General features: G+C 35.3%; 6 protein-coding genes across 27 annotated transcripts; all 6 read right to left on the reverse strand.

Moving 5' to 3' along the window:
- Window positions 1-10,416: 10,416 nt before the first annotated feature.
- LOC112728221 (uncharacterized) lies at window positions 10,417-16,956 on the reverse strand. 20 transcript variants are annotated; one of them, XM_072209715.1, is made up of 13 exons: window positions 16,787-16,956; window positions 16,606-16,637; window positions 15,885-15,958; window positions 14,781-14,948; window positions 14,649-14,703; window positions 14,432-14,560; window positions 12,250-12,899; window positions 11,958-12,052; window positions 11,801-11,863; window positions 11,619-11,708; window positions 11,450-11,512; window positions 11,283-11,345; window positions 10,417-11,018 (listed from the first exon to the last, which is right to left on the reverse strand). In XM_072209715.1, the coding sequence occupies exons 8-13, from the start codon at window positions 11,961-11,963 to the stop codon at window positions 10,752-10,754; spliced, it is 552 nt and encodes a 183-aa protein (XP_072065816.1). In that variant the 5' UTR covers window positions 11,964-12,052; window positions 12,250-12,899; window positions 14,432-14,560; window positions 14,649-14,703; window positions 14,781-14,948; window positions 15,885-15,958; window positions 16,606-16,637; window positions 16,787-16,956; the 3' UTR covers window positions 10,417-10,751. The 20 variants fall into 20 exon arrangements, with proteins under 20 accessions (XP_072065816.1, XP_072065814.1, XP_072065809.1 ...); XM_072209713.1 differs by having other exon boundaries at window positions 14,781-14,951; XM_072209708.1 differs by adding an exon at window positions 16,456-16,479 and having other exon boundaries at window positions 14,781-15,958.
- A 2,831-nt stretch (window positions 16,957-19,787) lies between these two features.
- On the reverse strand, window positions 19,788-22,914 carry LOC140176863 (uncharacterized). The gene is made up of 2 exons (XM_072208419.1): window positions 21,274-22,914; window positions 19,788-20,489 (listed from the first exon to the last, which is right to left on the reverse strand). The coding sequence occupies exons 1-2, from the start codon at window positions 22,912-22,914 to the stop codon at window positions 19,788-19,790; spliced, it is 2,343 nt and encodes a 780-aa protein (XP_072064520.1).
- Window positions 22,915-29,574: 6,660 nt separating this feature from the next.
- LOC112730531 (DNA replication ATP-dependent helicase/nuclease JHS1-like) lies at window positions 29,575-34,213 on the reverse strand. 3 transcript variants are annotated; one of them, XM_072209723.1, is made up of 14 exons: window positions 33,912-34,213; window positions 33,690-33,805; window positions 33,401-33,587; window positions 32,904-33,091; window positions 32,392-32,441; window positions 32,144-32,237; window positions 31,973-32,019; window positions 31,661-31,772; window positions 31,262-31,372; window positions 31,031-31,127; window positions 30,786-30,868; window positions 30,219-30,321; window positions 30,067-30,134; window positions 29,575-29,847 (listed from the first exon to the last, which is right to left on the reverse strand). In XM_072209723.1, exons 8-14 carry the CDS (start codon window positions 31,697-31,699, stop codon window positions 29,836-29,838), a joined length of 513 nt encoding a protein of 170 aa, XP_072065824.1. In that variant the 5' UTR covers window positions 31,700-31,772; window positions 31,973-32,019; window positions 32,144-32,237; window positions 32,392-32,441; window positions 32,904-33,091; window positions 33,401-33,587; window positions 33,690-33,805; window positions 33,912-34,213; the 3' UTR covers window positions 29,575-29,835. The 3 variants fall into 3 exon arrangements, with proteins under 3 accessions (XP_072065824.1, XP_072065826.1, XP_072065825.1); XM_072209725.1 differs by lacking the exon at window positions 30,067-30,134 and having other exon boundaries at window positions 32,144-33,091; XM_072209724.1 differs by lacking the exon at window positions 30,067-30,134 and having other exon boundaries at window positions 32,155-33,091; window positions 33,690-33,792; window positions 33,912-34,210.
- An 11,581-nt stretch (window positions 34,214-45,794) lies between these two features.
- LOC112729417 (pectinesterase 2-like) lies at window positions 45,795-47,801 on the reverse strand. Its single transcript, XM_025779629.3, has 2 exons — window positions 46,922-47,801; window positions 45,795-46,752 (listed from the first exon to the last, which is right to left on the reverse strand). The coding sequence occupies exons 1-2, from the start codon at window positions 47,799-47,801 to the stop codon at window positions 46,064-46,066; spliced, it is 1,569 nt and encodes a 522-aa protein (XP_025635414.2). The 3' UTR covers window positions 45,795-46,063.
- A 1,143-nt stretch (window positions 47,802-48,944) lies between these two features.
- Window positions 48,945-51,010, reverse strand: LOC112728223 (pectinesterase 2). Its single transcript, XM_025778271.2, has 2 exons — window positions 50,032-51,010; window positions 48,945-49,885 (listed from the first exon to the last, which is right to left on the reverse strand). The coding sequence occupies exons 1-2, from the start codon at window positions 50,900-50,902 to the stop codon at window positions 49,197-49,199; spliced, it is 1,560 nt and encodes a 519-aa protein (XP_025634056.1). The 5' UTR covers window positions 50,903-51,010; the 3' UTR covers window positions 48,945-49,196.
- An 18,292-nt stretch (window positions 51,011-69,302) lies between these two features.
- LOC112728224 (pectinesterase 2) lies at window positions 69,303-71,330 on the reverse strand. Its single transcript, XM_025778272.3, has 2 exons — window positions 70,344-71,330; window positions 69,303-70,245 (listed from the first exon to the last, which is right to left on the reverse strand). The coding sequence occupies exons 1-2, from the start codon at window positions 71,209-71,211 to the stop codon at window positions 69,557-69,559; spliced, it is 1,557 nt and encodes a 518-aa protein (XP_025634057.1). The 5' UTR covers window positions 71,212-71,330; the 3' UTR covers window positions 69,303-69,556.
- Window positions 71,331-71,674: the final 344 nt, after the last annotated feature.

The following is a 71,674-nucleotide window of genomic DNA, read 5'->3' on the forward strand; positions in this document are numbered from 1 at the left end:
CAGGTTTCTTTCTCAATTGGTTCTGAGTCAATACCATTTTTAATGAAAAAGTTACATTACCTGGAAGTTAAGTAAAAATGAGACAAAATCTGTTTTAAAAACCAACAAGCTTAGTACCTTTCAATTGGAATAACTTTTATTACAAAACTCCAATTAAGCTAAATTTTGATTTGAGAACCCCTAGCTCATCTAAAAACAAGTGTGTCTTGGTTGCAACCCAATTTCTATTTAATTCTAAGAGTTACAAGCATTGGAAGTTGATGCATAGCTTGCTGAAATCTGTTTCTTTTTAGTTTTGACCACCAATATTCAAAAATTCACAGCTCCCAATCCTCAACTCTTAAAATTCTGAAATTTTAGAGAACTAAAGAAAGTTAATCAAATTTTATAACAAAATTGGTTTCGCTCCAAGACTCAACTCGTAAAAGTCGCAGCAAGACAAACAAGTTGCTGCCTGTTTGATCTTTTCTGCTGCTGGACAGATTTAACAACCTAACTTTAAAAATTTGCCATAAATTGTATATTTAACAAAAAAGTCCCAAAATTTCCAGTTTAGTTCCTTATATTCCCAAGTTTAGCCCAAACTTGGTCTCATGCAATTCCGATCATTACATAATTAGTTACAGCATATACAATACCACCACAACACAACTCTACATCCTTATTAACAAACACCAATTCTAATCCATCATAAATAAATATAAGAGCACACTATTAATAGCTTTCACACCTCATAATTCTAATATATAAATTCACTAACAAATCTATTCTAACAACATTACAAGGCTAATCATTAAATACAACAAACAATCCAACTTATTCTATGGTTCCTCTAACCTGAGTTTTCACAACACCGTAAATATTAAACGTGCGAAACTTAAACCATACCTTGGCCGATCACTTAATTCACCCAAGGCAGCTTCTCAACATAAAATCACAGCCCCTCCAAGCTCAATCAAACAGCCCCAAAGCAAGCCTTGTCACCAACAAAGCTCCAAGTAATCCAAATTCAAGTTCAATGCATAAACACCCTCTTAAACTACACCTAATACACATATATATGTTCCAATTCAGTTCTCTATTACCAAAAACAAGATTGAGCTAGGGTTAGGGTGTTCTTACCATACCCATATGCTCAATAGCTTGAGCCCACAAGTTCCGGAATCTAACTTGAACCTAGAACACAAAAATTAGACAAGATTCACTATAGGTTTTCAAGTTTACCAAAGAAAGAGGGATAGAGATTCTGAACTCAATAGAAGGCTTACCAGAGAAATTGTTTGGATAGAAAGGTAGAGCTCGACGCGCTGAGCGCGTGGCCGCGAACGGTGCGGCAATCGGAGCCCGGATGAGGAAGTTATGGTAGTTGGAAGGAATGGTGAGGGTTAGGTTTCTTCTCTTCTCCCCCTTGCTGTGTTTTTCGTTGCTGTGGTGAAATGGAGAAGATGAAGCTGCTGCTTCATTTATGTTAGGGGCCCGGTTGAACCCATGGGTCCGGTTTGGGCCCCGGTTCAACCGGTTCGGCCCTTCCGGTCCGATTTTGGGCCAAATTATCGAAATTGGTATCAAAATTTTCGTTTCGACGAGCTCTATCCTATTTCAATATTAGTTTTGTATTTTTAACTTTCCTAATTAAAATTCAATATATTAACTAATAATTTACCGATTTTAGCGGGGTTTACATAGCACGCCAGGACAAACACAGGCAAGACAGACAAGGAAAGCACAAGTAGGTAGCAGTTACAGCAAATAGTTCAAGTAGCAGTTAAGAACAGTTTAGCAATTAGGCAAACCAAAACAAGTTCAAACCCAAGCAAAGCATACAAATGCATGTGATGCATGCCTGTCCTATGGCTGATGAGACTCATCTGTCGGTTATCCAGCCAACCCGACAAGTCTGAATTGTCCTTAGACTGTCTCCCGACGTGCATCCCCAAGAGTCTATGCATAGATTTTTCTCAAATAATCAATATTTCTCAATGGGGGTAACATTCCCGGGAATTTATATAGTGCCCTGTCACACTTACGTCGTAGGGTCAATAGAGTATCGAGTTTTCAACCTGGTACACGTGGTGGCAAGCCACGACACTTAATCCAGAAAACCTCGTATCTCAGATCATTAAGCCCAATTTCATACATAATCATTCATCAATATCTAAGCCATTCTCAATATCATTATCATTCGTCAATCCATATCTCATTTCCAAATTCATTCAGAAATCATATTTCAAAGTCAATTCTTATCATCCTTCTTTCCGTTCCATTAATCAACGAATCTCAGTCCAAAACATAATTCTTTCTTTTCTAAATAAATCAATCTTAAAACATATAACGTTCAAAAACTAAATCTTTTTAAATAATTACTTCAGGCAAAACTTTCAATTTTATAAAATTTCGGCAGCATCTCCTCTAAAACTCGGACACTGCCACCCTTTTCGGGTCCCACCCAAACATTTCTCAAACATTTTCTCAACCATTTCTAAATTCCAAACATTTTCCAGAGTTGAACCAGTTCCAATATCAAATTATTCTCAAATCAGACAAATTCCAAAATAAATCTCTTTTTAAAATCAAACCAGCTCAAGTATTAAATCATTTATAAAATCAGACCGACTCAAAATCAAACCGCTTTAACTCCAAACCAAGAAAAATTACTTTTCATAATAATTAAGTAAATAACTTTTCAAATCCATTTCTTATCAACAACCTATCAACAACCGTACTTCACTCAAGCAATCAAGCAACCAATAATTCAATCTAACAAACCATCACATTCACAAGACAAATATAATCACAAAAGTATATCTTTCTACGTCAATATCTATTTATAACAACTTTGTAATATAAAATAGATTTTAAGAAAAACCTCTACCTCAAAGAATCAAACCCGCAGCGATTTTAACGCGACAAACCCTCTTTTCACCTTATTCTGCAGCAGCTACGTTATGATTCGTATTCCAAGCTCTACTAGTGAAGAAGAACGGCAAGCAAAAGTAATAACCGCAAACACAGCAGCTTTAGCTAACCGCCAGAATAAATGCAACCAAACAAGGCAAAGAGGAACATTACGCACTAATAAAATAGAATCGAAATGGAGCATTATGGCAAGATAAAGTACAATAGAATTTGTCTTACCAGAAAAGAAACAAGAGAATGGGGAACGGAGAAACTATAGCTTCGACAACATTTTCTTTCAACAATTAGAACGCCGAACAAGGGCACAGCCGAGCAAAAATGACAAGCCAGTGGCGGCGGAAGCATTAATTTGAATGATTAAGGCAGCAGAGACACCAACAATAATCAAAATAGTGAAACAGAATAGAAGTGGAATAGGGTTCAAGAAAGCAGAATCAGGGTTACCGGTGAATCTGGTCTGGTTCGGCAACAGCGTAGGCAAGGCTTCTCTTTAGTGGTGAGACGCGGCGGAGGCAACCCTGGCGATAGCCAGGCATGGCGGTGGCTGAAGCTTCATCGACGGTGACTTGGCAGTGGCCTGAACGGCGACGGCAAGGGGTGAATGGTGGCGATTGGGCGACACTGGCTCCAACGACGCGCAGGTCTCCTTCCTCCTCCTCTCTTTAATCACGTCACTCCCTCTCTTCGTGGCGGTGTCACAGCAGCAGTGATGGGCTTCAGCAGCAGCGAATCGCTGGCGACGGAGGTCCAGCAGTGGCGAACGGCTTCTGCTTGACGGCGGATCTGAAGATGATAGTACGCGGTGGTTGCAGCGGCGTTCAAGCTTCAGCGACGGCAACGAGGATGCACGGCAGTGGCTTCTCCCTCCCAGTTCTGACTCGCGCTCGTCTCTCTCTCATGGCTCCCTCCGCAAACGCCCCCTCTCCACGGTCCGACAACAACGCGACGGCAGCGGTGAGGCCCAACGCGCCGGCGTGGTCGTCTTCTCTGCCCTCCTCTGCTCTCCCCGTTTCCCTTCTCCCTTTCTTTCTTTCTTCTTTTTCCTGATTTTCTGAAGCTGAAGAAAGGGTATGGCGGTGCTGAGATAAGGAGGAAGGGGAAAATGTAATAAAATTAGGGTTAAGAGAGTGAGTTTGGGAATTTTAGCTAATTTAGGATTTTGGTAAAAATTAGGTATAGGGATAGTTTGGTAATTTTAATAAAATTGGAGCATAAAGTATTAGTATTTGAAAAACTTATTTAATCTCTAAAATTACCTTAAAATATTATTTGTGGTATAAAAGTACTAATTGATTCTCAATAAATTACTCTAATTGAAAATCCATGGTAATATAATTAATTTCTCTTTATCTTTAACTTAAAGTATTAAATGATATAAATTAAATTATCTAAAATCAAATCATATAAAATTCTTATTATTTCATAACTACCAACTTTATAATTTAAATATGGAAAATAATTCAATAATTATGAAATTAGGTAAAATTCTATTTAATTATCAAAACCTGATTTAATTTTTTATTTAATTAACTTTAATAAAATAATTTCTGAGAATAAAATTTCTAATGAATAAATGAATTGAAATTAATTCATAACAAGATTTATTTGAAAATTCTGGGTCTTACATTATCAATATACAAAAAATATATTGTCTTATTCCTAATAAATTTTTAAAAAATACTATAAAATATAACAATTAAATATTACACCAAAATTTAATCAATATCTTAAAAAATATATGGGTTAGTTACCATCATCTTTCCATTAGGTTTCGCTTGGTTGGTGTTCTTTGAACACAAAGACATAAATATAAATACACAAATAGACATAGACACAAATATACACAAAATTGTATAACATGTTTAGTGGTGATATATAAGACATAGTCATCTCATTTAAATGTCTATTTTACTCTAAATATAACCATCACCACCACCGTCATTATCACTGACTTCTTTAACCACAACTAACTTTTCAACCTTTAATCCAAATGAATATCACCAATAAAATTTAATCATCAGTTTAACAATTATTTTTTAATAACAAAAACTGATACAAAAAAAAAAAACAGATCTGAAAAATAGTAAAAACAAAGAAGAATGTGAGACTTGAGAGGGATGTGAAAAAGGCCAGGTTAAAAAAACAGCAGAAGCAAAAAAGAAGGTGATAGGGAAGGAAAAAAAAAGTTGGCCTAGCTAGATCTGGAAAAAAAATGTCTGAAAGAGGAGAGGGACGAGAAAGAAGAAGAGCAGAGGCAACATCGCATCGGTGGCACCGGCAGCAGTGGCTCAGAGAGAAAAATCGCAGAAGTAAGGGTAGAACAATCAACCGAGAAGGGGAAGATGAAGAGACAAGGGCGTAGTGATGACAAAGGCAGTGGCGATGGCGGTGACGGTCGCAAATGAAGCAGTGACGGAGAGAGGCAGTGTTAGAAGAAGATGGATGAAGGAGGATGGAAGATGGAGAAGGGAGATCTGGGAAGAGGAAGAGGGCAAAAATGTAAACAAAAATCTATGTCTATATATAAGATTAGTGTCTTAGCTGAGAAGAGGGACACCAAATACATGTATTTCATGTATGCTTGTGTACCACCGTGCTATTAAAATTTGTATCTCATCAAACAAACAGTGAACGTATGTCACCGTGTCCATGTTTCTAATAGACATGGACACTAAACAAACGCTGCCTTAGATATCAATTTCCAAATGATACATGGTTTTACCCATAAAAGTGCAATAAAATTATCAGCTCCGTTAGGTAGACAACAAAAAATTTAAATAACGTGAATAATGGGTTGATTTCTTGGCCCTACTGAAAAAGAAAAAATTATTTCAATTAGGTAACAAAAAATCCTTTTACTTTACCTTTTTAAATTTTTAATCATTCGTCACTGCTGCCTCTCCTAAAAACCTTATCATCGTCATTGTTGCCCAATCAGTCCCCCACTGGATTTGCAATAAGAACAACTATCCTTTTTGTATGTAAAATGAACATCCATTTCTTTTGTATATAAAATAAAATATAATAATAAATTTACAACTGTTAGAATATATTAGGATCAATTAGCATTCATTATAATTATTTAGCATATCTGAATATTTATTATAGGATATTATATCTTTATTATTTCAATTCTCTTAGCATCTATAAATACTTTTCTATATTTATCATTCCATACAGCTTGAATACACACAAATTCTTTCTCTATTGCTCTCTCTCTCTCTTACCTTTCTAACATGGTATCAAAACCATGGTATCCTCATTGAAGAGCATAGATTAATTTTCTTCTGGTGAAATCACCGTATTTTTTCACACTTTTTCTTTATGCCATTTTTTTTATCTTCTGTTACTTCTTTGATGTTTTTTCACCTTACCGATTAGCCTATCCTCTTTGTCTTGTGTGTCTTTTCGAGTCTAATTATCAAACACCACTGTCATCCGCTGCTTACCTATTCCCATGGAGATATTATATATTTTTTTGTCACCTTATGGCAGTTCGTTATCCTCTGACATTTTACCATCTCTTCGTAGTTTACCTTCCGGCAGTTTGCTATCCTTTCAGCAGTTTCTTCTGTGTTTCCTTGCGACAGTTTCGCCTGCGCTTCCTTGTGGCAGTTTTGTCTGTGCTTCCTTTGGCAATTTTGTTTGCGTTTTCTTGTGGTAGTTCTGTCTACATTTCCTTGTGGTAGTTCCTTGTGGCAGTTCTGTCTGCGCTTACTTGTGGCAGTTCTGTTTACGCTTTCTTTCGACAGTTCCGTCTGTGCTTTCTTCTGTCAATTTCGTCTACATCTGTTCTATCAGTTTATGCATTTTTTTCTTGTTTCATTGTTTTAGATAAGTTTCAAACTCAAGTTGTTACTTGAGTTTGAGGGGGGGGGGATGTTAGAATATATTAGGATCAATTAGCATTCGTTAGAATTATTTAGCATATCTGAATAAATACCCTTTTATATTGTATTATTTCACAACCTGAATAGAAACAAATCCTTTTTATATTGCTTTCTCTTACCCTTTCTAACAGTAACAAGAACAATCATTCCTTTTGTATGTAAAATAAAATATAATAATAAATTTATAACAAGAACAACCATCCATTTTGTATGTAAAATGAACATCCATCCCTTTTATATGAAAAATAAAATATAACGATGGATTTGCAACAAGAACAACCATTGCTTTTGTATGTAAAATGAACATCCGCATGCAAATAAAACCTCCAATAAATATCTTGTTGGAAATTTGCACCTCCACAATATTGCCATCTGAGTGAGTATAATGATCATTGATGTAAGAAGATGGGGCTGTAGAACCTTCTTTACCGATTGAGGAATCCATTAATGGAACAAAAATAAACATATACAAATCCAAACACGTTAATAAGGGTGTCTGGTGAAACAATGATGGCGATGGGCGGGGTTGCACTTCACAGTTGCGTCTGCACGAGCTGTGGAGGGACAACGGTGCACGGTCATGCTGTGGCGATATCGGCGTGGGAGTGCGGTGGCAACGACATGGGCTACGGGGGGATAGCGGTGCAGAGTGAGGCTGCGGTTATAGAGTTCCCCGACGGTTCCAAGACTTTTGAATTGGTTGCGAAGTTCAGTTGCTACGGTGTCAAAATTGACTTGTCCCTTTCCAACGTAGCTTCTCTTCGCTGCGCCAGAGAGTTTCTAGAGATGACGGAGGAGTACTCCGAAGACAACCTCATCTCCAAGATAAAAAGGTTCCTCTCTAGTTCTGTTCTCAACAGCATCAAGGACTCCATTACAACATTAAAATCTTGCAAGCGTTTAATGTCTATGGCAGAAGAATTAGACATCGCGAGCAGGTGTATTGATTAAGAATGTGTTTAATTGTTAATATTAATTTTTTAAATTTTAAAATTTAAAATTAAATAATTAATTAAGAGTCTGATTTTTATTTTTTAATATATATATATATATATATATTTTAAATTTATTGTTTACAATTATCATTATTTTTCTATGCTTTCTCTAAAATTATTGATAAAAAATCTTATTATGTAGGAATATCTCGTCTAATATATATAATGGAGAAATAGGAGAAATAAATTATTTTACAAAAAATCTTTTATCATATCAAATTTATAAAAAAATATTTTATTAATTTGAAAAATTAAATTTATTATCTTTTTATTTTAGTGTAATATATTTATTATTTTGTTTAATATTTAATTTATATTAATAAACAAGTTAATACTTATTAAGATTAATACACTAATGTGTATATATAAAAAGGTTAATATCACACTAATGTGCGCCATCGCAGTTGCATCCAAACTCATGGGCGTTTGTTAGGGCTTTTCAAATTCTGATTGGGTTTTTAGATGTTGAGCCTTCATTGGAAGTTTTCTTTGCACTATTTCAGTATAAGGGGGTTAGGCGGGGTTGTCGGTTGAATCTTGCGAATGTTCCAGGTTGTGCTATTTTTAGTTTATATAGGTCCTCCTATAAGGGGTTTAAGTCCATGTTTTTGAAGATAGGTGTTGCCGAGGGTGAATATCCTTGGTTTGTTGATGAATGTTTGTTGGAAAGGTTCCCTTTGTATTGGGTTTCGAGGTCTAGGCAGATACTTGGGATGGATGGGATGGAGTATAGGAATGAAATGATCGTGGAGTTTTTAGTTAATCATATTTCATCGTCGGGTTTGCTGTCTGTTGTTGAGCTCCTTGAGTTGGAAGTTGATAGGGATGCCCTTGATGGATATATAGGTAACTGCTTTGTTTGGTTATTTTGTATGTTGTTGTTTGTAGGTATTTATTTCTATGTGTGTATTTGTAGTTGAGAAGGCTCCTAAGGTGACCTCATCCAACTTACGGGCTTTTTTCCGAACCAAGAACGTAGAGAAGCAGGGTTCGACTAGTCAGGTTATGGTGGAGAAAGGTGCTGAGGTTAATCAGCCATCTCTGAAGAAGGTTAATTTTAAGAGAAAAAGAGGTGAGGTGAAGAAAAATAAGAACATGGTTGAGGAGGAAACAGGAGGAGAGGTTAACCTGGATCAGGTTAAAAAGTTTATTGAGAACCAGAAAGTATTGCATAGTTATAGAGGGGATGATGATTTGACGTCTTTGTGGAGCGAGCATTTCCCTTTTACTATGATGGCTGATGAGCATATTCAGAGCCCTTCTGATGTTAAGCTCATTCATGAAGTGGGCGACGTTGGGGGTGGCCCAGTATTTGCAGGTATGTTATGTAGTGATTCGTTTGATTTGTTTGTGTGTCGTTTTTGACGTGTTTTCTGTGTTTAGGTTATTGGTGCCCGCTTGATGTGTGTTGGTCGGACTGAGGAGTTGAAACGTTCTAGGGTTGTTTTTGACAAAGCTGCAATGGACCAGCTTATTCGGGAGAATGTGGAAAAAAGTGGTAAGCTTCGTGATGCTTTGGATTTGGTGAATCAGTTAGGGGAGAAGCTCAGTGCTGCTGAGACGTCCTTGAAGAAGTCCCTTGAGGAGAAAGCTTCTCTTGAAGCTAGGTTAATTGTGCTTGGAGTTGAAAAGAAACAGGCTGAGGACGATAAGGAAAATCATGGTTTGGAAATGTTTGTGGCCGGGTTTGAAAGAGCTGTTGAGCAGGCGAAGTTTCTGGTGCCTGATGCTGATTTGTCGAGGATGGATCCTTGTAAGGTTATTGTCGGAGGCGAGCTGGTTGAAGATGATGATGATGCTAAGGGTGAGGGCGAGAATCCTGGTGCTTAGCTTTGTAATATACTAGTATTTTGTTTGTTGGTGTTTTCTGGATGATTTGTGTTTTATTGTGCTTATGCAGTGCATATGTGGCTACTTTTGAACAATTAATTATAGTGTTTCCTCGTGCTAGGATTTGTCCCACTACAAAAAATCTGGTTAAAACAGCGGTTTTTTTGGGTATTGATGGCGGTTTGAACCGCCATTATTACCAGAAACGACGATTTTAGAAAGCGACGTAATTCTGGGTGCCATTCTGGTTATTACGGCGGTTTTCAGAAAACCGCCACAATTTTCTGGGTTAAAACAGTGGTTTTTGGATAGGTTAAAATGGCGGTTTAAACTGCCATTATTTCCAAATAAAACAGCGGTTTTTTGGATAGGTTAAAATGGCGGTTTTCCAGGGTAAAATGGCACTTTTGGTTGGTTAAAACGGCGTTTATGAACTGCCATTTTTACCCTAGCAGAGTGGCATTTTTGGTTGGTTAAAATGGCATTTAAAACCGTCATTTTTACCTGGTTAAAACGGCATTTTTGGTTGGTTATAATGACATTTTAAACCGCCGTTTTTACCGTTTTAAAATGACGTTTTATGTTATTTAAAATGGCAGCTACAAACCGCCATTTTTACCAGATAAAAGTGACATTTTTTATTATTTAAAAAGGTAGTTTTAACCGTCATTTTTACCGTGTTAAACAAATAATTTTTTGTTTAAAATTTCACAATAACAAGAAATCATAACCTATAAATAAAATATTACATAATTTATAAATAAAGTATTAAACAGATTAATAAGTTTAACAAGAAATCATAACCCATAAGATTGAATGTCTCAGTCATTACAAGAAATCATAAATGCATTGACTACTGCAGAACATAAAACTAAACTTTGGAATGTTGCATTAAAAAACCGGAAGAATAATGAAATAACTGAGCTTCCAAAATAGGGGACTTTCTATAAGGGCCAGTTATGTCCTCCACCTCTGGTCAAAGATAATGCACAGGCTAGAAATGATGCATTCTACTCAACAAAATAATTACAAAGAACAAAGCATATTATGATCGCCTTATAAGAACCTATCGTCTAAAAGAATGAGAGGAATAGAGTGCAATTGACTCAGCTTCCTCTTTCTAGCTTCTTTCTCCAAATGGGTACTCTAAAATGAATTTTATATTTGATTTCTTCTTTTTCTCTTTGTTTTTTTTTTCATTTTCCTGTTGGATGGTTGTTAGCTGCGTGCGTCCAATATGAGATAACCTTGACGATGATGTAATTAGTGGTGCTTCTTCATCGATGTCCCTTTCAGATGTTGGAACATTGCCTCCACTGCTTCCCGCATTGTCACTAATATTGTCTGGTGTATAAATATCAGATGATTTTTTCTCAAATTTCCAATCCTGTACGACATAAATGGCCAATGCACCTCTTAATGAGATCTGACGAAACTATACAAGGATATAACATAACCCTATACATTTAACATGATAAAGTGCCTTAACAGTAACTAATTTTATTGCCCGACACAGAATTAATGCTAATAGATGTCATTCATTAGCATATAAAGATCAGCAACCTACTGATGATGCTAAGATAATTTAAAAACTAATTTAACATAAGAAAGCTCAAGTCATTAGCAATGTTAATTTCAATGCAATTTGTACCACTTTAAGGCTCAAAATTTCTTTTTCACTCAGCAACCACTTGGTTTCTTCCACCAATCCAACCTGAAAAGTGAAAACAATATAGGAAATGAATTATTTTAACAACTAGTTCTTAAAACTCGATGCTCCCAAGTGTTAGAATGAAAAATAATTTTCAAGCCATTCACCTCTTTTTGAAGCAAGGAACTCTTCTCACTCTCTAACTGTGCAATTCTCATTTCTAAACCAACCTGCAGGTGATCCAGTTAGGCATGCCAGGCCAGCAATCAGCAGCCCAACACATATAAGAACAATATTCCAAATATTAGTCAAAATTGTTCACTCAAATTGATTCACCTGTTTTCGTGTGTGCAATTCATTGTCACATTTTAATTTATTGATAGTCTCTTCCAAGGCTACCTGAGTGGCCTTTTCCACCAATTCAGCCTGGATGTGATACAAAATTAAATATGAAAAATTTTATCTTTACAGACTCAACGCTCCAAACTCTTAAAAGAACACAATACTAAGTCTTTCACCTCTTTTTCAAGTAAGGAACTATTCTCACTCTGTAATTGTGAAATTCTCATTTCCAAACTAGCCTGCAGGGGATCAGGTTAATCATGCCAGTCAATAGCCAAACACATATATAAGAATAATAATAATATTCAAATAAGAGAAGAGAGCTATCCATACAGTCATTAAACCGTAAATTCAAATTCAATGATCTGGTTTTGCTTCTCCCATTCATTTTCACTTTGTAATTTATTGATGGTCTCTTCCAAGGTAACCTGTGCAGAAAGGGAAGCAAATAAATGATATAAAACAAGCAATTTATTTACATAAGTGATAAATGAAAGTTAAAATACACAATAACAAAAAAAAAAGAACCAGCATTCTTTGCTTCTTCCTACTAGCTAGGGCATGAACTATATCTAAAAGTACGAAGAGGAAGGAAAAAATCAAAGAAGAAGATTAAGTAGATTACCTATTAGAAGTGACAGAGATGGCGAAACCAAATTGTAGAAGCTTGCTGAAGGGAGCAACAACGGCATTGCTTGCCGAGGCGAGGAGATGAGCCAGATTGAAAATCAAATCATAGAACACAAATAAGTTAGCGCTGTAACACCCTACCACACAAAGCTTTACGCTTAAGTCGTAAAACAGAGGTGATGTGGTATTACGACCTCTAAAATAAAATGTATATATATAATAGCAGAAGAATTATAATATGCTAGGAGCCTTGAAGAATAGAGGAAATAGAAATCGTGAAATAAAAGCGCAACGCTCGAAAAACGAGTTAACTTGCATGCTAAGAAAGCTACCGCTGTCAAGTGTAAAGTAACCCAAAACAGGAACAGAGAGTCAAAGATACAATAACGAGCTCCTGACTCAGCCTGCGAAGTCAAGACTGGTCGGAGAATATACACACATATATACATATATATACATATCCAAAACCTAAATGTACATAAAATAAATCCTACCTCTCCATACACCTCTAGGAGGATCAAAAAGAATAAGTTATGTGGAGAGAAAGCTAAGTACATATATATACATCATAGCATAACAAAATAACCCAGTAACCACTCCGCTTCAAGAGTCCAGACGCCTAACGAGATGCCTCTCAACCTGCATCTGAAAAACAACGACATAGTATGGAATGAGAACCGGAGGTTCTCAGTATGGTAAAGGTGCCACACACATAATATATAAGGTCCTGGGAATGCCAGAGGCAATCCTAGAACGCCGACACTCAGATTATAGAGTTTAAAGTATTAAACAGAAGCCATAAAAGGTGGTTTCTAAGAATATTTAAACCTAACTTAACTTAATCTTAAATCTAGGTCCCATACTGCCATTCCTCCATATCTCCAACTCCATCATGCATTTTCACAGACAAATAGACAGATAAAGGCAAGCACAAGAAGGTTACAAATACTGCAGGTAACAAATACATATTTAACATAGCAAGTACATATAGGCACACCCAATTAAAGCACAAGCAAGTAATTCAAGTAATATGTAGATGATGCATGCCTGTCCTATGGCTGATGAAGCTCATCTGTCGATTATCCAGCCAACCCGACAAGTCTGAATTGTCCTTAGACTGTCCCCCGACGTGCATCCCCAAGAGTCTATGCATAGCTTTATCTCAAATAATCAATATTACTCAATGGGGGTAACATTCCCGGGAATTTATATAGTGCCCGGTCACACTTACGTCGTAGGGTCAACAGAGTATCGAGTTTTCAACCTGGTACACGTGGTGGCAAGCCACGGCACTTAATCCAGGGAACCTCGTATCTCAGATCATTAAATTATTCAAGCCATATAAATAATTCGATTATAATTCATCAACATCCACATCATTCTCAATCGCATCTCATTCATCATCATACATCAATCATATTCAATCCTTATCTTTCATTATCACACCTCCCATTCCGTCCATCAATAGTTTCAATTCAAAACATAATTCATTCTTTTCTAAATGAATCAAACTTAAAACATGCTCATTTTCTTAATAACTCAAAATCAAACCATATAACCTTTGAATCTAAATCTTTTTAAATAATCATCTAAACAAAATCTCTAATTTTTATAAAATTTTGGCAGCATCTCTTCTAAAACTCGGACTTTGCCACCCTTTTCGGTCCAAACCTATATTCTTTTCAATTCAACATACCCTTCCTCATCATCATAACAATCACCACAATAAATCTACCTCAGATCAATAATTATACTCATACAATATTCAAACCCAACAACCAAAATTCAACTAAAAATCATAGTTCACAAATCCTAGGATTTTAACACAAAATACCTCATTTTTCATTCAAAATTTCCATTCCAATTATTTTCAAACCTATTACCACCAATCCAAATTGCTAACAATAATCCTCAACAAGCTCCATATCTTTTCATCAATCATCATTCAACCAAACTAAAATATAGCCATTTAATTAACAATTCAATCACATATCCTTTCAAAGATCCAACTAGCAACCAATATCATCTTACAAACAAATCACCAAACCAAACCAAGCATATTCATCAACCCATTACTAAACATTAAATATACACCTGCATTCTAACTTATCCTATGGTCATCTAGCCTAAGTTTTCACAGAACATTATATATTAAATGCAAGAAACCTAAACCATACCTTAGCCGATTCCCAAGAATTATTCCAAGACAATTTTCCTAAAAGAACACAGCCCTCAAAACCTCAACTAATCCGCTTCCTCCAAGCTCCAGTATTCACAATTTCAAGCTCCAATTATTTATTTACAACCTAATACACATTTATAACACATATATACCCAATTTAATACTCAAAGCTCAAATTAAATGAAATTAAAATGGAATTATGATTTTCTCACCTTACCCAAGCTTCACATAAGCAAGAGTGAACGTTTTCCTCAAGCTAATTGGATCCTAAAACATCAAAGAGTAAAGAAATTTAATACCTCCACTTAATTTCCCAAAAATTGGAGAATAAAATAATGATTTACCTATGAAATTGTTCCGGTAGAAATGTAGAGCTCGACGCGGTGGACGCGTGGCCACAAACGGTGCGGCGATCAGAGCTCGGACGGAGGAGTTACGGCAAATTAAATTTACCGTGAGGGTTGGAAACGTTCTTCGTTTCTCTCTTCCCCTAAATGTGTTTCACGCTGCCTCTGCTGAATGGGGGAGAAGAGAGACTTGGATTCATTAAATGCTGGGCCGGTTGGGCCCACGGGCCCGGTTTGGGCCCGGTTCAACCGGCTCGGCCCGTTCGGTCTAATTTTTGATCGATTTTTTTGAAATTGGTGTCAAAATTCTCGTTTCGACGAGCTCTATTCTAATTTAATATAATATTCACATTTCTAATCCTCCTTATTAAAAAATAATTTATTGACTAATTATTTACTAATTTAACCGGGGTTTACAAGCGCCGCCGAAATTAACAAAGATAATGGCAATTCTTTAAACCCGCCATAAAATTAGTGCCATTTTTACCAACATTTTTTTGTAGTGGCCACTCATAATGAACACCATATTCTTAGGTTACTGCATAAACCACATCAACCATACTATATTAACATATACTCTAGTGTGTTGCATTCGGTTTAGTTTATTTTCCAGAGTCCCCTTAATAAGGAAAACTGCAGAAAGCCAATAACTTAGCATATTATCCAACCAAAATATAGAATCCAAATTATGGAAATGCCATAGATCATATCCTCACCCAGCACTTAAAATGAACCAAAATAAAATTAAAATTTATTGAAAATTTTGAAAAAAATTTGTATAAAGTAAACATCTCTTGATATTAAAGCAAGGTTAGAGATATTGTATGATTAATACACCACCAAACTTTGTTAAATACAGATTCAATGTGACCAAATAAAATAGATAAATATATTGGTCTAGCTATTTGAGTTTCTATTTTGCTAATTTTATGCAATTGCTTTATGTTTAATCTTGTTTCACATATGACTGAGGTATATCAAAGACCAAGGAAAGCCATTTTCAACATGAAGTGGTGGAGGGGTTTTTGATGCATTAGATATAATAGATTATATTAATCTTATGATGAGAAATTAAATAAACAAGTTTCTATAAAAATATACCAGTAATTTTGAGGTTTTATGTCCCTGTGACATACTTCAATGCTGTTGTGAAGATAAGCAAGTGCTCTAAATATCTACAACATAAGAAAGAGTAGAGATTAATGCACACCAACAAAGTGACAAATAGAAAGAAAAGGGCTTACTATTTGTGCTACAACTGGAAACAAAAGAGATTATTATTAACAAGGAAGAGCATTACAAACCTCACACCTAAAGTAAAGAGAAAGACGTGAACAGAGTCTACTTGAGGGGGAAAAATGCATTAAGAGCACTTAAGTTGAAAAATTGCAAAAATTCATTAAGTACATTAAGAGCACTTAAGATGAAAAATTGAAAACAGAGTCTACTAGAGCTATATGTGCACATTTGACATTAGAAAACCCACGTCACCATACCAAAATTTTAACCATAGTATATATAGCATATAGATATTATAAAATGCTTAAGCTTCCCAAGTTTAGATACCAAATGTCCAGATAGATTAGAGTTATCAAGATTCCTGTAAAAAGTAACACAAGGTGATCAATTTAATAGAAAATGTCAATGGAATACTAACTACTTAAAAGCTTACTAGTAAATTCCTTAAAAGCTTTTTCTGCAAACAGAAAACATGAAGAAGAATATCAATGCAGTTCACAGTGCACATAATACCAGGAGAAAACAAGTATCACATGATTCTAATCAATCCTATAATTATGAAAAAATTCAGTGAAGACCTTACTCAATTTTTTCTAACAATCCCTGATTTCTGACCTAAAAATAAATTGAACAAGGAAGAAAATCAAAACCTGGAATTAAATAAAATAAGTAGCAGTTAGCATAGAATAATTAAAACCTAGAATCAAACAAAATAAGGTTGATGAGGAGAACAAAAGCTCGAAGAACAGAAACTAATAGAATACCTCGCAAATCGCATCAACGGAAGTAAATGTACCATCAGAGGATAAGCATTGATGGACATGACATCGATGGAGGGGAAGAATCATTGATGGAGGAGAAGCTTGCAGAGCAGCAGTGATGTCATTTTCGAATTCTGCCACACCAACGCAACTCTTACATGCATAAAACAATGAATTGAAAGAATAGTAATAAATAGAGAGGAAGTAACAAATCATAAATCAAAAGAAGATGAGGAAGAAGAGGATGAGAATTTCGTATAAAAAGCTAGAAATGAGAAGGGACACGGAGAAGACGAGTTAGGGTAAGAAGCTCGCACAACATAGAACGCAGAAGCTCGATGGAGGAGAAGCTCGCATCAATGGCAGAGAAGCTCACAAGAATAGAGGAGAAGCTCGCATCAATGGAGGAGAAGAAGCCACTAGAGGAGAAGCTCGTTCCTCACGCTTTACTCTCTTCTACTCGCAATTAGGTTTAGGTTGGGCTTTCTTCTAATTAAATAGTAGATAACAGCGGTTCGTACTGCCAAAAATGTCCCTGACTTACAGATACATTATGGCAGTGATATAAACCGCCTCAATTCATGAATATTGTGGCGTTTTAAGGAAACCGCCTTAATATTAATGATGTTTTAACCAACTTTTTTTGTAGTGTCCTTTGCTATTGGCTTGCCTTGGATTGTTTGCTTAGGGTGTTGTGTTATTGTTTATGAATGTATCGCGTTATTTGGTTTGGATTATAGTTGTTATCAAGGAACGTTATGCTGCTGTTAATGTTGTTTTGTGGGCGGTTGGTTGGGTTTGCTCTGAGTCATAGTATTAGAGAAGTGTTTGATTGGCATATTCAATAGCCGTTTTGTTTTTCGATAGGCACGCTCAAATGCGTCGGTAGTCAATATTGTTTGCTGGAATACAATATTTAGTAAAGGGGAATGATAGGGGTAGATGTTTAGTTTGTAATATATATTTGTTTGAGAAATTGCGGGGTGGTGTGCCTCATTAAAACCTCTCCAGCAAAACCCTCCTTAGGGAAAAATCTGGTAGTAGGAAAAAGAGTGCACCACCGTGTCTGACTTATAGACTAACTGAAATACATTTTCAGGGAGGATATGTTCCATGTATTTGGTAAGATAGTTCCATCAAGCTTTTGTATTTTGTAAGCCCCCTTGCCAACGACTTTGTATACTTTGAATGGTCCTTCCTAGTTTGCACTTAGTTTGCCATGTCCTTATGGTTTTCGTATGTCTTCGATTTTTCTGAGTATGAGGTCACCTTCCGAAAATATCCTCGGTTTGATCTTCTTATTGTACTTCCGAGCTATAGCTCGTTTTGTTGCTAGTTGCTGAAGTGCTGATTTGTCTCGATCTTCCTCTATGAGGTCAAGCTCGGCTTTTCTTTTCTCTATGTTGTCGCTTTCGCTTGCACTTGTGGTTTTGTTACTTCGTAGGGATACTTCAAATGGTATCATGGCGTCGCATCCGTATACTAGCCTGAAGGGTGTTTCCTTTGTTGATGATTGCTCGGTGGTGTTGTAGCTCCATATTACTTCAGGGATAAGCTCGGTCCATTCTCCCTTTGAATCTTCTAGTTTCTTTTTAAGGCCTTGCAAAATGATCTTATTGGCGACTTTGGCTAGGCCGTTAGTTTGCGGATGTTCAACAGAAGAAAATTGTTTGATTATTTTGAAATTTTGCAGAAAATTTGTGAACTTTTGATCTATAAATTGTCTGCCATTATCAGTAATAATGAATTGAGGAATACCAAAGCGGCATAGGATGTTTTTCCATACAAAGGAAATCATTTTTTCAGAAGTGATTTTTGCCAATGGTATAGCCTCTATCCATTTGGTAAAGTAATCTATAGCGACAATTAGAAATTTAACCTGGCCTAGAGTAGGGGAAATGGTCCGAGGATATCTAACCCCCATTTGTTGAACGACCAACATATCTCGGATGTATGTAACTGCTCGGCTGGGTTGTGAATGATTGGTGCATGACGTTGGCATTGATCGCAGTGTTTGACCTTATTCATGCAATCCTGTTTAAGCTTCGGCCAGTAATAACCAGCTCTAAGAATTTTGGCGGCTAAGCTTCGGCCGCCGATGTGTGTGCCACAGACTCCTTCATGGACTTCGTCTATTGCCAATTTGGCTTCTGTTGTACTTAGACATCGTAATAGAGGTCTTGTAAATCCTCTTTTGTACAACTCGGTTCCGACTATGGTGTAGAAGCTTGCTCTTCTTTTGAATTTTCGTGGATCTTGGATGTTGTTTGGTATGATACCTATTTTCAAGTAAGTTATGAGGGGTGATCTCCAATTGTCTTCCTGCAGGATACTCAAAATTGTTGTTAGCATAAAACTGGGTTCGTCTAGTGTTAATTGGGATAGTATGGATGTTTTGGTTTGATTTCTTGTTGTTGCTAATTTTGAGAGGAGGTCCGCTTTGTTATTTTGCTCTCGAGGTATATGGGAAATATTAAATTTCTAAAAATTACTTATAAGATTACTAACTGTTGTGTTGTACTTTTTTAATAGGGGGTCTTTTACCTGAAAGTTACCTGTTACTTGTTGTACTACTAGGAGAGAATCACATTTGACGTTTATCTGTGTGACGCCCATGGTATGAGCTAGTTGCAGTTCTGCTATTAAAGCTTCATACTCGGCCTGGTTATTGCTTGCGTGGAAAGTGAATTGTAGTGATTGTTTGTATTGTATTCCGTGATCACCCTCGAGGAGTATTCCCGCTCTGGAGCCGTTGCTATTTGAGGCTCCGTCGACATATAGCGTCCATATGTTGTCTTTAGGAGCTTGGTCTTCTAGAGTAAGTTCTGCAACGAAGTTGGCTAGTGCTTTGTGATTTGATGGCACCTCTGGATTAGTATTGGATGTCGTATTCTGATAGTTCGATTGACCACTTGATTAATCTTCCTGCTAGTTCGGGTTTCGTTAGTATCTGTCTTAGTGGTTGTTCCGTTCTGACCACGATGGTGTGGCTTTGGAAATAGTGTCATAGGCGCCTGGTTGTTGTGACTAGACCTAAGGCTAGTTTTTCCAACTTTGGGTAGCGAGTCTCGGCGTTTTGAAGTGATTTGCTGACGAAGTATACTGGATGCTCTTGCTTTCCTATTTCTGTCACTAATACAGAACTGATAGCATTGTTAGTGATAGATAGGTATAAATAAAGTGGTTTACCTATTTCTGGTGTTTGGAGGATTGGAGGGGCTGAAAGTATGGTCTTTAGTTCTGTGAAGGCTGCTTCGCATTCCTCGGACCAGTAGAACTTTTCTTGTTTCTTCAGGTTCTTGAAAAAGTGATGTGATCGGTGGGCTATACGAGGGAGGAATCTGGCCAGTGCTGCAAGTCGGCCGGTTAGTTGTTGGACTTCTTTGACTGTCTTTGGGCTTCGCATGTTTAGGATCGCTTGGCACTTTTCTGGATTTGCTTCAATACCTCGGTAAGTAAGCATAAAGCCGAGGAATTTTCTGCTTTGTACCCCGAAAGCACATTTTTCTTGGTTTAGTTTCATATTGTATCTTCGTTGTTGTTGGAATATCTCTGTTAGGTCTTTGGCGTGGTTTGCCATGTGTGTTGATTTTGCCACCATGTCATCGACATAGACTTCTATGTTTCTTCCGATTTGCTTTGCGAAAATTTTGTCCATGAGGCGTTGATAGGTAGCGCTTACATTTTTAAGTCCAAATGGCATAACCTTATAACAGAAATTACCAATGTCAGTAATAAAAGCAGTCTTATCTTGGTCAGCCTCATGCATTAAGATTTGGTTATAGCCGGAATAGGCATCCATAAAACTTAGGCATTGAAAACCAGAAGAGTTATCAACAAGTTTGTCAATGCATGGGAGGGGTATGCGTCCTTTGGACAGGCCTTGTTGAGGTCTGTATAGTCCACACACATCCTCCACTTACCATTGTTCTTCTTTACCATTACCACATTGGCTAACTAGGTGGAGTATCTGAGCTCTTTGATAAAGCCAGCGTTTAGTAGTTTTTGAGTCTCCTCCAGGGAGGCCGTCCTTTTGTCAGTGCTGAGGTGTCTTTTCTTCTGAGCTATAGGTCTCATTGACGGGTTGATGGCTAGCTTGTGGCAGATGACGTTGGGGTCTATTCCTGACATATCTGCTGGTGTCCATGCGAACAAATCAATGTTTTGTCTCAATAGCTCGACTACTTGAGTTTGCTCGTCATTTCTTAGTGCGTTGCCGAGGTATGTATACTTGTCTTCGTTGCTTGGTAATTGAACTTTAGTGAGGTCGTCGATTGGCATTGGTCGTTCTTGATTGTTGGTCCTTGGATCTAGGTCTACCAAGGGGGATAGTTGTTCCGAGTTATACACCGCCTGGACGTATTGTTGATCAGGCTGTTTTGGTTGTTCGCTCTTTAGGCTGGCGTTATAGCACTGTCTGGCGTCCTTTTGGTCTCCATGGATAGTGACAATTTGTTATCCTGCGAAAGGAACTTGACACACAAATGTACGGTAGAAACAACAGCATTGAATGCATTTAATGATGGTCTGCCTAGGATGATATTATAGGGACTTTTGCAATCTACTACAAGATATGGTATTTCTAAGGTTCTGTTGTTGGGATAGTCTCCAAAGGTGGTCTGTAACCAGATGTAACCTCGGATAGACACTCGCTCACCTGAGAAACCTACCAGTTCTCCGGATGATGGTTGGAGGATTTTGTCGCTCAGATTCATTTTTTGGAATGTTGAGTAGAACAGCACGTCCGCACTGCTCCCTGGGTCCATCAGGATCTTTTTTACCAGAGGTTCTCCGACCTGTGCTGTGATGACTACGGGGTCATCTAGATTTCGATCAGCAGCCTTATAGTCCTCGGGACTAAATGAGATTTCCGATTTGTCCTTGTTGACAGGTTGGGATAAAGTTGACTCTGTCATGGTCATCATAGCTCGGTACGACCTTTTTCTTGCCGAGTTCATGCATCCTCCACCTGCAAAACCACCAGAAATGCAGTTTATTATTCTGCGGGGTGGATTGTTATCATTGTCTACCTTTTTTCCCTTGTCTCGGGAGTTGTCAGTTTCTTTGGGTTGATGGTCGAGGCCTTCGATACTCCTCCTTCGTCCTCGGCTGTCAATGTATTTGTCTAACAGTCCCTGGCGGGCCAGCTTCTCGAGGACGTCCTTTGCTATTACGCAGTCGTCTGTAGTGTGGCCGTACTTTTGGTGGAAAGCACAATACTTAGATCTGTTCACGTGCCTCTGGTCCTTATATGTACCGGCTCTGTTCGGGGGTTTGATGAGTTTGGAATGCAGAATGTCTTTTACAATGTCCTCCCTTTTCGTGTTGAAGGGAGTGTAGCTGTCGAACTTAGGAGTTAGTCTGAATGATTTCTGGTTCGTCCTGCCGGTTAAGTGCCTATTTTGCCTTTCTTCTTCCCTATTTGGAGTAGGTTTTTCTGCTCTTCGTAGTGCTCGAAATTCTTCAACTTCAATTTGAGTTGTTGCTTTCTCTTGGAACTCGGCCAGGGTCTTAGGTTTCGCTATTACTATGGATTCTTGGAATTTTCCTGGCCGGAGGCCACTTTTAAGGGCATGGAGATGTACTTCGGAGTTTAGGTTGGGTATTTTGTTGGTTGCTTCCGCAAACCTGGTCATGTAGTCTTTTAGGCTCTCGTTCGGCCCTTGTTTGATGGTACTCAGATAATCAAAGTTGTGGACATATATTTTAGACGCAGCGAAGTGATTGACCAACTGGTTGGCTAGCTCATCAAAGTTTGAGATGGAACCTTCGGGTAGGTTAGAGAACCAGATGAGGGCGGCTCCATCCAGAAAGGTTGGGAAGGTTCGGCATAGGATGGGGACAAACTCTTTATTCATGAACATCATGGCATAAAATTTGGTGATGTGGATATTTGGGCCTCCTATTCCTTGGTAGGGTTTTAGGGTTGAAGGCAGGGTGAGATTCTCGGGCATTTTGAAGCTCATAACTTCTTTTGTGAAAGGGTTGGTTCTTTTGATAATTGTCTTTGTGGTTTTGGGGGTGGTTTGTCTAGTTTCCGAAGTATGTTTGTCGTTGTCTTCCTTGTGCTCGACATTTTTGTGTTCTTCTTTGGTACAGTCGTGCTCCATCTGTCGCAAGAGCTCAGCCATTCTTTGATTATCGGCCCTGAGGGCCTCATTGATTGCCAAGATTTCCGCCTAATTGATGTCGGAGGGAGCATGACTATGCTTGTCCGCCATCTCTCGTGTCCTGCAAAAGGAAATGAAGAGATATGCAAAATAAAGAAAACTGGGGTTAGAGAGATTTGGGTCCCACGGTAGGCGCCAAATGTTCCTGTGTGAAAATAGACTCCGAGATATAGCTCATTCTCGTGATATTCGAACTGGCTTTCCTTGGAGCAAAGGGAGTGAAACGTTGTCTTCTTGCGGGGAAGCGGCGTTGGATACCTGCAAAGGGACTCCAACGCTCAAGTAAATAAGAGTATGAATAATAGAGATGATATTCAGAGTGAATAACGTACCTATGACTGAGTGAGTCATTCGTATATAATGGGATTTACCGAGGGCAATTATGCATATCTGTTTGTTACCGATTTGGATGGGATCTTCATTGGTGGCTTGTTTCTCGAGATTTCAGTGGTTCCAGGAGAGATTTGTGGAAGGGTTGTGTGCTGACTCAGTTCCAAATTCATTGCTATCTGGTTGTTTTAGTCTAACGGATCATATATATATATATATATACTACTTTCATTATTGAAAAAATAATATAGTAGATCTCGTACATTGAACATAAAAAGAGTTAAGAAATTAAAAAATTACAATACAATTTTATGGTCCTTAAAAGTTAAGGGTTCAGTGAATAAGAAAATACCGGTAATTAATGTTGTCGGTAAAAGACCATCGACAAAATTGTTATGAGGAAGTATAGGAAGCTAATGGAGTATTTGTATAATGTGTATAATGGATTGTATTGTGTTCGATTCAGTAGGATATCAGATGTTTATTATCTCTGATACCCGAATGGTTATTTTGGATAATATGAGTGTATTGTGTTTGATAAATTAGTAGTATTTTATTCTAGATGTTCATTTTTAACTCATATTAAACTAAATAAACAGCCTATTATACACATTGTACAGATACTCTATTAGCTCTCTAGAAAGATTCGTTATAATTTATACCTTGGCTTTATTTTTAATTGACCTCTTATAAACACCAAACCTCTTATAAACACCAATTTAACGTTCAAAAAGATATATCCATCGTACTGTACGAGACCACACACACGTTATTCTCTCAGAAAATCACACCCAGTACATCATCATCACGATAATATCCATCTACACCAAAATTACTTTTAACTTGACTTTTTTTTCGTGTTGTACCAAAATCCAATAATTTGGCATAAATTCTTTTATCATTAGATCACATTTAACATCGTTAATCATCTTAAATTTAGCATATTTACAATTGACACATAGACACTTAACCTTACTCAATCTTAGGTCACCATCGAACAACAGACAAATATTTAAGAATTTGTCTAAGTCTTCGACAAAAAAAGGTTTCAAATTCTCTACTTGAATAAACCCTATCATACATCCAGAAATAATTTTGAGCTATTAGCGCTTAATTATTTTTACATTGTCCATAAAAGAGTTTGTAGCTAAATTTTATTAATTAAGTGTTTCAAAATTTTTAAAAATTTTAAAAGTCTCTCCCATAATTAAAACACTCCAAAATTTCTAACTATCAATCTTAATCATATATTTCATAAATTCAACGAAGTATAATACAACATAGACAATCTAACTTAAAAAAAATATCTACTTTGTTAATCAACCCTATATATGGTAGTCTCGCATAATTAGAAAAAATAAAATTTTTCATGTTAAAATTTATTTTCACTTGCAATAAATTATTTACGATTTTCAATTACAATTTTCAATTAGTTACTTGAAAGTAAAATTACATACCGATCTCAACAAGAATTTCAATACGTAACTACTGTTTGATTTGAGAATCGGATATAATGGATGTTAAGCACTTTTTCTTGAGCTTCCTACTTGATTAGTTTTATGAAAGGAATGTTAGTTCCATAGTTTCTTTTAAAAATAAATGAAATTGAAGCAGCGTTGCTGTTACGTTCTTTTTTATGTGATTGTACGTACATTGTTCTTATAAGTTTAAATATTGGAAGATGGTGTTTATAGTTAAGTCACTTGGTTTGCTATCCAGGTTAAAGAAAACTATCCGAAAGTCACTTAGATAAAGACGTTAAAAACGTCATTTTTTTAAAATTATTGTTTAGTAATTAAAATTTAATACATATTATTTTTGTCAAAATTAAATTAGATAAATTAATTTGGCCAAAAAATCGATGAATTAAATTTTAATTAATATTTTTTTATAAAAAATGACTACAATATCTTTATTATAGAAAATGACAAAATACTCTTTTATATATATATATATAAGAATCCTAAATTTTAAATTCTAATTCTTCTCTTCTCCGTGTCATCATGGAGTTAAAATTCAAAATTAATATATATGAGTATTTTAATTATTTTCTATAATAGAGATATTGTAGTCATTTTTTATAAAAAAAATATTAATTTAAATACGGTTTAAAACTTAGTTAATGGATTTTTTTGGCCAAATCGATTTGTCCGATCTAATTATGACAGAAATAATACGGTTTAATCGATTACATATATTAAATTTTAATTGTTAAAAAATATGTAAAAAAAAATAAATTTTAATTGTTAAAAAATATGTAAAAAAAAAAACGTTTTAGACGTCTTTATCTAGTAGCTCCCAAACCATAATAATTTAACGTAATTTTTCTAATCCTCTTTAAACATGTCATAGAGTATATAAATAACACCTTATTTAAGAGGTTGGCTAGAAAGTCTGTTAGAATTAGTGATAGGAGTGATGATTCTGTTAAGTAGTTGAGCCAGCTACCATGATTGTGCTCATCAATGCAAACTAATGAAGAATAAAATGATGGTGTTTGCTACCATAAGATAATAAATTTATACGTACCGATATAATAAAAATATGAACAAATTAGAATAAGACATGTGGACTATATTTTTTACGTTAATAATTAATTTTTTTAAAATATAAATTATATCAATAATTTTACTAAATCATCCTTATATTTTAATAAAAATAAAAAATAAATTTTATTTAATTTTATTAAAAAAACTTAAATATCATTTTTTTTTCTATTGGAGAAAAATCACTCTAATCCTTTAAATTTAATCAAAATTCAATTAACTTCAGTTTATAATTTTATATTTGAATCAATTTAAAAATCAAAACCAAAATACATTTCATTATTCATATACACTACAAAATTACTTTGTGTTTCTCATTAACCCTAATCTAATTTCTCATTTCCTATTCATACCAAAAAAAAAAAAAAACATATCTAAAGAGTAACCTCACCCCTCATCCCCCTGCCAGACAGCCGCATTTTATCGTCACCCTCTCCCCTTTCTCGTAGCCGCGCCTCCTCTCCGTCGGTCTTCACGCATAGAATCACGCACCAGCCACTAGCCGTTCTCCGTCCCTCTCCTCTCCGCATTATATGGTTGCTTTGGATTATTATGGGATTTGATTTGTAATATTTCTTTTCCTTGTGATCAAGCTTAGTTAATTAAGTAATGATAGATTCAGTTCTATTTCAGTGCATCAACTATGAATGAGTGTTTTATGATTATAGTTATTAATGAGGCAAATTACTCTCTTGAGTGGATAATTATTAAGGCTTGGTTGTTCATGTTTTTAATGTAATTGCTTGTCCGACCTTGGATTTAAGGCGCTGTTCATTTTCTAATTGGTACATATGATCTGGTAAGATAACTTTTTTTTTAAAGTTTAATTGGAAATTTAATTAAATGAGATGGTGTGAGGTTTGATCGTGGTGGAGATTAACAAATAAGAATAATGGTAAGATAACTTTTTTTTCTCCATTTTTTTATGGTATAGGATCTTGAATCATAGACTTTTTCTTCAATTTCTTTTGTCGTTTTTCTGATCACTGCTTGAATCTCAAGTATTGCTACGTGACCCAATTTATCTGGGTACTTCAAATTTCCGACCTTTTTCAACTGGGGATGCTTAGTTTAACTCTGAGATTGATGAATCAATGTTTTTGAGAAGTGACTTTTTATTAATTTACTATTAATAATATACATATCTATTCACATTTTTTTTTAATCTATCTTAATGTTTTAGGAAGTTACACTTACACATCACAGGTTGCAGGTAGTAATTTTTTCTGTTATTGAATACATGCAATGCATTATAATCCTCTTGTTCGTTTTAACTTCTAACTATGAATTGATGCAAAGTTATAATATATTGTGAACTTAGTAACTTACTACTCTGAATTTTCCTTGTCAATCTTAATTTTTGCCTTAGTTATGAATTCTCTGCCGAAAAATTCGAAACAACAGCAGGTCATGAGGAATCCTCCGTTTTTGACCCGTGCAGTGTTAATCAGAGATCATTCTAATGCGTTGAAGCTTGAACTTGGATTGTCTAGTCCTATGGTTTCTTCAGAAGTTGGGATTAGCCAACCCAAGGAGGAGCATGAGGTGGATGAATTGAGTGATGCTGATTGGAGTAATCTCACAGAAGTGCAATTGGAAGAACTTCTCTTGAGCAATTTGGACACCATTTTTAAGAGTGCAATAAAAAAGATTGTTGCAAGTGGCTACACCGAAGAAGTTGCTACAAAATCCATCTTAAGGTCTGGCATCTGTTATGGATGTAAAGATATTGTATCGAATATAGTTGATAATACGTTATGAATCATGCAGATTTGTTTGATGTATACATTAATTTGTTTTCATTGTCAATGTTGATCATAGAGGTAAGTAACACTCTTGTAATATTTTCTAAGCCATAATTTTGGAATTTAAGTCAGCAATCAAAATACTCCATTTTTCTTTCTGTAAACAAAAATCACAATTTTATATTTTACACACCAGACACCACCAAACAACAGTACATATGAATTGAGACTGCAAAAGGAATTTTCATAGTCTTCATAATTTGTTTTAAATACTGATATTATATGCTAAAAAGTACTAGACAAGAGAATAAGAGATTAATTTTCATGGAACTGTGAACTGGTTTTGACTAGGTAAATGAACTAAAATCTCCAACTTTTTGGAATTCTAAGTGATTACCAAATCTTGGAGGTTGTTTGTGCTGTTTTGATGTTGGGGGTGGAAAGATCTTTTTCTTGTTAAGCTGGTTATGCTTTTGAAAACCAACTGGGTGGTATCTTTTTTTTCCCTACAAGTACAGGATGGTATTTCTGTAAGTTATGTTCCTTTACTTAGTATAGCGCGGTGTAGATATTATGCGTTGAAATACCAAATCAGAGAACAAGATGAACCACCATGAATGTTATTCAATGAGAATAATTGATTTTGACCGTGTGGTAAATGCATAACTCAACTGTTCAAAGTGTTCTTACAAGTTCAGAAAACTTCCATCTCCTGCTTTGATCTAAGAAACTCAAATGAGAATCACAAGCAACTGTAACCTAACCTATTCCTTATTCAAGTAAAGGAATGCCCTTTAAACATGCCTCATGCAAATTTCCCTCTAAATGTAATCATCAACTCAAACCAAGGGAGAAACAAAAATAAAGAAACTAATACATCTTAGATAAGTGATTTTGCTGCAGCATTAACAGCTTCCTTTGTGATGCCAAACTCTTTGTATATTTTTCCTGCTGGAGCGCTAGCTCCGAATCGATCAATGCCTATTGCTTCCAATGATTCTCTCCTACCCAAATCTTGATCCATGCTCAATGCTAAACATAGCTGAAACAGCAGCAGGGAGAACACTCTCCTTGTATGCTTCCGATTGCTCGTTGAAAAGTTCCCATGAAACGAACGAACCGACTCTAACGACCTTACCTTCCTTTCTGAGATCATCTGCAAAAACCTAGAATTCCTTTCAAACCAAATACCGAAGCACTGCAAAAACTGAATACAAAAAAGCTCTGCATACAAAAAACGCGCTGCAAGGTCTACGTCCAATACACGCGCTATATAAAGATCCCGCGTATATATAACTACCAAATTGAAAAGATTTGTTTCCTTCTTCATTCTCCTTATTTCCAGATTTGCTCGTTCTTCTTCTTGCGCGTCTTCCCTACTTCTTCTCGATCGTTCTTTTCCCCTCCTTTCTTACTGGTATGTTCTTCGTCATTTACGTTAGTTCCTCTCTCTGCAACTCCAGCTTCGTTTTCTATTCGATTTGTTGTTTTCTGAAATCAAAGCACAACTAGAAAATGAATTAATACAGACAGATTTACAGACGGATTTAGTCTTTATTACAGACGGATTTTTGGTTACCGACGGATTTTGTCCCTCTGTAAAAGCCCCGTCGGAAATTATTTACCGACGGATTTTTTTCGTCGGAAAGTTACCGACGAATTTCTACCAGTTACCGACGGATTTTCCCTCTGTAAATTCTCCATTCATTTTCTGGAGACGACGAACTTTCCAACGGATTTTCCGTCTGTAATTACAGGCAGAAAATCATCTCACACTCTGATTACAGACAGAAAATCCGTCTGTAAATCTATCAGTAAGTTAAAATATAATTTTTTTAAGATTTTTTCATTGCAAAAACTTGTTTTCATATAAAATAAATATAAATTTAATACAAATTTTTATCTATTTTGTATTTGAATATTTATATTATTTCAAAAAATAAACAAATTCATCGTATTATCAAATTAAAAGAAAAGTATTATAAACAAACAAGTCAATATAATTCAAAACACAAACAAATTGATACATCAACTATAATTCAAAACAAATACCATTGAAAAAAAAATCTGTAAATTCTGTACCGTTACATACACTAAAGGTGTATAAAACAATCTGCTCTTGTAGCTAACCACTATCAGAATTGCCTAAATATAAACATAAACCTAGTCTAAAATTAAGGCCAAACTGAGTTAAAGTTGTTCAAATTCTTCTAAGATTCATTCAATGTTTTCTCTTTCTCCTGACGACTTGTTCAATTCTTCTAAGATCCAAACTGCATAAGCCAAACAATTTTCAATTAAAAATCATAATCCATTTGCAGGAGATCAGATAAACATATTATAAAAAGAGAAACAGGTTCAAATTTTGAAAGTCAAATAATTTCCAAGACAATTGCCGTTCACAATAATTTAACCTATGTAAAAACAGTGTTATAACTAAAGCAGTAAAGTACCACAAATAAAACAATTAAAAAAATGAATAAACATATTACCAATAAATTCTTACACATTGTGCAATAACTGTGACATGTTCCATTTGTAGTTCTCTTACAATGCATGTCTGTGCTAAATGATATTTACTAGATTAGACAAGGGTATTAAGTTTAGTAATCATGATTTGGGATTGAGGAGCTATAGACATTACCTAATGGATAAAACGAATCGGTTAGATTAGAGCTTGCCTCAGATATGGTAACTTTGTTAGGCCTATTGTGAAATCCAAAACAAACATTAGGATCTTCATTTTCCTGCCAAAACTCCATGTCATCAGTCACAACATTTAACCAAGAAACAAAAAGAGTAAAAGAAATTAAACACTTTACTAAGAAAATAAATAAATAGATAAATTAATATATAAAAAGAATTATTGCAGATTTGAATGAGCAAATATTCTGCTAATATACTTGCAGATATTCTCAATACTCTGCCATAATATCCAACCAATTACATTCACAGCTACACATTTTACAACAAGTAATTAATTGTTATCCATCCAATAATACAAAATGAAATGGGATCTTCAATATGAACTTTACTTCCAAATACATCTTAGGGAATCCAGTTTCAAAATATCTTAAAACTTCTTTTCTAGCTTCTACCTCCTTTGACCACCATAGCATAACCACTCTCTTACATTGAACATAGGCATACTAAGTCAGAAACATTTGGCAGCAGAAAGTTTCAAAAGAAAACACTCACTTTTTTGACATACCTCCTTATTTGTGAACCGTAAAATCCAACTCAATATTCTCGGGACAGCATCAATCAAGGTTTTCCGAACATCACTTTCATTTACTGCAATGTTCACATGCAGAGGAATTAATACTCCCCATGAAGTATTTGAGTGGAAAATCTCAATAACTACATCAAATAAAATTTCCTCCTGATATATTCCACACTTGAGGTGCATAATGTAATACATGATACATATATAGACACAATACTACAAATTCACACCTCCACAAGCATACAGATTCTCAATGTTCCTAAGTAATACCACTTCTGTGTAACCTTCCAAGAAGTCAATAGATGGATTGTCTTCTGTGAGCCCAACCTACACCAATGAACCAAAAAGCATCACTCAAAGAAGAAATATAAATGTGAAGAAAAAAAAAGAACCAGAATCTTTATAACTTAATCATTAGGATGAGAGATAGATAAAAACGATACAATATGAATTTTAGAGACCTGAAAAATTTGGTGAAGCAAGGTTCCAGTCAATGCTGTAGTAGAGTACTCATTGCATTTTAGCCTCTCATCTAAGACAGTTCTCCTAAGGCAACCAAAACTGCCAGCAACCTGGAAGTTAGCAATAAACACAAATATGAGCAAGCACACAAATATTTCTCTGAATATAGGGGCATTCACCTCAGATAATTAAAACTGAAAGGGCTTTAAATACGCCATAGGATAAAATAAATAAATAAATACACCAAAAAAATTGAACATGGAAATAAATTGATAGACCCAGAATATAAGGATCAATAATTTCTTATATGAAGGAAAATCTTGTAACATGAGAGCTGCTTAATTGGAGATTGGAGAGATGCTTAACATGGGAGTTGGTGAAGTAAGCAATTCGTCAACCTTGTCATCTTTATCCCGAAAAGTCTTCAACAAAGGCATAGATTACACAACCTGCTCAGACAAGGACAAATCCTAAATCAGGAAGAAAAATCTTCCTTCGGTCTCCCCATACCTGCTCAGACAAGGACAAGAAGGAGGAGCCAAAATCAAGTCATAACAAGAACAGGAAGGAACAAGAATATGTATGCAAATTCCAGATAAAATATCTCAGCAATTCAAATATATAGTTCATAAACAAACTTCATTCTATACTACAATCATAGAAATTATGTTTCAGATTTCACAAATTACAGGAATATACAAAATTCATACCTTAAAATTTACAAACTTCATTCTAAACTCAGTATATGATGCTCTGGCTGATAGAAGATGATGCACAAGTGACAAAAAGAATTAGTCAATTTAAGGAACAAAATGCCCTATCCTGCCATAAAACATTAAATAACATTCACCACAAGCTTTGATTTCATGAAAGACATTCACCACAAAACTACCATCCTCTATCTCAAACAATTCTTCTAGAGGCTCCCCTTTGTCCTTTTGTCTAGTTTTTGGTGGATTCTTTGAGAAGGAGTAGCTGAAAAATTACAACAATTCAAGAACCATTAAATAACAAGTGTAAGAAAAGAAACATTTGATAGCTTTAGTCTATTCAATTATTTTACTGTTTCCAATTTTAATCAAGGAAAAAAAAATTAAATTCTTCCTAATTATATATTTCCTTAGATTACATGAGAGGATACTTTTTCTCAGCTAGGAGTTTCAGTAGAGTCATTCTTTCCTGCATAAAAAAGATTCAAGTACTGTCATTTTAGCCATACTATACTACTTTGATGAAGTGAAGGATAGGCTTGACAGCAAATTTTTTGTGTAGATATAGTATAATTGAAAAAAGATTAGTCATGTTTGATAATGGATATCCAATCTCAGGGAGAAATAAAAAAGATAAAAAGAAAAATTGAAGAATAAATATTATTGTAAGTATTAAGCAAATGAAAAATCAAACTCAGATATACATTAATATAAACAATGGTATTATACTGAAAGAGTATGCTCTACAAAGGTGCCAGCACTTCAGAAATAAGCACAATCTCATGATTAAAACACCGATCTAAATTCTTTGTAAGAAAATAGATTTTTCCAGCTTCTGGTCTACAAATGCAAGAAAAGAAAAGAAACATAATTTAGTAATGGCGTGTGCAAGTAAAGGAGAGGGAGATAAATGGAGAAGAGGGAAACAGACATCAGGCACAACAACTTGATCCACATCTGAGTTGTCAATGAGGGGCGTATTCGTATTGGAGCCAGTGCTCGCAATGAATTGTGGTTGCACAGACCCAGAGCCAGAGCCAGAGCCAGAGCCACACCCAGAGCCAGTCCCCGAACCACCCCTGCCAACCATGTTCTCTTACTAACACTGATCCTCTCAACCTGAAACCACCCAATTCCAGATTCAAATTAACATTAACCAATGCCTAATTATGTGGCTGCCTAAGTAGTCAGAATATCAACACTGCTCAATATACCAACTTTTTCTCCTTCCTTTCCTTCAGAAATCAGAACTGAGCTCACCACAATTAAAATATGAACCACACAAAACCTAATTCAGGGAACCACAAGGATTTTAAAAAATGAAAGTACTCATGAAATGCATCATCCTGGTGTCTAGTCATCAAAATAAAAGTTCAGGCACATTAAGAAACCGTTGTGATTTAAAGAAAATGCATATTTGATACTTACTATTTCCATACGGGTGGAAGCTTCTTGGACTTCTTGTAGTAACGTGTAATGCGGTGGATCCTGCTCTCTACCAAAATCAACTTGAATTTGGAGTCCTTGTCCTTCCTATTCCTCTCCAAGTGCTTCCTGATTGAGACAGCCTTCTTGATCAAGTGGTATAGATCTTCAGGTATTTCAGGAGCAAGACCTATTGGAAAAAAAAAACAATACAAGAAACATTGTAAATACATTTCACATATCAACTTAAAAAGCAAATTTATACGAACAAGTAATAATGCATAATGCGTACCATGGGCCTTAAATATAAACAAAATCAATAACAGCAAGCGAATATTCATCCAATGGAATCAGAGGATTGGAGTTCCTTCACAGAAAGCTTGCCATCTCTGTCTCTGTAATAAAACCCTAAATTGTTTTGAGAAGATAGAAACTGCAAAGAAAAATTGATAAACCTAAAATTGGCATAGAAAAATTGAGCCCTAAGCAACAGAATCATAAAATCAGAGTATACCTCTTTATAGCTGTGGAGTGTTGCCGGGGGAGCCTGGTGGTTGCTCCGAGGAGAATCTCATGGATGACGATGTTGGACACGGTGGCGAAGAGGTGGAAGAAAAACGCCAATGGTGGCCAAAGGAGGAGGAAAAGCGCGTGGGGACGAGGGGGAGGCTCCGGGAGCGATGAGGAGACACGACGCAACCGGCGGCAGCAGCGGCGAAAGAAGAAGCTCGTGGAAGGAGAGAGGAAGAAGCTCGTTTTAGTTGAAGGGAGTGTGAATGAAGCTCGAGAGAGTGAGGGTAGAATTAGGTTTAATCTAATATTTTTCGACAGAAAATTTAAATTATAGACGGATTTTTTGTCTGTAATAATTTAATAAAACGTAGCGTTTTGTCTATTTAATTATAGACGGATTTTTCGTCTGTAATCATTTCTCACGGAAAGAAAAATAATTTTATCGACAGAATTATCGACGGATTCTGTTTTTCGTCTATAATTTATACTAATTCATTTTTTTTATTTTCCGACAAAAAATTCCTCTGAAATTCTGTCTGTATTTCCGTGGGATAAAATTCGTCGGAAATATCCGTCTGTAATAACTAGTTTTCTAGTAGTGAAGTTTGAACTCGTTTTGAAGATTATGGATGATTCAACCTCAGATTGTCAGCTGAATCAGGGCGAAGTGGATTATGAATTTAAATCTAACGAAGTTCCTGAGGTTTGATTTACATACGATTACTCTGAATTTTGTTGCAGTCATTTGAATAGCATTGTGTAGCTGAATAATTCATGAACATTGACTGTGAAACTAACATGTTAACATGAATCTGTGGATTGAATGTAATGTATTAGTTTTGATTAATTATCTGGAATTTGTAGCAGACGCTCGGGTATAGATTAGAACTTTTTTGGGTGTATTTTTGTGAGAAGTGTGGGTGTATTTACAGTTTATGGCTTTTTCTGTTATTTTAGCTTAGTTGTTGTCGTTTGGGTGTATTATATCAGACATGATTGGGTGTGTTTTTAGTTTTTGACATGGTGTATTCTGCAGCCTGTGTATTTACAGTTTATGATTTTTTTTGTTATTTTAGTTGAGTTGTTGCGGTTCGGGTGTATTATATCAGCAATGATTGGGTGTATTTTTAATTTTTGACATGGTGTATTCTGCAGCCTCTCTCTGTTGTTGATGACCAGTTTGTTCCGAAGGTTGGAATGACCTTTACCACCCTTGAAGATGCTGAAAAATTTTACAGGAACTACGCCAAGGCTGCAGATTTTTCTACAAGAGTTCGGAGCACAAATAGGAAGGGAAACGAGATTAAGAATCAATTGATTACATGTAGCAGAGAGGGAAAATGGAAATCTAAAATATCTCCGACCGAGAAGACGAATCCGACAGCCGGTTTAAACTGTCCTGCAAGAATTTATATACACACATTGAAGGATGTCAGTGCTTGGATCATTTCAAAGGTTGTGCTGGATCATTCAAACTCTTGATGTCCAAGTAAAGCAGCGATGCTCAAACAGCACAGGGAACTAAGCATGTCCATTCGTCGTACAATAGAGAATAACGAGGAGGCCGGTATTAGACCAAGCAAAACCTACCAATCATTTGTTACGGCTGCCGGGGGTCACCGCGAGTTAAATTTTATTGAAAAGGATGTGAGGAATTACATTACGAGAGAAGTGCGGAATGTTTCCAAACAAGAAGATGCAAAGGAATTCGGAAAATATTTGTTAAGAATGAAAGAGAAGAATCAGAATTTCTTTTTTGAGCTTGAACTCGAGGAGGATCAATCGATTAAGCTGGCTTTTTGGGCCGATGCAAGAAGTAGAGCTGCCTTTGAGTATTTCGGAGATGTTATTTCATTTGACACTACCTACAATACAAACAGGTAACAAACTGTCCCTGTTTATGATGCTAAATTAATGTATTTTTATGAATCTACGGCAGAGGTGTATATTGCATGTTTTTGGGTGTATACAAAGCATTTATTGGGTGTATATAATGATTTTCCATTCTGCACTATGGTAATTTGTTTCAGATATAATTTGGTTTGTGGTTCTTTTGTCGGGGTGAATCACCACGGTCAGTCAACACTTCTCGGATACTCTTTGATGAAAAATGAAGAAATTGAATCATTCAAATGGTTATTTCAATGTTGGCTTCGTTGCATGAGAGGAAATGCTCCGAAAGGATTTCTCACCGATCAATGTGCATCAATGAAAAGGGCTTTAGAGGCCTGTATGCCAATAACAATTCACCGTTGGTGTATTTGGCATATCATGAAGAAGATTCCAAGCAAATTAAACGGGTACAAGGGACATGTAGAAATCGAACAAGAAATGAGCCAAGTTGTTTGGAACTCTCATAGCAAAGACTCATTTGATAGGAATTAGAATGATTTTCTGTTGAATTTTGGTCTTGTGGACAACAAGTGGCTTTCAGGTAATGTTTGTTTAAAATATGCAGCAGAGGTGTAAATTGTATGTTTTTTGGGGTGTATTCATAGTGTATGTTTGGGTGTATTCTGCAGATCTTTATGAAGACCGTCATATATGGGTTCCAATTTATCTGGATCACCACTTCTGGGCAGGGATGAGAAGCACAGAAAGGAGCGAAAGCATGCATTCATTTTTTAATAAGTTTATTACCCGGAACAGCTCGCTTATTCAATTCGTCAAACAATACGATAATTGCCTCGGAAGCAGGGAGCAAGTAGAAAGAGAATCAGATGCTGCAGATTTTCCTACGGTCATACCGTGTGCAACCAAATCCTCCATTGAAGCTCAGTTTCAAGATGTGTGCACTCATCAAAAGTTTAGGGAAGTGCAAGCACAATTCAGAGGAAAGGCGAATTGCATCACTAGATTAACGAATTTCGCTCTAGGCTATTCAGTATACGAAGTCGGAGAACAAGTTTCCAACTCAATATTCAACAAGTTTGTGGTTACTTACGACTCCGTAGCAGCCGAGGTGAAATGCCAATGTTTATTATTCGAGTCGAGAGGGATATTGTACCGTCAGGCACTAAGCATGTTAAGCTTTGAACGAGTAAGCCAAGTGTCACCGAGATATATACTGGAACGATGGAGCAAGAAGGTAAAGAGGCGACATACACACATCAAGAGCAGCCACGATGAGCCACTGTTGGAGCCAAGAAGCAAGAGGTTTGACCAATTGGTTTTTCGTTCGCAAAATATTTGCGAATTTGCATCCGAATCTGAGGAGCTAGCTGCAATTCTGCACCGTGCGTACGATAACGTCATGGTTGAGATGGAATCATTGAAAGCCAAAAGGAAGGGCACATCTTCTTTATCTCACAAAGACGCCAACTTGGAATCCGTTAACGGGCTTCAAAGCCCTCCAAGGATTCGAACAAGAGGACGTCCAAAAAAAAGGCTAGGTTCAAAGTTGGACAAACAGATTGCAAATGTCACAAAGAAGAAGAAAACAAAAGCTTTAAACGAGGTAAAAGTGATGTTCTTTAAATACGTGGTGATTGAGTTTAATTTTCTTGTTAATAGTTTAGCTAATATGTGAGTTTCTTATATTCAGTTGAACCTCTTTGATGCTGCATCAGTGGTGCATTCAAATTCCAGCCAATATCAAGCACGTGTTATGAATTATCAGTTCAGGGTACCAGCAGCAGTGGATAATTCTTTGGGTGTATAGTTACAGAATATGGGTGTAAAAGCACTATTTGTTTGGGTGTATTTCTGAATTTTCTTATATTTCACATTTTACATATATATACATATATATACTTTAGAACCTTATTTTTATGTTATAAAATACTGTTTGTTTTTTTTTTACAACGTTTTATGGGTTTTATGTTATAAAATACAGTTTGCATATGGATGGTATTAAGTGTTTAGGGTTCAGGGTTTTAGGGATAAAGCATCAGGGGGGATAGATTTCAGGGTGTATAATCAACTTTCTTTGGGTGTAAAAAATGGCAGGTTATGGGTGTATATTTGATTTGATGTTTTCCTTCATATTATAGTACCTGTAATTTATACATTTTAAATACAGCAGACAAAGTTTAATTATTGAAAGAAATTTCACAATAAACTGCATAATTGTCAAATATTTACAACATGTCTTCCATTTGTTACAAACTATATAATATTTACATTAAGTAGTGTCAACATCCTGAGAATCTATCTGACAATATGGACTCAATAACAACGAGGATGGCTTGGACAGTCTGATTGCATTACTTCCCCTAATGGCTTCATCTTTGTCTAGATTCATGTCATGAAATAGAATCCGGGAAGCATATTCTACTCTAAAGTGGTCCACCTCGTCCTACAGTAAAAAAGAATATTCTGTTTAATCAACCATGTTAATTGAGTAATGTAATACAGAGTTATTTAGTTTTAAATATATTTACCTGGGTCCAATTGTCCCACTCATACTTCCGCCTCTTAATGTTTGCGGGCTCAAATATTTCAAACCACTTCAATACGTAGATAGCACAGTCATAGCTGAAAACAGAAAAATAAATTATAAATTACATATAGAAAAGTTTAATTTTTAGAGTGAAAGATTTATACCTTGTCTTTTGGCCCGAGATCTTAAGGTATGGTGCTATAATTTCCCTGTCCATGTCCTTTGATTTCAGAGGTGCCCCCCCAACATATACTTTAATTCGTGAAATTACGTATCCCTTAAAACACAAAACAGATCAGTAATACATGAATAATTTCAATAAAAGGATACACCCAAAGGAGTTAATAGTTATCCCTTATATTAAACAGAAATACACCCAACTATATATATATACAGAACACAGAACCAACTTACAACAAATTTATTCAGCACAGTTCTCGCATCGGAAGGAGATTTGTTGTGTAATGGGTCGACTATATAAAAATTCCTCTTTCTTGTATCAGCGATCCATAACCACCAATGAAATGAATGGCAAACAGGTGCAAATATCTGAAATATGTTCAGATTGAACACTGTTTTAGTTTATTTGGCACGTAAGTAAAAAATGGTAATAAGTAGTTTTAGAAATGAAAACTCACATAACGATGTGATTTTAATTTTTGAAGGTCCAAGAAGGGTATGAACATTGGGTAGTCTTCCACCCTGAATGGCTTATTATTTTTAGGCTGTAAGAATACGCCGTCTGGATGATTTGAAAGGGCCATGTTCTGCAAAAATTGAGAACAACCAAATGAATACAGAAAATACACCCAAACGAATAAATAACTGACACCCAATTGAACACAGAAAATACACCCAAATGAATAAACAGAATACACCCAATATAAGAAAAAGAATACACCCGAAGGTATGAAGAAAATACACCCAAAATTCGTTGAAGCAACCCTTACCACAATATCAGGGGGGAGACAGTATACTTCTTCTTGAAACCTTTGAATATTTTGTTGGTTTACGATGAAGCACATGGTAGTGACAATCTAGAAAAAGATGCCGAAATCAATTTTACATCAATCAGGATTGTAGTTAATTTTGGTGATAAAAACATTAATATTGTTGTAATATTACCTCAACTTCTATATGCGATTTATGCGCGAGTGATGCAAGGTGGAATTTTGACAAAGTGTATCTATCTTGAGCTTGGAGTCTACAGATGTTGTCAAACTCATCAGTTAGCCCATTTGCGTAGGTCTTCACTCGTATAGCCCAGTGGTAGCATTTCTGTTTCATGTCAGTAGTATTTAAATTCGGCCTGACAGGAGTTTCAAACTTCTCGAAACTCTCTGCCCCACTCTCCTTTGGAATCGGCAGACTTTTTTCTTTTTTTATCACCCCACCACTTGCAATTTTATGTACCAGATCCTCTAACTGTTCCAGCAGTTTTGGGGTTTCTGGAGTTTTTGCCCTGTGTTCATCTTGCGTTGACGCTCCCTCCTGCGTTGTTGTTTTTTCTTGGCTGGAATCAGTGAAGCCAAGGCTAAATGATGGCATCGGATCTGTTTTAGGAACGTACGATGCTGTCCGTGCCATCATCATCAACGCAGCAGCGTCTTCTAGGGCTGGATTACTGCGTGATCATGTATAACATATTATAACAATAAGAATATACGGATGATAACCAAAACATTGATTTTACTCTGATGAACTTACGTTTTAGATGGAACTGGGGAAGTGTGGGTGTGCTTTCTTCAAGTTGTTGGGGGGGGGGGTTCAAGAGTGCTGCACGACACATAAAATTAATCATGACATAAAAAAAACTATTCAGGGGCAATATACACCCAAACTGTAACCCAATATACACCCATACATTGATTTTACTCTAATGAACTTACATTTTAGACGGAGCTGGGGGAAGTGTGGGTGTGCTTTCTTCAAGTTGTTGGGGGGTTCAAGAGTGCTGCACGGCACATAAAATTAATCATGACGAAAAAAACTATTCAGGGGCAATATATACCCAAACTGTAAGCCAATATACACCCAAACTGTAACCCAATATACACCCATACTGTAATAAAATATACACCCAATACTATTTCTTATGTTTTTGTAGGTCCTTCAATTTGTAGTAGAGGGGTTGGTTCATATTCTGTCTCAGGTGTTTCTTGAAATTCTGGCACAGCGGTTGTTTGGGACACTAGTAGACAAATTTGAATCGGAACTCTAAACAAGAAGAAAAATGAAAGGTTAACAATGGCTTTGAAAATAAAAAGGTTATAAGGTTGAAATATTCTTGAAAAACTCACATTGCAAGACCTTCAGACGGTGTCTCTTCCCTCACAACCATCATATTCGAATCAGATGGCTCACTGGCTGACTCTTCAACCAGACTCAACCTAAAATACACCCAAAGAAAGTCAAAAATACATCCGAACAATTCATAAGAAAGACATGCTTTGTTTTTTGAGAACTTACATACTTGCAGTTTTTGCTTTTTTTCCTGCCTTTTTTTTCTCGAATAAAACAATAAAGGGCCTTTTTTCTAAAAAAATATATATACAGAATTAGAAGTAGAAGGTAATAAAAGAACAAAAGTAACGGTTATTTGAAAGAGAAATTACATGCTCTCTGCCGGTCTGTTTACGCTACTTTGTTCTGTGTGTCCTTGAGAGGAAGGATCATCACTTCCCAAGTTTACGTCTGGTATTCTAAACAGAGTTCATGTTATTCAGACAAAATATCATACAGTTAAATCATGATAACAAGATTTTATCAAATAAAGCTTCTTACGTTTCAGAGGAGACATAGTGACCTTCCGTCGATCGCAGGTCAGCTTCATTCTCGCTGCGAAACAAGAAACAATTATTAGCAAAGAAAACACCCTAAAATCTGAAATATACACCCCAACAAGACATACACCTGTGCAACAGAATTTTCATTATTTTCCCTTAACAATTCATCTAGATCTTCACTTCCTATTTCAGATCTGTCAGTACATTCATAAAAGAATATGTTAACAAATATAATCATGATGATAGACGGTAATATAGCTTACAAAGTACTGTACCCATGATAGGATTGATCTTGTTCAAGAGATGAATGCTCAACAACAACCTTTTTCTTTTTGGATTGTGTCTTGGGTGGAAAAAACAAGTATGAATCAGAAATAAAAAATTAATTTTATCACAAAATATTATCCAAAGAAGTGCTTACTTTTTTGGTGTTCTTTGTGTCTTTTTTTTTTTTTGCTTCTTCACCGGTGATGATTCTTTGCTTCTATAAGTTAATAAGAGACACTCTGTTAATACATGAAATCTTGATAATAAAGCCAAAAGAAAGGAGTAATAATTTCAGAACATTACTCATCAGTTGATTCGAATTTGGAATCAGAATCCTCTTGACTCTTCTTTCTTTTTTTGGAGTCCATTTTGGAACGCAAACAATCATTATTTAAAACATACTAAAGATATAAAATACACCCAAATGAATGCAAAAGATACACCCAAATGAATGCACAATATACACCCAACATAATAAACAAAATACACCAAACTTAATAAACAACATACACCCAACTTGATAAACAAAATACACCCAAATGGGTCAACAAAATACACCCAATTATGGTACTTACTTTTTTCCTTTTTTGCTGGGTTCTTTTCTTGGTGAGTCTTCTGAGTCTTCTTGAGTCTCAGACTCAGAGGTAGAATTGTCACTATCAGTTGTTTCTGTCTCCGAAGACGATGTTGAACTTGCCTTCCTTTTTTTATTTTTTTTATTTCTTGTTTTTTTTTTCTTTTCTCTCTATTTTTTTTCATTTTTTCTCTTGTTTCTGCCATTTTTACAATCCCCTGAAATATTAGAAATTTTAGTTAGCAGTATTCAGGTAAATAAAATACACCCAACATATTATGATCACTTACCATATTTTCCTCTATTTCCGCCCTCATTCTTTCGACCAACTGCTCCTTACTCCAGTTGGCAATCCATGGTTTTGGAGGTCTTTCTGCCCTTTTCTTGTCTTTATTTTTAGAAAGATGAAAGTAAATTACCATCAAGGCAAAGAGGCAGCCATCAATTGCCTTTTTCTTTTTCTCCTTGTAATCAGTTATGCCCTTGATGATAAAACTCAAAACATGCCCTCCCCAGTTTCGCTCTGTTATGGTATCCATCTCAAAAATTGGGGTCAGGTGCACAGGTGAGATTTTGTTTATTGTCGTTGGTAAAAGGAATGCCATTTGTATATAGAGGATGAAAATCCTCTTGAACATTAGGCGATCCTGTTCGTTACCAACGCCAATATCCATCATCTCATCTGTAAGACTTTTGAGGGTCTTACCCTGGAATCTTCTAAAAATTTTCTTTATCATCCTCAGAAAGTTTCTTATAATTGACTTTCTGAGGAAATAGATCTCCTACAAAAAGGAAAACAACATAGTATGAAAATCAGTTCAAATACACCCAAGCATCAATTTAAATACACCCAAGCATCATTTAATATACACCTATAATTTTTAGCGAGTTACCTGATGCGTTGATGCCAAGCGCATCACCTATTGTTTTTGGTCTTATTTTAAAAGAACCGTATCCGGTTTCCAGTCTGTTCTCCCCTAATTTGAAGTTGTTAGCCAACTCCCTTAATAGTTGGTGATGCACCCTTAGTGGCGGGATGTGCATCAAGCCACCGAATCTCAAATCCCTCACAATCGTTTTCTTCTCCTCACTCATGTTTCTGAATTTCTCATTTAACAGATGTGTTGCACACTTAAGGTCTTTGGTTTGCTGTAAACAAAAACAAAATTATAGTCAGATATATTTCTATTCTATAAAACTGATTTCATCTAAGACAAATATTTGTTCTTACATTTTTTCCAGCTTGGTTTCTCGATACAATTTTTTCTGAAATGAAAAATATACCCATAAACATCAGTAAGATACACCCATAGATATGAGTCAGATACACCCATATATATCAGTCAGATATCACTCAAACATGCATTAATTTACAAGGTCAAGCAACATTACAAGGTCAAGCAATATACAACCCATGGACAAGCAAATATAAGAACAATTGCAACTGCTGACTATTACAATATATCAGTTCAGAAATATACACCCAACAATTTATGCCATATACACCCAACAAATTACTCCATATATACCCACCAAACTACGGAATATACCCCCAAAAATCAGTTACCAGTAGAACTAGAACAACAAGAACAGTGATACCTAAAAGAACTACGAAGAACAGTGTAATATAGAACCAAGAATAATAGTAAAACCTAGAACAAGTAGAACATTATAAACTGTAAAATGAGACGTAGAACAAGAAGAACAGTAAAACGTACAACAACGTAGAAGAACAGTAAAACCTAGTTCTTCGATTTCGAAATGTGAAAAATATACAGGATGACTAAAATAGTAACGTAACGTACCTTCAGTATTATAACTTCATTTTTTCTGGAGATTCTCGATCGAGAGTTCTATGTTGTGTTGATGGAATTTTCGAATCTTAGCGACGAGTTGTATATCTTCGCTTTTGAATGTTGCTCGAAAATGGAATGGTTGTGTTTTCTTTGAATGGCTTTGAGAAGTGGAAGAGTGCGCCATTAAGAAGCGGTTTACGCGAAGTACAATCGTTTGAGTAGAGCGCGTGTAAATGACACTTCATTCAATGTTATTCACTGCGTGTGTGGAAGGATTGTGGGCTGGGGACTTGTATCACTTGTAAGGCCTTTTTGCTACGCAGGCCCGAACTGAATATTACCATGAAATACATAAATCCCATATTTGGTTTATAAAATGAAACCAGATAAATAAAAAGCACCTACTTCTGGACTCCTAATAAAGTCAGCCTTTGAAGTAATATGGATCCCCATCAGACATATGTAAAGTCAATAATCAAAATCAACATCACAGATCAAAACACATGCATAAGTTATATCAATAAAATGTTTAAGCTCAAATGATTTACATTGTTGATTGATCACATGTCAACACTAGTTAAAATGCTACATAGAGGTTGTTGATTTCATTCGCCTAAATCTTTAACTATTCATCCACTATCTCCAAATAAAATAAAATTATTGTATAGAAAGATTAAAAAGAGAGAAAACACTCACATGCATACACAAGCCGCATGTATAGATCCTCACACTCATCTGCTTTATCAAGCAAGTGGGAGTACTCCATCAACTAGTCCAAACACTTTGAAGTTCAATGAAGCAGCAAAAAAGAACAGAAAAAGAAGCAATTGAATGATGGTAAAAATTGAAACTTCACAAACCTCGGCCATTTTCTGAAGCATAGTCATAGGTTTAAATTAACTATGATAGCATCTAATTAACTCCTTTTTCTGTTCATACAGGAAGATTAGGTGTTGTGTAGGGTGTTCTACAAGAACAGAGAAGTTGGTGGCAAACCTAATAGCATGGGAAGCTGCTATGATGACACAGGATCTTTATCTCTTCCAGCATTAATGGATTCTTACATCAGCTTTGACCAATAACAACCACCTCAAACCCATCTTCATGCTGATGAGTATAAGCAAGTGCCCTGCTTCTCCATTTTCTCTTACACCCAAACAAGCCCTATTTTAAACCAAAAATTCAGTTTTAAAATCACTTTTTAACCAAAAACACAGTACATTTGAACTCTGATACGTCATTGCTAGTTTTTGAAATCTGATCTGTCATTACTCTAATTGGCATGTAAATTCCAATAAAAACTAAAACTTTAGAAACAACAAAACAACCCAAAGAGTCATCCAAAGTATTACACCAAATAACATGAAGAGAAAAAGAGTACATAGAAGCAATCGAAGAATAGCAGCACCCAAGATTCACCTTCAGACAAAGATTAAACAGAGCAAAACACCACATGCACACTCAACCGACCCAAAAACAAAAATTCCTTTTCACAGAATAAGAAATAGGTTAGAATCCATGAACCACCAAAATCAATTCAAAAAGAAAGCAACCCATCAAAGTAAACAGAGAAAAGACCAGTGACCTTGGCAACACAGAGCAAAGCAAGCTCGGCTTTCAGATCCTTGATCCACTGACCCAGAAGCAAGAAGGAAAACCGGTTGCCCGCACCTGTGACGGCGAGTCGGCGACAGCAAAACCAATTTAGAAAGAATAGAGTTTCAGTCTGACAATTGAGAGAGAGACGCTCTTTGAGAGAGATGTAAGGAAACCCAGAAAAGATGAACAATACTAGAATGGTTCTTCTGAATATTTTTTGTTTTTTAGATGTGTTCTTTTTTTTTTAAATGAACATATGAAATTAGAGTTTATAGAAGAGTATAAGCATGATTGATTGTACGTGAATAATCAATTATATGTTGTTTTAAATTTAAAGTTAGTTAAATTTAAAATTTTAATTAATTGAAATAGATAGTTTTTGTCCAATATTAAAAAAAGATATATGTAGGTCTTTTTATAAAATTAAATAAAAATATATTTTTTATTTTTACTAAATTATAAGGATATTTTGGTAAAAGAATTGATATGATATATATTTAAAAAAAAAAATAACTACTGACGGAGATAATATAATTTACTTAGCGTTTTGTTATTTGTCCATATTTTTATTATATCGATACGTATAAATTTATCATCATACCGTAGCAAACACCTAAAATCATTCCAATAATGAAATGAATTGTGTTTCCGAAAGTATTTGCTTGTACAAAGTAAAACTTTAAAATGAACCAAAGATAAAAAGGAAAGAAAAAACAAACAAATCAAGAGATATAAATGATGAAAAAATATCTAGAGACCAGCGGTGAAAGGCACACCGGTGGATGGTAGCCATGAGTTGCCAGCAATGAAGTTTGAAACGGTGAACTTTGAAGCTTCAGCAGCATTGGTTATGACATGATAACCTCCCCATTTAACTCTGTTTGTGGTTGAAGATCCAGGACCTGTGTTCATGTATTCTCCATAATACAAAGTACTTAATGCAAAGTCACCATTCCATTCCAACCAACCTGCTGGAACAATCAAGCTATCAAAATAACTCTTCATGAAAACTGTTCTTGAATATTTTTGCCATGGCCTTCCAAGATATGCCTTCATAGAGCTTTGAACTGCTTTCAAATCTGGTGCTACTGTAACCACACAATTGACAATGGAAATTCCAGTGTTTTGTTTTGCATCAGTTCTTCCTTGTGCAGTGATTGTGTTAATTGTTTTTGGATGGTTTCTTACAAATATGTTGCAATTTTGAAACACCACAACAGCATTACCAAAGATAAAGTCAACAGTGCCATAAATGTCACATTCTCTATAGAATTGTCTGTCAGAGAAAGTGAATAATGTATCTTGATAACCTTCAAAACTGCATCGATAAAAAACTGATAAGTCAGATCCAGAACGCAATGCAACAGCTTGCCGATTTTCTGCACCTGCAGTGTTCCTAAATGTGATTCCTTGAGCAATACATCCTGCTCCCATAATACCTATAAAAGTTGAATGAAAAATATTCACATTATTAAGTATTTATAAAAAATATTTATTATAAATTTATTATCACCTGAAAATAATAGGTGAGAATTAACGATTTGATATGTTTTTACTAAATTATCCTCTAATAGTTTTGTGACTAGTCACAAAGATATTTTTACTTACCAACAGTGGCTGAACTATAAGTTGTTCTGCCTCCCCCAACACTTTGCTGATCGGTAATTATGGTTTTTCCGATACCATCTCCGATCAACATTATATTATTTGCCTCTATTTCAACATGCTCGTTGTAAATCCCGGCCTTCACATATATCACATACCTTCTTCCACTGCTGCTACTATTTGGTGCTGCGTTTATGGCTGCCATAACTGTTGTGTATTTTCCAGATCCGTCTTTGGCCACCACCACATTGGCTTGAGATGCTGGAGAAGATGCTTGTAGCAATTTTTTATCACCTGGCTTGACCCATGTTGGGAATCCATCTTTGTAACTTGGCTCTTGATGGGATTCACCGTTGTTATTAAGAGCCAAAAGGTTGCTTAGCAACTTAGTAAGATTATTGTGGGACATTAGAGGAAGAAGAGAGTCTTGAACACCAAGTTCATAGAAGCCAGTTTGGCATGTCTCAAGGTTTGTGAGAGCAGTGCTAAGCCATGTTTGAGCATCAACTTTGGAGCACTTGGTTTTAGGATCTAGGATTTTGTTGAGCTTATGAATGGTTTGTTGATAGAGCTTAACACAATCATTCCATGCAACTCTTTCAACTTGGTTGTGGCACTTTGAGTGAAGTGAAAGAGTGTTTGCATGCCCTATGAGTGCTCTCTCTTGAGCAAGTTGCAATGAAAGCTTGAGAAAATCTCCTTTGTGCTTAATGGGTTTGTGAAAGTGATTAGGGTTGTTGCTCAAGAAATACTCACATGGTTGAGGGTTTGGGGTTTGGCTACACCAATGTTTAACATCATTTGAAGAATAACCATAAGCAAAAGTTGATAGAAAGAAGAGAACAATGAGAAAATTGGAGAATAATAAACCCATTTCTGCCATTGTACTTAATTTTCTCAATGTTCTCTAAGAAATCACAATGCCGGTTGATGGAAATCTAATGAGTATTTTAGGATGATGTGTTTAGATCTTGTTTTTTTGAATGTTGTGTTTTATGTCTAAACTTAGCTTCTTTTTTATAAGAGATATTGGTTTTTGGGAGTTGGAACGAACAATGAAGCGTGCAATTTACATAAATTTATTTTCAGAAATATAATCATTCAAATTAAATTAAATTATATCAAGTCAAATCATATCATATTACATTTGGTATAAAAATAAGTTAATATTATTACTATAGAGTCAAAAATATTTTTGTTGATCCCAAAAAAATATTTCTTCCATAAAAAACGTATTAAAAATATAATTATTTATATTTTTTAATTTAAATTAAAAAAAATAATTTTATGATGAAGATTTAAGTAAAATAAAATATTACATAAAAAAAATCACAGGTATTTAAATTAAACTCAATCAAATCATATCATGTCATATCTAGTATAAAAATAAGTTAATATTTTTTCTATGATATTTTATAAGTTAAATGAATCAAAAATACGTTTACAGATAACATATGAGTTATGTTAGTTCTTTTAATGTCAACTAAGGTAATCTCTCTTTTTCTCACTTGACTAATATTTCTTTTAGGGATTGATTACCGGGATGCCAAAGTCCTGTTTTGATAAATTTTATTATTATTATTATTATTATTATTATTATCTTGGTATGTGTCTGAGATGATGCTGATAATGATTGTTTGAAGGACAACACTTTGATGATCAAGTTTCTTATGATCGATCATTTTACATCAAATGATGGCATATGCAGATTTTTATTGACATAAGTAGTGACTTGTAATAGATATATAGGAGTTAGTTATTTTTATTGACACAATCCAATAACACAATAATAGTAATTCAATTCTTCTCTTCTCTGATCTTCATTTCTTTTGCTCCCTTCTCTGCTTTCCTTCTTCAATATCAACATCATCTTCAAAGCTTCTTTAGATTCCTTTAACTTGAAAGTTAAATTACATACCGATCTCAACAAGAATTTCAATACGTAATGTATTGTACTACCTAAAGTACAAATTAAAACTTTAAAATGATCTTAAAAAAAGGGGGAAAAAAAAAAACAAACCAACTATAAATTAATTGAAAAATATTATTACGGTTCAATCTCAAAAGCTCCATAGAAAGTTCATACAACTTTACACAAGGAATTACTTGTGTGTATACTCTAAGCAAAATCTATAACAAATAATGAAAACAATCACAATGAAATGAAAGTATTTCCTAATGTATTTGCTTGTACAACATTTAGAAATCAATGTGTATTAACCAAAAAAATAAAATTAATCAAATAATGAAGAGATATATATAAGAAATAGAAAAATATTTAAAGACCAGCCGTGAAAGGAACACGGGTGGATGGTAGCCATGAGTTGCCAGCAATGAAATTTGCAACACTGAATTTTGAAGCTTCAGCAGCATTGGTTATGACGTGATAACCTCCCCATTTAACTCTGTTTGCGGTTGAAGATCCAAGTCCTGTGTTCATGTACTCTCCATAATACAATGTGGTTAATGCAAAGTTACCATTCCATTCCAACCAACCTGCTGGATCAATTAAGCTATCAAGAGAACTCTTCATGAACACAGTTCTTGAGTATTCCTTCCAAGGCCTTCCAAGATATGTCTTCACAGAGCTTTGAACTGCTTTCAAATCTGATGCAGCTGTAACCACACAATTGAGAATGGAAATGCCGGTGTTTTGGTTTGGATCAGTTCTGCCATGTGCAGTGATGGTGTTGATTTTGTTTGGAGGGTTTCTTGCATATATGTTGCAGTTTTGGAACACAACAGCAGCGTTACCAAAGATAAAATCAACAGTGCCATAAATGTCACATTCTCTGTAGAATTGTCTGTCAGAGTAAGCATATAATGTGTCTTGATAACCTTCGAAACTACATTTATAGAAAACTGATAAGTCAGATCCAGAACGCAATGCAACAGCTTGATGATTTGCTGCACCTGCTGTGTTTCTAAATGTGATTCCTTGAGCAATAAATCCATCTCCAGTAACAGCTGTAATAATTATAAAAAAATTCACATGATTAAGTATTTATCATCATAAATTTATTTATTTTTTAACTAACAGAAAAATATCATAAAATCATCTCTCTATATATATATAACAAAAACCTAAATTATTGCAAAATATTTCTACATACCAACGGTGGCAGAACGGAAGGTTGTGGTGCCTCCTCCCACACTTTGGCTGCCGGTGATTATGGTTTTTCCAATGCCATCTCCCACCAACATTATATTATTTGCCTTTATCTCTACTTGCTCATTGTATATCCCTCCCTTCACATATATCACATACCTTCCACTGCTACTCTTTGGTGCTGCGTTTACGGCTGCCATAACTGTTGTGTATTTTCCGGATCCGTCTTTGGCCACCACTACATTGGCTTGCGATGCCGGAGAAGATGCTTGTAGCAATTTTCTATCACCTGGCTTGACCCATGTTGGGAATCCATTTTTGTAACTTGGCTCTTGATGAGATTCACCATTGTTGTTAAGAGCCAAAGTGTTACTTAGCAACTCAGTAACATTGTTGGACATTAGAGGAAGGACATAATCTTGAACACCAAGTTCATAGAAGCCAGCTTTGCATGTCTCAAGGTTTGTGAGTGCAGTGCTAAGCCATGTTTGAGCATCAATTTGGGAGCACTTGGTGTTAGGGTCTAGGGTTTTGTTGAGCTTTTGAATGGTTTGTTGATAGAGGTCAACACAATCATTCCATGCAACTCTTTCAAGTTGGTTGCGGCACTTTGAGCCAAGTGAAACAGTGTTTGCATGGCCTATGAGTGCTCTCTCTTGGGCAAGTTGCAATGAAAGCTTGAGAAAATCAGATTTTTGGTTGATGGGTTTGTTTTGGTGATTAGGATTATTGCTCAAGAAATACTCACATGGTTGAGGATTTGGTGTTTGGCTACACCAATGTTTAATATCATTTGAAGAATATCCATTAACAAAGGTTTGAAGAAGAAGGGATAATGATACAAGTGTTATCACTAATAAGCGAATATCTTCCATAATAATAAGGATGTTTTTCTTTGAAAATTGGATATGATGATGATTTGAGAAGAATGGCTTAAGGCTTTTTAAGTAATGCAATAAGTTTTGAATTGGTTTGGAATTTGTTGATGGAGTTTCTTGTCGTAATTTTGGTAGCTATATATAGAGGATATGGAAGAAGTGGTTGTTAGCGCTATTTAATTGAATCACTTCATGCATGTTCATGTGAGGCACCCACTTTCTACTTTTCCTAGCACACATTTTCGTTTCTTCAATTAATTTAACATTTAGTTGGCACGTTTTGATTTGTTCCTACTACATTCCTCTCCTGCATGACTTTGACCGTCTCATAGTGCATCATCACATTTGGGACACTATAAAACGCGTCAATTAATAGGGCATGCTGAGGGAGGCTTAGCTTTCATTTGTTTGACTTTTGGTCAACCAATAGACATATATTGGACATCTTAAAACAATAATGCTTGGGAAAAGTATGAGTAGAGGTTTAATTGAAATTAAAATTAAATTTTGGGTACTAGGGATTTAATTAAAATTAATACTGAATTATAATCATTAATTATGAAGATTTGTTAGTTTGAATGGTTCAAAAAATTAGGATTCAATAAAACCAAAACACAAACTATGACCTATTCTCTATGAACGGCGTCGCCGACACAACCAACAACGCAACCCCTCTCACCGACGTTACTATCTCTTTTTTTCACTGGCTCGTGTTCACCGGAAGTCGCTCCCGGAGACGTTGAGGTCCTCATTGGTGAACGCCCTTCACCTAGCGTGTGGCTCCTTCCAGCGACACCGCATCATAAGGTGAGAATGGTTCCATTGAAACCACCGGAAGAAGCTCCCGAACATTTTGTTGCCGACGGTCAGCAGCCTAATAAGGTGAGAATGGTTCGATGAATTGTTCACCATGGATGCTTATTTATATAAGAGTTAGATGTTTATAAATTGCTACTTGCAAACTTAAAGTGAACATCCAAAATACTATTAAAGTGACCATCTAACATACTGTTAAAGTAACCATCCAACAAATATCAACCCATTTTTAACAATGGTCAGATAGAATACGTCACGTTTCATACACATGTTCTTTGAGGTTCTGGTGATCTGTACGTTGACGAGCAGGTGGGGGTTTCTTCCGATGGTAGGAGATGAAAGCGCCCAAGCGAGAAGAAGTCGGCTGCTGCACGTTTCGTGGGTGACGGCTCCTTGAGGGCGTTTCCAATGGCCGGCGTCGCACCCAGCTGCTCCGTTGAAGAGACGGTGGGATGATCAGGACTTAGACGGCGCCGTTATTGATACCAATTGTGAGGATTGATGGGTTGATGGGTGACCTCCCTTTGTTGCAACAGGGATTGTGTGTGATCAAGGATTGAGAGGGTTTGGGTTTTGTCACGTTACTGCAATGTTCAAAAATAGCAAGGGTTTGGGTGTGGGGGAGGGAAAACGGCAAAACAAAGGGGTTGATTGATTTGGAAAAAAATTGTGAATATAAAAAATTAGGTGGTATGTTAAAATAAACAGCTAAAATATGATTAGGGTTATTAATTGATTAATTTTTTCTATTAATATTAATTGGGCCTAATAAACAGCCCATTGTATACATTGTATACATATCTCATTGTCTCCCTAGCGGTGCTCGCTTGGGAAAAGTATGAGTAACCAATGCTATTATTATACAATGCATATAATGGGGTTTAATTGAAATTAAAATTAAATTTTGGGTACCGGGGATTTAATTGAAATTAATACTGAATTATAATCATTAATTATGAAGATTTGTTAGTTTGAATGGTTCAAAAAATTAGGATTCAGTAAAATCAAAACACAAACCATGACCTATTCTCTATGAACGGCGTCGCCGACACAACCAACAACGCAACCCCTCTCACCGACGTTACTATCTCTTTTTCTCACTGGCTCGTGTTCACCGGAAGTCGCTCCCGGAGACGTTGAGGTCCTCATTGGTGAACGCCCTTCTCCCAGCGTGTGGCTCCTTCCAGCGACACCGCATCATAAGGTGAGAATGGTTCCATTGAAACCACCGGAAGAAGCTCCCGAACATTTTGTTGCCGACGGTCAGCAGCCTAATAAGGTGAGAATGGTTCGATGAATTGTTCACCATGGATGCTTATTTATATAAGAGTTAGATGTTTATAAATTGCTACTTGCAAACTTAAAGTGAACATCCAAAATACTATTAAAGTGACCATCTAACATACTTTTAAAGTAACCATCCAACGAATATCAACCCATTTTTAACAATGGTCAGCTAGAATACTTCACGTTTCATACACATGTTCTTTGAGGTTCTGGTGATCTGTACGTTGACAAGCAGGTGGGGGTTTCTTCCGATGGTAGGAGATGAAAGCGCCCACGCGAGAAGAAGTCGGCTGCTACACGTTTCGTGGGTGACGGCTCCTTGAGGGCGTTTCCGATGGCCGGCGTCGCGCCCAACTGCTCCGTTGAAGAGACGGCGGGATGATCAGGACTTAGACGGCGCCGTTATTGATACCAATTGTGAGGATTGATGGGTTGATGGGTGACCTTCCTTTGTTGCAACAGGGATTGTGTGTGATCAAGGATTGAGAGGGTTTGGGTTTTGTCACGTTACTGCAATGTTCAGAAATAGCAAGGGTTTGGGTGTGGGGGAGGGAAAACGGCAAAACAAAGGGGTTGATTGATTTGGGGAAAAATTGTGAATATAAAAAATTAGGTGGTATGTTAAAATAAACAGCTAAAATATGATTAGGGTTATTAATTGATTAATTCTTTCTATTAATATTAAATGGGCCTAATAAACAGCCCATTGTATACATTGTATACATATCTCATTGTCTCCCTAGCGGTGCTCGCTTGGGAAAAGTATGAGTAACCAATGCTATTATTATACAATGCATATAATGGGGTTTAATTGAAATTAAAATTAAATTTTGGGTACCGGGGATTTAATTGAAATTAATACTGAATTATAATCATTAATTATGAAGATTTGTTAGTTTGAATGGTTCAAAAAAATTAGGATTCAGTAAAATCAAAACACAAACCATGACCTATTCTCTATGAACGGCGTCGCCGACACAACCAACAACGCAACCCCTCTCACCGACGTTACTATCTCTTTTTCTCACTGGCTCGTGTTCACCGGAAGTCGCTCCCGGAGACGTTGAGGTCCTCATTGGTGAACGCCCTTCTCCCAGCGTGTGGCTCCTTCCAGCGACACCGCATCATAAGGTGAGAATGGTTCCATTGAAACCACCGGAAGAAGCTCCCGAACATTTTGTTGCCGACGGTCAGCAGCCTAATAAGGTGAGAATGGTTCGATGAATTGTTCACCATGGATGCTTATTTATATAAGAGTTAGATGTTTATAAATTGCTACTTGCAAACTTAAAGTGAACATCCAAAATACTATTAAAGTGACCATCTAACATACTGTTAAAGTAACCATCCAACAAATATCAACCCATTTTTAACAATGGTCAGCTAGAATACGTCACGTTTCATACACATGTTCTTTGAGGTTCTGGTGATCTGTACGTTGACGAGCAGGTGGGGGTTTCTTCCGATGGTAGGAGATGAAAGCGCCCACGTGAGAAGAAGTTGGCTGCTGCACGTTTCGTGGGTGACGGCTCCTTGAGGGCGTTTCCGATTGCCGGCGTCGCGCCCAGCTGCTTCGTTGAAGAGACGGCGGGATGATCAGGACTTAGACGGCGCCGTTATTGATACCAATTGTGAGGATTGATGGGTTGATGGGTGACCTTCCTTTGTTGCAACAGGGATTGTGTGTGATCAAGGATTGAGAGGGTTTGGGTTTTGTCACGTTATTGCAATGTTCAGAAATAGCAAGGGTTTGGGTGTGGGGGAGGGAAGACGGCAAAACAAAGGGGTTGATTGATTTGGGGAAAAATTGTGAATATAAAAAATTAGGTGGTATGTTAAAATAAACAGCTAAAATATGATTAGGGTTATTAATTGATTAATTCTTTCTATTAATATTAATTGGGCCTAATAAACAGCCCATTATATACATTGTATACATATCTCATTTGTCTCCCTAGCGGTGCTCGCTTGGGAAAAGTATGAGTAACCAATGCTATTATTATACAATGCATATAATGGGGTTTAATTAAAATTAAAATTAAATTTTGGGTACCGGGGATTTAATTGAAATTAATACTGAATTATAATCATTAATTATGAAGATTTGTTAGTTTGAATGGTTCAAAAAATTAGGATTCAGTAAAACCAAAACACAAACCATGACCTATTCTCTATGAACGGCGTCGCCGACACAACCAACAACGCAACCCCTCTCACCGACGTTACTATCTCTTTTTCTCACTGGCTCGTGTTCACCGGAAGTCGCTCCCAGAGACGTTGAGGTCCTCATTGGTGAACGCCCTTCTCCCAGCGTGTGGCTCCTTCCAGCGACACCGCATCATAAGGTGAGAATGGTTCCATTGAAACCACCGGAAGAAGCTCCCGAACATTTTGTTGCCGACGGTCAGCAGCCTAATAAGGTGAGAATGGTTCGATGAATTGTTCACCATGGATGCTTATTTATATAAGAGTTAGATGTTTATAAATTGCTACTTGCAAACTTAAAGTGAACATCCAAAATACTATTAAAGTGACCATCTAACATACTGTTAAAGTAACCATCCAACAAATATCAACCCATTTTTAACAATGGTCAGCTAGAATACGTCACGTTTCATACACATGTTCTTTGAGGTTCTGGTGATCTGTACGTTGACGAGCAGGTGGGGGTTTCTTCCGATGGTAGGAGATGAAAGCGCCCATGCGAGAAGAAGTCGGCTGCTGCACGTTTCGTGGGTGACGGCTCCTTGAGGGCGTTTGCGATGGCCGGCGTCGCGCCCAGCTACTCCGTTGAAGAGACGGCGGGATGATCAGGACTTAGATGGCGCCGTTATTGATACCAATTGTGAGGATTGATGGGTTGATGGGTGACCTTCCTTTGTTGCAACAGGGATTGTGTGTGATCAAGGATTGAGAGGGTTTGGGTTTTGTCACGTTACTGCAATGTTCAGAAATAGCAAGGGTTTGGGTGTGGGGGAGGGAAAACGGCAAAACAAAGGGGTTGATTGATTTGGGGAAAAATTGTGAATATAAAAAATTAGGTGGTATGTTAAAATAAACAGCTAAAATATGATTAGGGTTATTAATTGATTAATTCTTTCTATTAATATTAAATGGGCCTAATAAACAGCCCATTGTATACATTGTATACATATCTCATTGTCTCCCTAGCGGTGCTCGCTTGGGAAAAGTATGAGTAACCAATGCTATTATTATACAATGCATATAATGGGGTTTAATTGAAATTAAAATTAAATTTTGGGTACCGGGGATTTAATTGAAATTAATACTGAATTATAATCATTAATTATGAAGATTTGTTAGTTTGAATGGTTCAAAAAAATTAGGATTCAGTAAAATCAAAACACAAACCATGACCTATTCTCTATGAACGGCGTCGCCGACACAACCAACAACGCAACCCCTCTCACCGACGTTACTATCTCTTTTTCTCACTGGCTCGTGTTCACCGGAAGTCGCTCCCGGAGACGTTGAGGTCCTCATTGGTGAACGCCCTTCTCCCAGCGTGTGGCTCCTTCCAGCGACACCGCATCATAAGGTGAGAATGGTTCCATTGAAACCACCGGAAGAAGCTCCCGAACATTTTGTTGCCGACGGTCAGCAGCCTAATAAGGTGAGAATGGTTCGATGAATTGTTCACCATGGATGCTTATTTATATAAGAGTTAGATGTTTATAAATTGCTACTTGCAAACTTAAAGTGAACATCCAAAATACTATTAAAGTGACCATCTAACATACTGTTAAAGTAACCATCCAACAAATATCAACCCATTTTTAACAATGGTCAGCTAGAATACGTCACGTTTCATACACATGTTCTTTGAGGTTCTGGTGATCTGTACGTTGACGAGCAGGTGGGGGTTTCTTCCGATGGTAGGAGATGAAAGCGCCCACGTGAGAAGAAGTTGGCTGCTGCACGTTTCGTGGGTGACGGCTCCTTGAGGGCGTTTCCGATTGCCGGCGTCGCGCCCAGCTGCTTCGTTGAAGAGACGGCGGGATGATCAGGACTTAGACGGCGCCGTTATTGATACCAATTGTGAGGATTGATGGGTTGATGGGTGACCTTCCTTTGTTGCAACAGGGATTGTGTGTGATCAAGGATTGAGAGGGTTTGGGTTTTGTCACGTTATTGCAATGTTCAGAAATAGCAAGGGTTTGGGTGTGGGGGAGGGAAGACGGCAAAACAAAGGGGTTGATTGATTTGGGGAAAAATTGTGAATATAAAAAATTAGGTGGTATGTTAAAATAAACAGCTAAAATATGATTAGGGTTATTAATTGATTAATTCTTTCTATTAATATTAATTGGGCCTAATAAACAGCCCATTATATACATTGTATACATATCTCATTTGTCTCCCTAGCGGTGCTCGCTTGGGAAAAGTATGAGTAACCAATGCTATTATTATACAATGCATATAATGGGGTTTAATTAAAATTAAAATTAAATTTTGGGTACCGGGGATTTAATTGAAATTAATACTGAATTATAATCATTAATTATGAAGATTTGTTAGTTTGAATGGTTCAAAAAATTAGGATTCAGTAAAACCAAAACACAAACCATGACCTATTCTCTATGAACGGCGTCGCCGACACAACCAACAACGCAACCCCTCTCACCGACGTTACTATCTCTTTTTCTCACTGGCTCGTGTTCACCGGAAGTCGCTCCCAGAGACGTTGAGGTCCTCATTGGTGAACGCCCTTCTCCCAGCGTGTGGCTCCTTCCAGCGACACCGCATCATAAGGTGAGAATGGTTCCATTGAAACCACCGGAAGAAGCTCCCGAACATTTTGTTGCCGACGGTCAGCAGCCTAATAAGGTGAGAATGGTTCGATGAATTGTTCACCATGGATGCTTATTTATATAAGAGTTAGATGTTTATAAATTGCTACTTGCAAACTTAAAGTGAACATCCAAAATACTATTAAAGTGACCATCTAACATACTGTTAAAGTAACCATCCAACAAATATCAACCCATTTTTAACAATGGTCAGCTAGAATACGTCACGTTTCATACACATGTTCTTTGAGGTTCTGGTGATCTGTACGTTGACGAGCAGGTGGGGGTTTCTTCCGATGGTAGGAGATGAAAGCGCCCATGCGAGAAGAAGTCGGCTGCTGCACGTTTCGTGGGTGACGGCTCCTTGAGGGCGTTTGCGATGGCCGGCGTCGCGCCCAGCTACTCCGTTGAAGAGACGGCGGGATGATCAGGACTTAGATGGCGCCGTTATTGATACCAATTGTGAGGATTGATGGGTTGATGGGTGACCTTCCTTTGTTGCAACAGGGATTGTGTGTGATCAAGGATTGAGAGGGTTTGGGTTTTGTCACGTTACTGCAATGTTCAGAAATAGCAAGGGTTTGGGTGTGGGGGAGGGAAAACGGCAAAACAAAGGGGTTGATTGATTTGGGGAAAAATTGTGAATATAAAAAATTAGGTGGTATGTTAAAATAAACAGCTAAAATATGATTAGGGTTATTAATTGATTAATTCTTTCTATTAATATTAATTGGGCCTAATAAACAGCCCATTGTATACATTGTATACATATCTCATTGTCTCCCTAGCGGTGCTCGCTTGGGAAAAGTATGAGTAACCAATGCTATTATTATACAATGCATATAATGGGGTTTAATTGAAATTAAAATTAAATTTTGGGTACCGGGGATTTAATTGAAATTAATACTGAATTATAATCATTAATTATGAAGATTTGTTAGTTTGAATGGTTCAAAAAATTAGGATTCAGTAAAACCAAAACACAAACCATGACCTATTCTCTATGAACGGCGTCGCCGACACAACCAACAACGCAACCCCTCTCACCGACGTTACTATCTCTTTTTCTCACTGGCTCGTGTTCACCGGAAGTCGCTCCCGGAGACGTTGAGGTCCTCATTGGTGAACGCCCTTCTCCCAGCGTGTGGCTCCTTCCAGTGACACCGCATCATAAGGTGAGAATGGTTCCATTGAAACCACCGGAAGAAGCTCCCGAACATTTTGTTGCCGACGGTCAGCAGCCTAATAAGGTGAGAATGGTTCGATGAATTGTTCACCATGGATGCTTATTTATATAAGAGTTAGATGTTTATAAATTGCTACTTGCAAACTTAAAGTGAACATCCAAAATACTATTAAAGTTACCATCTAACATACTGTTAAAGTAACCATCTAACAAATATCAACCCATTTTTAACAATGGTCAGCTAGAATACGTCACGTTTTATACACATGTTCTTTGAGGTTCTGGTGATCTGTACGTTGACGAGCAGGTGGGGGTTTCTTCCGATGGTAGGAGATGAAAGCGCCCACGCGAGAAGAAGTCGGCTGCTGCACGTTTCGTGGGTGACGGCTCCTTGAGGGCGTTTGCGATGGCCGACGTCGCGCCCAGCTACTCCGTTGAAGAGACGGCGGGATGATCAGGACTTAGACGGCGCCGTTATTGATACCAATTGTGAGGATTGATGGGTTGATGGGTGACCTTCCTTTGTTGCAACAGGGATTGTGTGTGATCAAGGATTGAGAGGGTTTGGGTTTCGTCACGTTACTGCAATGTTCAGAAATAGCAAGGGTTTGGGTGTGGGGGAGGGAAAACGGCAAAACAAAGGGGTTGATTGATTTGGGAAAAAATTGTGAATATAAAAAATTAGGTGGTATGTTAAAATAAACAGCTAAAATATGATTAGGGTTATTAATTGATTAATTCTTTCTATTAATATTAATTGGGCCTAATAAACAGCTCATTGTATACATTGTATACATATCTCATTGTCTTCCTAGCGGTGCTCTAATGCTTGCAATCTCCTTAGAAAGATGATGAGTTAATTGACGGCATTATGTAAATTTTTTCGATCCAATTTCTATCAAGAACCACAATTACTATAAGCAAAACACTTCAACACTTTTAACACTCAACATATTTGTCGTCATCATTGAGGGTAGACAAGGTTGGTTAATGTTTGAATCGTATATAAAGTCAACCTTATATATTTATATGAAGTGGTATAATCTATTTATTCATCTAGATAACAGTGATATTGTATGTCACATTATTCTTGCATTAAAATTTGTATGAATTTTTAGCTGTTTATAATGTTTTCCAAAATAATTAAAGGGTTGAAGCTAGCAGTTTATGACCAAAATAATTGCTGGCAACAACTGCGAAGGAGAATATATACTTCAATTTTAAATTCAAATAAATTAAAGAAAGCCAAAGAACTTTATGAGTTCTAAATCAATTGCATTTCTATTTGGGACTAAATAAAATGATGAGGGCCGGGGCTGAGGGCCAATCATGTTTGAATTCTGCAAAGGAATATATTTGACTATTAAATTGCCATCTGCCGTTTAACGGATGAAACACCCACACTTTTTGCTTTCACTGTTTCCCACGATCAAAACGATCAAATATACTATCTTCGAACATCGACACAGATCCATGTAGGAATTTTAAAATTTTATAAAATATAAAGACACACACACATAAAATATCTTTAGATAAATTATAATAATAATATTTTAATATATTTATATTAAAATATAAATTAATTAATTTTAATTTTATTTTAATTATATAAAATATTTAAAATATTTTTTAAATAAATAATAATATATATTATTTTTAAATTATTTTAAAAATACAAGTTAAGAATAAAATTGGACATATTGATACGGGATAATATTTAATATCTCCAAATATGTCCAAAAATAATTTTTTATTTTTTATTAAGATACTTTTAGACAGACACAGCAGACATACTTGTTTGATGAGTGTTAATAAGTGTCATGTTTAAAATGTGTTCGATATACAAATACGACAACTCAATGAAGTGTCTATGCTTCATAGATGAAATTAAAAAGGAGGAGTTTCTTTTGAAAAAAAGGTACTAAGAGTCACAATTCATAAATAAATAAAATTTTAATTTTTTATTGTTTTGATATTTTTAAAAATATATATATATTTAAATTTTTTATTTTTTAAATATTAGGAAGACAATTATGAGAATTACTCTTCCTAGTAGTATAAATGAATTTATAATATAATGCAAGAATTTTTTTGTTGTTATAATTTCTCCAAATAACAATTCTAACGTAATACTAAATAAATATCTACATTATTCACGTTTTACATTAAAAAAATTGTGAAAAAGAATATATTAAAAAAAATTTAATATACTGTCAGTATAAAATAATTTTACATACCAGTATAAATGAATTTATAATACAATGCAAGAATTTTTTTGTTGTTATAATTTCTCCAAATAACAATTCTAACGTACTGTGAGTATAAAATAATTTTACATGTGCATCCAATTATATAACACTATATTAATAAAAATAACTACCTTTTACATTGATTACATGCAGTGACGGACCCAGAAAATTTTAGGAGTGGGGGCAAAAATATATACGCTAAAATAAATTTTGTTGAACATTATTAATTATATAAAGATATAAAAATTAAAAAAAGTTAATGAGCACTTTTATTTTTAAAATACTATTCATTATATATAATTTATAAAAAATATTTTTTATTTCTAAAATTTAAACTTAAAATATTTTAATTAAATTATAGATAACTTGTTATCTTAACTAATTTTTTCTATACACATTTAATAATAAAAGGCTGACTCAATTAACACATTAGCAACTAATGATACACTAGTATTTATAATTTAAAACTAGAATTATATATAAATACTAAACAAATTAAATCTGTATATAAAAGTATATTTATATAAAATAATATAACCTTCATTTACAATTTTTTCCTTTCCTTTTTTAAAATAATTAAATTTTTTATATATTTTTTAATTTAATTTTGATATAATGTTAGATGAAAGATTTTATTTATCTGTTTAATTATGTATTATAATTAAAATATTTTGTCTTTACTATTTTTAAAAATAAAAAATATATTCTAAATTAGCAAATTAATTAATTTATTTTAAGATTTTATATGCAACACAGGTACATATAATAGAACAAAAGATAAAAAATAAGTAATAAAGATGAATAAATTGAGAATAAAATAAAATATATAAAGTGATGAAGAGAAATATTAGATTAATACCTAAATTATAATTGTTTGAATTAAAATTTATAATTGAAAATATAAAAAAAATAATGAAATTGAAAGATACATAGAGTCATAGAAAGTTATATAAAAAAAATGGAGAATTTAAAATTTATTTTTTGATGAATAAAAGATGACTACTAGACAAGGAATAGAAAAAAATATTAAAAATATAAAAATAAAAAAAGAGTTTAAGAAAATAAAAAAGTGACGGTACAAAAATTAAATTTAATTAGGATAAATAATAGTCAAAATAATAAAAAAATAAAAAAATTAATTTAAGACTTTAGCTAATTGAATGTAATTTATTTGTAGTGAAATCATTTAAAATTTAAAGTAAAGATATATTATTATATATAACTATTTTTTTTAAAAAAAAAAATGAAAACCCAGTGAGGGCAAGTGCCCCCTCATGACTCTTACTGAGTCCGTCCCTGATTACATGAATAGTCATTCAAAACAATAAATGCGATTATACGAGTATATAAAATATTTTATACTATGAATTCATACAAGCTAAACTTATATATATAATCAATTAATCATCTATGTATTTGTATCTAAGATTATAACATTTTTAGAGAGATAATTTCATTACAATCATTTCTTCTATAAAAATATTACGTATATACAAAAATAAATAATTATATAATTGTATATGAATACATATATTTTATAACTCATTTTAAATATATATTTATATTTTAACCTATATTCTATATCGATATTTGTTTTAATTGTTCATCTATTTATATTTATGAACCATCTTAATTATGTGAAAACTTCATCATTTGGCCTATTGATATATGAATAATTTATTTTTAAAAGAGGAATAATCAATTAAAATTTAAGATTTGTGTTGAGTCTATAGTGAAATTTTGACTTCTAATAGATATAAAATAATATGAAATTGAACACTACTCATAATAATGCATTCGTTATATATTTTGTAAAGAGAAAAAATAATATGAAAGATTTCTTCTAACTAACTCTATAAAATGATGTGAATAAGGATATAGTTATTATTATTGACTTCAATTACAATTCTAGAGACGTATATATAGTATCTCTATGCTATAACTTCAACGAATAAGAATAAATTTTTTCGACAAAAAACTCTTTACTAAACATTTTGAGTTCTCTCCTATTAAAACTAATTTATTTTACTTCCTAAAATTACTCTTATCCTTCCTTTATTCTCACAATTCTCCACCTCGGTCACAATTTAAAACCTACTCAAATTTTGGACGATCAAAGTATGGTTTTCGTATCCCCGTGCCTAACATGGAACAACATTGAGCAACTCCAAATAGTGTTGGAACTTGCTTTCTGACACTATTTTAGTCAGCATGTCTGTGGAATTTTTATCTGTGTGTACTTTTACAAGAAAAATGTTGCCTTTCTCTATAATATCATGCACGAAGTGATATCTTACATCAATATGCTTGGTACGAGCATGATGAACCTGATTTTTTAGCCAAATGAATTGCACTTTGACTATCATAACTCAGATTCACGCAATCTTGCTGAAACCCCAAATCATCTAGAAGTCCTCTTAACCACAATGCTTCTTTCACCCCTTCTGCTACTGCCATGTACTCAGCCTCTGTAATAGATAGTGCCATTGTAGCTTGTAACATCGATCGCCAATTAACTATAGCACCTTGTATTTTATATACATAACCGGTCGTAGAACGTCTTCTGTCTAGATCACCAGCATAATCAGAATCAACAAAGCCGCTGATTTGACATGATTTTCCACTAATGCATAAACCTATGTCAATGGTACCCTTTAAGTACTTTAATATCCACTTGACTACTTCCCAGTGTGCCTTACCCGGATTTGCCATGAACCTGCTAACAATACTGACTGCCTGTAAAATATCTGGGCGTGTACACACCATAGCATACATTAGGCTACTGACTGCACTAGTATAAGGTACATTTTTCATGTAAGCCTTATCTTCTGCTGTTGTGGGAGATTGTTTACCAAAGAGCTTGAAATTTGGAGCCACCGGTGTTACTACTAGTTTAGCATATTTCATTTTGAACTTTTCAATAACGCGCTCAATGTACCCTCTCTGGCTCAAGAACAATTTTTGGCTTGATCTCTCTCTTTTAATTTTCATGCCTAATATTTTTCGTGCAACACCCAAATCTTTTGTTTCAAATTCTTTACTAAGTTGAACCTTTAACCTATCTATCTCCACCTTGCTCTTAGAAGCACTAAGCATGTCATCCACATACAATAAAAGATAGATATAATCACTTCTAGAAAGCTTATGAATATATACACAACAATCATAATTACTTCTGGAAAATTCTTATTTTAACATAAAGGGGTCAAATCGCTTATACTACTGTCGAGGAGATTGTTTCAATCCATATAGCGATTTCTTTAAGCGACATACCTGATTTTCTTTACCCTCAATCTTGAAACCCTCAGGTTGATACATGTAAATTTCTTCCTCTAAGTCACCATGCAAGAAAACTGTCTTTACATCTAGCTGTTCCAACTCAAGATCACCCTGAGCAACAAAACTCAAAAGCACCCTTATGAAAGTGTGCTTCACCACAGGAGAAAATATCTCGTTGTAATCAACACCTTCTTTTTGTGCAAATCCCTTTGCTACTAACCTAGCTTTGAATCTTGTACTATCTGACTTAGTAGGATCTTCTTTTCTTTTATACACCCATTTACAACCAATTGCAGTCTTTTTCACGGGTAATGGGACCACCTCCCATGTCTTGTTCGTATGGAGAGATTGCATCTCTTCTTTCATGGCAACTAACCAACTTTTTCTATCTTTGTCTTTGATAGAAAGTTTGAAGGTGACCGGCTCATCATCCTCCACCGAGAGTGCATAATCTACCAAGTTTACCTGCCCATAATGTCTCAGAGGCTTGTCTGACCCGAACTTCTGAACGAATTTTAATTCCTCTTTGGCATAGTGGATGCCAAAGAATCATGCTACTGCTGTTGTAATGCATGTGCATTTTCTCGCTGAATATCCTCATGATCAAGTTCATCCTCTGCATCATCTTGAGTAGCATTAGGATGCTCCACTTGAACATTATTAGAATATATTTGTTGGTATTTAGACTCTATCTCCACCACTTAAGTATTCAAAATTTTTCCAACATCACTATCTTCTGGCATCGTATCTTTAGACAAAGCTACCATAGATGATAGATCGTTCATCAAAGGTAACATTCCTGCTAATTACAAACTTAGAATCATTTACGCTCCAAAAACGATACCCTTGAACCCCTCTTGGATACCCCAAAAAGATTACTTTTTTAGCTCTATCATCAAGTGTATTATCATTGACATGATAATAATCTGTGCATCCAAAAATTCTGAATTTCTCGTAATCTGCATGTTCCTCTTACCACACCTTATAAGGTGTATCTCCATCTAGAGAAGAATGTGGGGATCGGTTCACTATGTAGCAAGCTGTAGCAACCGACTCCACCCACCACTCTCTACCTAACCCAGAATTAGAGTGCATACACTGTGCCTTCTCAAGTAGTGTATGATTCAGTCGTTCAGCGACTCCATTCTATTGTGGTATTTCTCTAACTGTCCAGTGTCTCACAATGCCTTCTTGATCACAGAACTCCTTGAAATTCCCATCCGTGTACTCTGTGCCATTATCTGATCGTAGAGTTTTCAGCTTCCTACCTGTTCGGTTTTCAACCATTGCTCTCCATCGCTTAAAAATGTCGAATATCTCATTCTTATGCTTGAGGAAGTAAACCTAAACATACATGGAATAATCATCCACAAAAGTAACAAAATACCTGGAACCATCCTTGGAAGTAACTTTAGACGGGCCCCAAATATCAGTATGCACGTAGTCTAACAACTCTCTACTTTTATGCTTGCTTGTAGAAAACTTCACCCAGTGTGCCTTTCCATACATGCAATGCTCACAAAATTCTATTTGTGGTTTCTTCATATTCTTCAGCAAACCTTGTCTACAAAGCAGTGATAGACCTTTCTCTGACATATGTCCAAGTTGCATGTGCCATATTCTTGTGCAATTTGTTTGATATCTACTTCCACTGATTCCAACTGCTAACTCACCTATGACAGTTGTCCCCAAAAGAGAATAAAGATTACCGTGACAAACTCCCTTCATCACTACCAAAGAACCATGAACAACTGTTAGTACCCCATTTCTGCAACTATTTTGCAACCATTTTTTTCCAACAAACCTATGGAGATAAGATTTTTTCGCAAGTCTGGAATATGTCTCACATCCTTTAAAGTTCTTACTATTCCATCATGCATCTTGATTCTTATAGTACCCAACTCACAGTTTTACAAGCATGATCATTGCCCTTTAAAAATGTGCCACCATTTATGCTTTGATAGGTAGTAAACCACTTCCTATTTGGGCACATATGGTGAGATGCTCTTGAATCAGGAATCCACTTATCAAAGATTTCATAAGATTGTTCTGTCACAGAGTAACAGTCCTCCTCATCATTTGAGACGTAGCTTGCTTCTTGCTTTTCTTCTGTGTTGTCATTGTTTCTGTTTCTTGAAAGTTATCTTTTTATTTAGACAATTTACTTTGAAATGTCCGGACTCTCTACATTTAAAGCATGTTCTCTTCGCGTGAGGTCTAGATTTTGGCCTAGACTTTCCACGCTTATTACCTTTTCCTCTTTCATTAGTCCTTTCTCTACCCGCGAACAATCCTTATGCTTGATCATTGTACTCTCTTTCATTTGGAGATGACATTACACTTGTAGCAACCTTATGTAGATTATCCGCTAAAAGTAATGTTCTCGTCTCATCCATGGTCAGAGTGTGACCCACCAGTATCAATGTTTGCACCAAATTTTCATAGGACTTTGGTAATAAAAGTAACAATATGAGTGCCTGATCCTCATCATCAACCTTCACATCTATATCCTTTAAGTTTGATATAGTCCTATCAAACTTATTGATATATTCTCGGATTGAGGTACCTTCTTCTATCTTGCATGTATAAAATTTGGATTTTAAGTAGATCCTGTTAGTTAGACTCTTCGTCATGATGTTACTCTCTAACTTTTCCCAAACGCCTACTGCAGTTGCTTCTTCATTTACTCTCTCAAGGCATAAGATTATTGCAGCCCGCGCCTCAATATCTAATTCTTTCCAATCCTCATCTTTCATTTTCTCTGGCTTTTTCTCTTTTTCTTCCAATGCCTTGTGTAATTTTTGTGATATAAGCAGATTTTTCATCTGCATTCTCCAATAAGAAAAATCAATTTTCCTATTAAACTTCTTGATTGCATATTTGCCTACTTTGACATTACCACTAGTAGAAGCCATTATATTTAAAATTGAATTTTATCATGCAAATAATGAATAATATAACATTGACTCTTGATACCAATTGTTGAGTCTACAGCGGAATTTTTACTTCTAATAGATACAAAGTAATATGAAATTGAACACTACTCACAATAATGCACTTGCTATATATTTTGTAAAGAGGAAAAACAATATGAACGATTTCTTCTAACTAACTCTATAAGATGATGTGAATAAGGATATTGTTATTATTGTTATTGACTTCAATTATAATTCTAGAGACGTATATATAGTATCTCTATGCTATAACTTCAACGAATAAGAATAAAATTCTTCGACAAAAAACTCCTTACTAAACATTTTGAGTTCTCTCCTATTAAAACTCATTTATTTTACTTCCTAAAATTACTCTTATCCTATGAAGCACGGACACTTTGTTGAGTTGCCGTGTCTGCGTGTCGGACACATTTCGGATACGACACTCACCGACACTCGTCCGACACACGTGTCTGCTGTGTCCAAACCGTGTCTCAATAAAAAATAAAAAATTCTTCTCCGGACACACTTGGACACATCTAAATACCATCACGTGTCCGGTCTTATTCTTAATATATATTCTTAAAATAAATTTAGATATAGTATATATTATTATTTATTAAAACAAAAAATATTTTAAATACTTGATATAATTAAAATAAGACATTAAAAATAATTTAAAAAATTAATTTATATTTTAATATCAATAAAATATTAAAATATCATTACAATATATCTAAAAAAATACTTTATATTTTATATATATGTGTGTTCCCGTATCATATAAAATTTTAAAATTCGCGTGTTGACGTGTCTCGTGTCATGTTGTGTCCCATGTTCGTGCATTATAACTCTTATCCTTCCTTTATTCTCACATGTAATATATATCAAAATATAAAATAATTAATTTGTTTTTTAAAAGAGGAAAAATAGTTAAAATTTTAAAACATGTAATATATATATCAAATATATTTTATTTTTTTAAGGCGTCTTGCATTTGATATACTTTATTTTGTTAGAAAATTCCCTTAAAAGTACATAATTCAACCAAAAAAAAAAAATAACGATTTAAGATATAAAGTGAGGATGTGAAAGTGCTACAATATCTGTTGTTTAATTAATGTTATATTTATGCATAGTGACATAATAAAAACATACGGAAAGATAATAATGAAGGAACTTTTGACTTGGTGATATAATTAGACCTCTTGTTAAAAATGACATGTTTAATTTTTCAAGCATGAACGTGCTAGATTATATATTATTATATGCTCGATGTCAAATTGTCAATTGATAATTAAGTGGTTTCCCTTAAAAAGTATATGAGTATTGAGTATTGACTTTACCTTTAAAGGTCCAACAAAGTTCCTAAAATCTTATTAATTAAGTGGGCCACTAAAAGAAGTTATTTTCATATGTTATTAATTTAGCCGTAAAATGACATATATTAATATTATTAATTAAAAAATTTTGTAAAAAAAATTTTAAATTTTTAACAAATTTTTTATATATTTATTAAAATAAAATATTAAAATTTTGACTAATAAGACGTATTTTTCAAAATACATATTAGTTAAACTTAAAACCTTTATGAAATTTTAACACTTTAAAAATTATAATAATTAAAAAAAATTTTTTTCTGATAACATATAACATAACTATCCGAATAGCAAAAATGTTCAATGTACATATTATGATAAAATTAAAAAGTATAAAGCAATTGAAAAATATTATTACGATTCAATCTCAAAAGCTCCAAAAAATTTTATAAATAATTAATTGAGTCTAATTTACTCTAAAAACTAGCTTAAACGAACAATGAAGATTATTTCACACTTATAAAAACTATTAAACTTTTAATATTAAAAAATGTGAAATTTAATAAACTTCATACAACTTTACACAAGGAATTACTTGTGTGTATACTCTAAGCAAAATCTATAACAAATAATGAAAACAATCACAATGAAATGAAAGTATTTCCTAATGTATTTGCTTGTACAACATTTAGAAATCAATGTGTATTAACCAAAAAAATAAAAAATAATAAAATAATGAAGAGATATATAAGAAAAAGCTAAGAAAAATATTTAAAGACCAGCTGTGAAAGGAATACGAGTGGAAGGTAGCCATGAGTTGCCAGCAATGAAATTTGCAACACTGAATTTTGAAGCTTCAGCAGCACTGGTAATAACATGATAACCTCCCCATTTAACTCTGTTTGCGGTTGAAGATCCAAGTCCTGTGTTCATGTACTCTCCATAATACAATGTGGTTAATGCAAAGTTACCATTCCATTCCAACCAACCTGCTGGATCAATCAAGCTATCAAGAGAACTCTTCATGAACACGGTTCTTGAATATTGTTGCCATGGCCTTCCAAGATAAGTTTTAACTGAGCTTTGCACTGCTTTCAAATCTGATGCAGCTGTAACCACACAATTGTGAATGGAAATTCCAGTGTTTTGGTTTGGATCGGTTCTTCCTTGTGCAGTGATGGTGTTAATTTTGTTAGGAGGGTTTCTTGCATATAGATTACAGTTTTGGAAGACAACAGCAGCATTACCAAAGATAAAGTCAACAGTGCCATAAATATCACATTCTTTGTAGAATTGTCTATCAGAATAAACATATAATGTGTCTTGATAACCTTCGAAACTGCATTGATAGAAAACTGATAAGTCTGATCCAGAACGCAATGCAACAGCTTGATGATTTGCTGCACCTGCTGTGTTCCTAAATGTGATTCCTTGACCAATAAATCCATCTCCAGTTACAGCTGTCAAAATTAAAACAAAAATAACTCACAAAGTTTAGTATTGTTCAAAGTAAAGGAAAGAAAAACAAAGATGATTGGAATGATTTTCTTCTACTTACCAACAGTGGCGGAACGGAAGGTTGTGGTGCCTCCTCCCACACTTTGGCTGCCGGTGATTATGGTTTTTCCAATGCCATCTCCCACCAACATTATATTATTTGCCTTTATCTCTACTTGCTCGTTGTAAATCCCGCCCTTCACATATATCACATACCTTCCACTGCTACTCTTTGGTGCTGCATTTATGGCTGCCATAACTGTTGTGTATTTTCCGGATCCGTCTTTGGCCACCACTACATTAGCTTGAGAAGCTGGAGAAGATGCTTGTAGCAATTTTCTATCACCAGGCTTGACCCATGTTGGGAATCCATTTTTGTAACTTGGCTCTTGATGAGGTTCACCATTGTTGTTAAGAGCCAAAGTGTTACTTAGCAACTCAGTAACATTGTTGGACATTAGAGGAAGGACATAGTCTTGAACACCAAGTTCATAGAAGCCAGCTCTGCATGTCTCAAGGTTTGTGAGAGCAGTGCTAAGCCATGTTTGAGCATCAACTTGGGAGCACTTGGTGTTAGGGTCTAGGGTTTTGTTGAGCTTTTGAATGGTTTGTTGATAGAGGTCAACACAATCATTCCATGCAACTCTTTCAAGTTGGTTGCGGCACTTTGAGCCAAGTGAAACAGTGTTTGCATGGCCTAAGAGTGCTCTCTCTTGAGCAAGTTGTAATGAAATCCTGAGAAAGTCACTTTTTTGGTTAATAGGTTTGGTTTGGTGATTAGGGTAGTTGCTCAAGAAATACTCACATGGTTGAGGGTTTGGGGTTTGGCTACACCAATGTTTAACATCATTTGAAGAATAGGCATAGACAAAAGTTGATAGAAAGAAGGGAACAATGAGAAAATTGAAGAGCAAACGCATTGCTGCCATTGAACTTTTATGGCCAATAATGTTTTGTAAGAAAAAGTAATGGTTAAAATCTAAGACGTATTTGATGAGGTTTAATGTATATGTTTAGAGGTTGATTTGAAAATGTTGTGTTTGATGTCCTAAACCAAGCTTCTTTATATAGAGCGAAGAAGGAGATATTGGTTGTTGGAACTTATAACTGTAAAGCATGCAGTTTACGTGTTGATATTTCAAAGTCACTATTTGTAATACTTTTCTAATTGGTTCACAAGTTAGAATCATATCATATAATAAAGTATTATTTTGTTGATTTGATGAGCTAAACCATGGAAATATGTGGGAGGTGTCGTTTGACTTTAATTTTTGGAGGCTGTCCCATAAGCAGCCAATTAGAACTTGTCAATATTGTGGAAATTGATTTGACGCTTCACCACGCACCTACAAGTGGCTAAGAATGCGTTATGTGTAGGGTATATTATTAGTG

This window comes from Arachis hypogaea, chromosome 12 (genome assembly GCF_003086295.3).
Source record: "Arachis hypogaea cultivar Tifrunner chromosome 12, arahy.Tifrunner.gnm2.J5K5, whole genome shotgun sequence".
In the NCBI taxonomy this organism is placed as follows: Eukaryota; Viridiplantae; Streptophyta; class Magnoliopsida; order Fabales; family Fabaceae; genus Arachis; species Arachis hypogaea.

Bases quoted from the DNA above. Each gene is read 5' to 3' on its own strand.
- LOC112728221 (XM_025778269.2), bottom strand. The intron at 11,513-11,618 runs GTGAATCAATTT...GATCACCTGCAG, and splicing joins AATTGCACACACGAAAACAG to GTTGGTTTAGAAATGAGAAT. The intron at 11,346-11,449 runs GTGAATGGCTTG...TTCACTTTTCAG, and splicing joins GTTCCTTGCTTCAAAAAGAG to GTTGGATTGGTGGAAGAAAC.
- LOC140176863 (XM_072208419.1), bottom strand. From the start codon at position 22,914: ATGGCTGAGCTCTTGCGACAGATGGAGCACGACTGTACCAAAGAAGAA. The intron at 20,490-21,273 runs GTACATTTGTGT...TTCTGTTATAAG, and splicing joins TCAATGCTGTTGTTTCTACC to GTTATGCCATTTGGACTTAA.
- LOC112730531 (XM_072209723.1), bottom strand. From the start codon at position 31,699: ATGCCTTTGTTGAAGACTTTTCGGGATAAAGATGACAAG. The intron at 31,128-31,261 runs GTCTCTAAAATT...TCATTGGTGTAG, and splicing joins TGCTTCACCAAATTTTTCAG to GTTGGGCTCACAGAAGACAA. The intron at 30,322-30,785 runs GTATGTCAAAAA...GAGTTTTGGCAG, and splicing joins TACGGTTCACAAATAAGGAG to GAAAATGAAGATCCTAATGT.
- LOC112729417 (XM_025779629.3), bottom strand. From the start codon at position 47,801: ATGGCAGAAATGGGTTTATTATTCTCCAATTTTCTCATTGTTCTCTTC. The intron at 46,753-46,921 runs GTAAGTAAAAAT...CAACTTTTATAG, and splicing joins TTATAGTTCAGCCACTGTTG to GTATTATGGGAGCAGGATGT.
- LOC112728223 (XM_025778271.2), bottom strand. From the start codon at position 50,902: ATGGAAGATATTCGCTTATTAGTGATAACACTTGTATCATTATCCCTT. The intron at 49,886-50,031 runs GTATGTAGAAAT...TAATTATTACAG, and splicing joins CTTCCGTTCTGCCACCGTTG to CTGTTACTGGAGATGGATTT.
- LOC112728224 (XM_025778272.3), bottom strand. From the start codon at position 71,211: ATGGCAGCAATGCGTTTGCTCTTCAATTTTCTCATTGTTCCCTTCTTT. The intron at 70,246-70,343 runs GTAAGTAGAAGA...TAATTTTGACAG, and splicing joins CTTCCGTTCCGCCACTGTTG to CTGTAACTGGAGATGGATTT.